Genomic DNA, 71,665 nt, shown 5'->3' with positions numbered 1-71,665 from the left:
TAATACAGTAAACCCATAACCCTTGCATCCATCTCTCATCTTCAACAATTATCAACTCAAGGCCAACTGCATTTCATCTCTTGCCTCCCTTACTTCACCATACACTTAACCCTCACCCTGACCCTTTGGGTTATTTTTAAAAAAAATTGCAGACATCATATCATTTCATTTGTATACACTTCAGTACATATCTCCAAAAGATGAGAAGTTGAGAACTCTTTTTATTTAACATAATCATGATACCATTCTCATGCCTAAAATTTTTTTTAAAGAATTCCTTAATGTCATCAAATATCCAGTCACTGTCTTATTTCCTCCAATTGTCTCATGTTTTGTTTTACACTTGGTTTGTCCAAATGAGGATCCACACAGGGTCTACACTTGGTTTGTCCAAATGAGGATCCACACACGGTCTACACATGGCATTTGGTTGATATGTGTCCTAACTCTGTTCATTCTTCCTCTGTCTGTCACTACTCCCCACCTGCCACACCCTGCACTAGTGGTGCATTTTGAGGCAATCTTTCTAACCTTAGTGAACATTCTATTTTCTGATTTCCACTAGTGACTCATCTCTCCTAATCAACAAATAACAGCACACCGGACCCCCTTCTTTAAGGTATAACTTTAAGAGGTACACTTGAACTTGGGTCCATTTTAAAGTATCAAAATTTATCAAGGAGAGATAGTCTGATTACACATCGTACTGGAGGAGATAGATAGAAGTCAATTTCATACTACAGTTGATATAACACTTTTTAAAAATGCTGCTATTGGGGGATGTTTCACGAAAGCCAATAAATATTTTGGTGCATTGACGCTGCCCTTGCCATAACTTTTAAATAATAAATATGAAATGAGAAAGTATTTCAACAGCAGTACACATCACTTACATCAGGTGGCCTTTCTTCTAAACCTCCTTAAGCTTTTTCTTATTTTCTTTGAAGTGGGATAAAACTAATAGCTTCACAGGAAAAATCTCACTGAGGCCTCTTCCCAAGTTTTTCCCAAGTGGAGACGCATCTGTGGAGAGTTGGCGTGAAGTGAAAACAGAGGGAGTAACTGATATCTGTGAGTTTATTTGGGACATCATGATGCTATTAACTGCAGGGTTTTGACAGGAATGCTGTGAAATCTCCTCCCAAGCCTGGTGTCGCTTAGGACCCAGGAGGAAACACATTCTCAGGGCCTGTTTACTCTTCAAACCCGTCACCCTGGGCTCGCACTTCACCCCTGCACTTAACACCTGACCAGACAGAGCTGGGCACTGCAAACTTGGAGGTGTGAGCCTCATGGCTTTTCCTATGGTGCATGCCTGGGATTTGTCCAGCCTTGGAACAGGCAAGAGTTCAAAGCAGATGGCACCTTTTCATGACTTTAGTCAATTAACAAGTGATTCCAAGCCAGCCTGGAAGGCCTGGTTGCCAGAAGGGCCCTGCAGCAACAGCTGGAATAAAACTAATAAAAACAACTACAGAGCAATTTGTGAAAATGTCAAGGTCAGCACAAACACACTGACCCTCGTAAACCTTGACATGAACTTGGAGAGGGTGGCCCAGCCTGCCTTCAGGATGGCAGAGGGGGTAGGGGCTGCTGCCTTCTTGCCAATTCTGGGGTCTTTCCAAATCTTCCTAATGCCTTGCTCCGCTGCCTGACCCTCTCCTGATCTGGCTTGCTCCAGTGGACCAAAGATCTGTGCCGTCCACTCTTTCCCTCTAGGTAGACCCTCTCTCCATACAAAACTCCCTCTGCGATGAACGAAAGTGTCGTATGTATCAGAGGTGGCTGGAGCCGGTAATTCTAAGAGCCTGTTAAAAAACAAAACAAAACAAAACAGCAGCTCCTCAAGCCTATAAAGACATTCAGAACCTAAATAAGTAAATGTTAGGACTCCAGACTTCTTTTCTTTTCTCCTCCCTCCCTTTAAATGGTTTGCTACTCACCACTGTTTACACAGAAGCAAATGCCTCTGTCAAGATAAATGGACTTTCTGTAAACTCACAGCTGTATCAGCTACAAAAAGTTACAGAGGTGATTAATTGATCAAGACCACAGCTTAGCTTATATAGACACAGGGCAACAGGCAGCCCAGATCACAATTTTGCAACTACTGTAGGTATTGAACCAAATAACTGTTTCAGGACCCCTAAAGTCAGTCAGACTAAGGTGAAGAAAAATTAACCTATATTGGAAAAGGGAAAATAAGATTTGCTTTTATGTCATATTAATTTGCAAATGTGTGGTTTTTTTTAAAGTACTTCATGAGGAGAGTGTTTCTCTTTGCGGGGAAGGGTGGTAGGTGGCAGGACAAGAGGACATGAAAGGGGCTTCTGGGGTGCGGGCAGTGTTGGCCAGCACGATGGCCACATCAAAATTTGCTTTGTGATCAGTCACAGAGTTTTCATTCCTGTTCTGTATGCTTCTTAGTATGTGAGAGTGCTTCACAATTATATATGTATTTTGTTTTCAAGATTAATAGACAGTCCAAATAATGCACAGTCCCTAAAAACAGTTTACAAAAGTTTACTTTTAAGTACTTTCTTCTTTTTTTTTTTTTGCGGTACGTGGGCCTCTCCCATTGCGGAGCACAGGCTCCGGACGCACGGGCTCAGCGGCCATGGCTCACGGGCCCAGCCGCTCCGCAGCATGTGGGATCTTCCCGGACCGGGGCACGAACCCGTGTCCCCTGCATCGGCAGGCGGACTCTCAACCACTGCGCCACCAGGGAAGCCCAGTACTTTCTCCTTATGGGCGCCTCTAAGAACTCTCTGTACCTTAAACTGTGTCCCTCGACTGCCTGCTTCTGAGTTGTATGAGATGATTGTTACAAAAGCAGAAAGTGGGATCCCACCCAACCCAACTGGTACAGACTTAGGGGAGGGAAGGAAGGAGGGAGAGAAGTGGTTTCTCCAGAACCCATTATCCAAGCCAGAAAACCAAGAACGAGCCTTTGTGCGTCCCTCTCATGCACTGCCCACATCCAGACAGCTACCAGGTCCATTCTGTGACCCAGTACAAAATTGACCCAGCCTCTCTACTGCTGCCTTTCTTCCCTGACCTCCTAATATGTATTCAGGTTCTGTTCATGCCCTCCACCCCCTCATCCTCTGTACTGCTTCCAGAACAATATTTCTGAAACACAAACATGACTATGATAAGAGACCCCCTTTGCTAAAGCCCCCCTCCTCACACACAGCCCAGCTCCTTAGCTGGGTCTACAGCTGTACCTCTCCACCCTCCTGTTTCCCGAGTGTACCTAGGGCTCCCGCAGCTCCAACCTGCTCACTGTACCTTCTTGCCTTTGCTAATTGTGTCTTCTCTGCCTAGAAGGCTGTCCACTCCCTTCTCCAAGCAAAGTCCTACTCAGATGTCACCTTATCTGCCTTCGTTTCCTGCTGCCTGAGACCCTATAAGCTCCTCCCTTGCCATGGCTTCACGACTAGAATGATATGTTGTGTCTGTTCTTTTGGAGAACTTCTCTACAAGGTTATAAACACCTAAAGAAAGGGACCTTGCCTTGTTTCTCTTTGAATTCCTGAAACCTGGCACAGTTTGAGACACATAGTAGGTGCTCAACAGATGTTTTCTCCATTGAATTTAATTGACTCTAACAAAAGCCGTATAAAACCTAGCACTTGCCTCCTCAGCCTTGGGCTCTCTTACCTAAACTGTTCTCTTTTGGTTCCTTTCCAGTCAGGGTGAACACTTGATCATTTCTGGCGTACCAAGATGCTTCTCCTAATGCAAGTCTCTCTCTACTGAGCCTCTCATTGGCCAAGCTTGGGCCTGAGCAGCTAACACTGGTGCCAGCAACTATAACCATTACACACTTTTCCTGCCAAGAGCAGCCATGACCCAGGGGTAAGATGAGCATGGTCACTGGAAAGCATTCAGTCTTTGCCAGTTGATGGAACCTTCTCTGGTCACCTTCTGAATCAGCAAGTAGCAGATAGAATTACCCTCTGAGGCAGAGGTGTGTGGCAGGATACTTACCTTCCTACAAACCAAACCACCTTTTCTTCCAAATGCCTTTGCAGTCTAGGCTTCTGCCTCCCTTCCCTGGAACTTGCCTTCTTGGAGGTTGATTTTCCAGCCTAAGGTGGCAGAAAGCCGCCTTAGAATGCTTTGAGTTCTGTGGGCAATTGCACTGACTCAGAGGCTGAGCACAGCTTTCATTCAGCTGCTCGGGGACACCCAGGACTTGAAAACAGTGGGACAAGCACTGGGTCCACAAAGCATTATATTAAAAGATTAGGATACCGGACAACATTTAGAATTGTAGCGTGTTCATGTCGAAAAGGACATTAGGTAAATCTCAAAATGTCGTAGGAGCAACTTAGAGATCAACAAGTCCATGGTCCCATTTTACATATAGGAAACTGAGGCACAGAGAGGGGGAATGGCTTGCCCATATCACACAGCCAGTCAACGCTGAGCCTCACTCCATTTGGGGCTCTTTTCAGCATCCTTCCGTACTTAAGTTGGAGGACTTACCGGCAAAAACAGACTCCAGGGTTTTCCACACCTCTGCCCAGTCCATCTTTTCATCTACTCAGTTGCTTTTAAGTGGGTTGAATTTCTGATCCCCTGCTTATTTATTTACAGTGCACATTGACCCCCAGCAGCTGCAGACCATGTCCCCTCTCCTGTGCACTTGGAGGGCTTCCACTTAAGCCATGGTTTCTAAACCTGCACCAGACTACCTGGAGTGATTTTTTAAATATAGAATTCTGGTCCTCATATTGGTATTTTCCATTTCAGTAGGATGGGCTCAAGAATCTGTTTTGTTTGTTTGTTTTTAAACTCCTTCACTAATTCCCCTGTAAGGCAAAATTTCAGGACCACCCTGACAGCTGCCCTTTTCTAGGTCCTTTCCAACCTGGAGGTTCTGTGCTTAAATGTCATATGGAATCCCTTACCTCTGATTTACTGGCAATCCATCATTCCTAATTTTGAAAAAGAAAGATACAATCAGAAGTATGGGTTCGTTGTCCAGACTTCTAGCAAGAAAATGAGCATCCGGAGAGAAGGAAAGTCGCTCAAGGTCACCAACAGACTGCCTGCCTCCGTAGGAGAGCCCAGCAGTTTTAACTCACTGACCACGAGGTGATGCTGTCCTATAGAATAAGCAGCAAAAAGGAGACCTGTGACCCTGAATGACTCAGCCATGGCCCTGCAAGGTGAAAGTCAATTAATGTCTGTGCACCATTTCTTCATCCACGACATGAGAGTGATAATGCTTGCCTCTATTTCAGGTGACAGAGATGCTTATAAAACACCAAAAGGATAAACGTGTTAAGGGAGGACAGACTGTCTTTTTAAAATAACCCACATGCTATTCCCTCTTAAGTGGCTGTGTTGAGTAAAATTTCCATTAGATCCAGCATGGAAATATGACTGTGAGAATACTGACATCTTAAACCACTGTTCATATAACTTGGGCTGCATGGGTGGCCTACTTGTGGCTACTTCAATTTATAATTTATTGAAATCAGCCTAACACCAAGATTAAATTTTATCTGGTCAGTTGATTCTTTTAGTCTCTAGTCAAATCCAAAACCCCATTATAGATCTTGCAGTATGGAAGGTACCTCCAAGGCAAAAGTCATAAACCTTTCAACTGCAAACACTGGACTCAAGGAGCTAGAAACTAAGAGCTGGCTGAAGACCATTGCTTACTGATCCAAAGAAGATTCCTATAATCATTGTAGATCCCTGGGAGAACCTCTGTATTAGCCTTCTGCTCCATCTTTGTCCCAACTCCCACTAATCTAATGAACTGAAGGGAAGGACTTAGGCCTGATCAGTAGAATGCCTTGGATAGAACTGAAAGCTTAAGAAAGCCTTGAGGGACTTCCCTGGCGGTCCAGGGGTTAAGACTCTGTGCTTCCGTTGCACGGGGCATGAGTTCAATCCCTGGTCAGGGAACTAAGATCCCACATGTCACTCGGTGTGGCCAAAGGAAAAAAAAAAAAAAGAGAGAAAAGGAAGAAAGCCTTGAATAAAATGTCACTTAGATATATGGAATTTCAATGGCTGCTGTCTTGGGGGTTTTAAGATTCTACAATGCTGAAGCTGTTTTGCAGTTTATTGTCATCTTCTGCTTCTGTCCATGTAATGCTCATACTCAGAGATTCCTATGGTTTTCCCATTGGTTTGTGGATGGGAAACTCTCACCAGTCTTCACATACATGTATTGGGAAACTGCAGAGGGAACAAATGGGCAGAAATACAGAGGAAACAGATCAAAAAAAAAATGGAGCACTGGGACAGACCAGAGAGAGCAAAGTGGATGCACAGTGAAACAATAAGGTCATGTGTGGAAACTAGAGAAGCAAATGCAAAAACAGAGAAGGGAGAAGAAGAAAAGGCAAAGAGGGGAGAATAAGATATCTACCTTTCGAGGAATCCACATGCCAGGTAGATGGTAGGTGGAGAAGGAGACAGTTCTCTGTTCCAGATTGTTTTGAGCTGAGGCAGTAGGAATAGAGATGGGAGGTGATAGCAGTTTTGTTGGCTGCAAGGAGAGGAAAGTCATGTCAGCCTGTGTGCTGACCATAGCAACACAGCCCTGGGCCAAGGAAGCTACAGGGAGATCACATGAAGGCCTTCTGGACTGGTGTGCAGAGCAAGTCCTCAGGATGTAAAATCAGACCACCTGCCAAGGTTCTCTGCAGAGCCTACATCTCTGGGAGAAGTCAGGTCTAGGGGAATCACAGGTGTCCATTTGTCTGAGTCAGCTCGGGCTGCCATAAAAAAATACCACTGACTGGGTGGCTTAAAGAACAGACATTTTGGACTTCCCTGGTGCGCAGTGGTTAAGAATCTGCCTGCCAATGCAGAGGACACAGGTTCGATCCCTGGTCTGGGAAAATCCCACGTGCTGCGGAGCAACTGAGCCTGTGCGCCACAACTACTGAGCCTGCACTCTAGAACTTGAGAACCACAGCTACTGAAGCCCGCGCACCTAGAGCCCATGCTTCGCAGCAAGAGAAGCCACCGCAATGAGAAGCGTGCACACCGCAACAAAGAGTAGCCCCTGCTCACTGCAACTAGAGAAGGCCTGCGTGCAGCAGCAAAGACCCAACGCAGCCAAAAATAAATAAAATTTTAAAAATTGAGAAATAAAAATAAAGTCTGTTTAAAGAAAAGAACAGACATTTTTTTTCCTCACAGTTCTAGAGGCTGGGAAGTCCAAGATCAAGTTGCCCTGCTGGCCAATTTGATTCCTGGTGAGAGCCCTCTTGCTGGTTCACAGATGGCTGCCTTCTCTCTGTATCCTTACCTGACAGAGAAATAGATCATCTCTGTTGTTTCTCTTCTTGTAAGGGCACTAATCACATTCATGAGGGCTCCACTCTCATGACCTAATTACCCCCCAAGATTCCTAACTCCAGATACCATCACACGTGAGTGTAAGGCTTCAACATATGAATTTGGGGGGGGACACAAACATTCAGTCCATAGCACCACTAGTATTTGTTTTTCTCTAATTATGAAAAATTTCAAACCACAGGAAAGTATAATATAAGCCATAGTACCCACCACCCAGACTTAATAATTAATATTAATACTTTACTGTATTAGCTTTAAATCTTTATTCTAAACGTTACATCTACACTTGGAAACTTATCTGGACCCTTCTCTGATCCTGTTTCCTGAGAAGTAACCACAATCAGGAAAATCGTGTTTACCCTTTAAATCTATCTTTTTATTTATTTTTTTACTACATATATATGCGTCCATAAACAGTAGCTGGCATTGTTTGAGGGTGTTTTAAAAATTTGCATAAAAGATAGTACATAGGATCCTGAAACTTGCTTTTTAAAATTTAAACATTATGCTTTTGAGATTCATTTATATTGCTACTTACAGGTCTAATTTATTCAGTTAGTTGTTATATGTTATTCCCTTATCTGAATAACCCTCAATTTTTTAATTCATTTTTCTTTTAATAGACTTTTGGTTTTCATTTTTTGCTGCTGCAACACTGCAATAAAATCCTCGTGAGAGTTTCTCTAGGATATATGCTTGGTGGTAGAGTATATATATCTCCAACTTTCATAGATATAACCAAATCATTCCTGTAACAGTCCTCCCAATATATGTTCACCAACAGTGTGTGAGGTTGCCTTTTTCTCCACACCCTCACTATAATTGTTGACTTCTAATTTTTGTTGATGGGTATGAGATAATATCTCATTTTAATTTTACTTTGTATTTCTATGATGACTGGTGAGACCAAGCATCTTCCTCTTCAAGTCATCATCTTCTATGAATTTCCTGTCTATTTTCTTATTTTCCATTTTCTTTGGTTAGTAGGTTTTTTTCTCAGGTATTTAGGGGAGTTCTTTGTGTATTCTGGATGCTAATCCTTTGGGGTTTTTTTTTTTGTTTGGTTTGGGGTTTTTGTTTTTTTGCTAATCTTTTGTATATTGTGTATAATGCAAAGTCTTCTCCCAAAATATAATTGTATTTTAACTCTGTTTTTTTTGGTGTCTTTTATCACTTAGACTAAGCTTCTTCTTTTTCTTAGTATAGTTAAGTTTATTAATTTTTCATTTATGGCTGTAATTTTTGTTTTAAGAAGTTCTTCCTTACCCTAAATGATAGTCTGCTATAATTCTTTTTAAAGTTTTGCTTTTTATATTTAGAGCTTTAGATATTCTAGAATGTATTTTTTTAGTATGATGGAATGTAGAGATATATTTTAATTCTTTCTCATATAAGATATCCAAATGCCACAGCAGCAATGTTGAATAGTTCATTTTCCCTATTGATTTGTAATGCCCCTTTATCATATATTATGTTTTCATGTATGTTTGTGTGTCTTTATGGTCTCTTGGTTCTGTTCTATTAGTCTTTTTGCATTATTACTCCACCAGTATCATACTGTTTTGATTAAATAGCTGTATAGTAAGTCTTGATATCTGCTAGAGCAAGTCTCCCCCAACCCACCTTCTTTAAGTTTTCAAAATTCTCTTCGCTTGTTCTTGGCCTCTTCATCTTCCAAATTAATTTTCAGATCAGCCTGTCAATTTCTGTGAAATGCCTCTTTGGGACTGCATTAGTTAAGAGTTGCATTAATTAGGAATTGATCAGAAACACACAACCACTATGAATGATACAGAATAGGGATTTTTTTTAGGGCTGTGTCTGGTGTTGGACCTGAAGTCAACAAGGCCAGCAGTAGGGAAACAAGAAAAATAGGGCGGAGCAGAGACAATTAGGAAACCACAAGGGCAAACCTGTGTCTTTCTCTCATTGCCCCCAACCTCCACGATACAGATGATTTTCAGGATAAGCTGGCACCCTTCACCATAGAATTGTCAACAGACTTGGTGCAGCTGCTACCTCATGAGTTGCAATGGGGCCTGGCCCTAGACAGAACTTCAGAGCATAAAAAATTACTACTGCTTTACCTCCACCTTCCAATCTTCACGCACACTTTTCCTATGGCTCATCCTAACCTAGGACCATTCAGTGAAGATAAGTCTGGGTAACAAAGTTCCTGCCTAGCTAAATTGACACTGTTCAAAGCTACCTCAGGGATTTTATTTGGAATAGCTTAAAGTTATAGAATAATTTAGACTAATTGGCATCCTTAAAATATTTAGTCATTCCATCCATGAAACCAGTTTATCTCTCCTTTTATTCAGATCTTCCTTTATGTCTCTTGAAACATTTTATATGTTTCTCCAGAACAGTCTTGTGCATATATTGAACCTTAAGTACCTTACAATTTTGTTTGATATTTTGAATGGAATCTTTTAGTGTTACATATCTTAGCTGATTACTAATGATTTATAGGATTTGATTTCTGTAAGTCTGTTGAAAGTATACCTGCTACTTATAGAATTTCACCACTAAGTATCATGTTTCTTACAGATTTTTGGAATGTACTTTATATTAATGTAAAAACTTTTCCTTCTATTCCTAATTTAAGTCTTTTATCATGAACATACTTTAAATTTTAACTAATGTTTTCATTTCATTTATTAGAATAATTATGTACATTTTCTCCTATATTCTGATTGTGGTAGCCAGCCTCCAAGATGCCCCCAGTAATCCTCACCTCCTGGTATTCACACCTTTGTGTAATGCCTTCCGTTAGTGTGGGCTGGACCTAGTGATGTACTTCTAATGGTAATGTGGCAGATGGGATGGTATGTCATTTCTGAAATTAGGTTTAAAGATATTTTTTCTGGTTTTAAGAAATGAAGTAGTCAGTTTTCTGTCTTTTGCTGTTCTGTAAAACATTTGTACAGGAGGAATTATCTGTTTCTTAAAGATTTAGTAAAACTTGTTTGTAAAATTATCTGGGTTTAGTGTCATTTAAGTGAAGATTTTTAAAATTACTAAGCCAATATCTTAAATAGTTACTGATAATTCTTCCTGATTCACTTTTTGGTGCATTATATTTTTCCAGCATATTGTCCATTCCATTTAAGTTTTAAAATACAGTGTCATAACCTAGCTCATATTCATCACCTGTGAATTTTTAAATCTATAAGTGTCTATAGCTATCATCACAATACTGTTTATTTATACATTTCTCTTTTATCCCTTGATTAATCTTGCCAGTAATTTGACTATTTTATTAAACTCTTCAAAAAGTCAGTTTTGGGTTACTTCCCTGGCAGTCCAGTGGTTAAGACTCCACCTTCCAATGCAGGGGACGTGGGTTCAATCCCTGGTCAGGGAACTAAGATCCTACATGCCACGCAGTGTGGCCAAAAAAAAAAAAAAAAAATCAGTTTTGGGCTTTGTTGAGACTCTATTGTTTCTTAGTTTTCTATTTTACTTAATTTCAGTTTTATAATTACTATTTTCTTGATTCTACTTTCTTTGGATTTACTCTGTTATTTTCTCTTTACTTTCTCAAATACAATATTTATTTTGAGCCTTTCTTCATACCTAATTAAGTGTGTTGAATGCCCCACTTCAGGCAAAAACTTTCTTCACTGCTTCTGCCTGATTTGGACCCAGGGCCTGCTACTTCAGGCCTACTCACTATTTGTCTTTCTGCTCCATTTCTGATCAACAAATGTTTATCTTGCCTTTGAGCATGGCTATGTAGTTTTATTTTCTCATTTTTTTTTTTATCTATCATCGGTATCATTGGAGCAAAGATGCTGATTGGAGGATGAACTTACAATACCATCTTTACAGAAGTCTCCAGCTAATTCTTATACCAAGCCTCAAAACACAAAAGCCTTTGTCTACATGGAAAAAATTAACCCTTATGGAAGGGACAGGGATGTTGTTCCAAATGTTGATTCAAAATCTGTGTTTGGAGGCCTGCAGCTTTCTTTTTGTGAATTTTATTTTATTTTTCCCCATCCCATATGCTCTTTTAAAAAAAATTTTTGTAATCAAAATATAGTTGATTTACAATGTTGTGCTAATTTCTGCTGTACAGCAAAGTGATTCGGTTATACATTTACATACATTCTTTTTTTCAATATTCTTTTTCATTGTGGTTTATCATAGGATATTGAATATAGTTCTCTGTGCTATATGGTAGGACCTTGTTTATCCATCCTATATATAATGGTTTGCATCAGCTAACCCCAGTCTCCCATTGCATCCCTCCCCCTTGGCAACCACAAGTCTGTTCTCTATGTCTGTGAGCCTGTTTCTGTTTTGTAGATAGGTTCGTGTCATATTTTAGATTCCACATATAAGTGATATCATATGGTATTTGTCTTTCTCTTTCTGACTTATTTCACTTAGTATAATAATCTCTAGTTGCATCCATGTTGCTGCAAATGGCATTATTTCATTCCTTTTAATGTCTGAGTAGTATTCCATTGTATATATATATATACCGCATATTCTTTATCCATTCATCTGTCGATGGACATTTAGGATGTTTCCATGTCTTGGCTATTGTGAATAGTGCTGCCATGAACATAGAAGTACATGTATCTTTTTGAATTAGAGTTTAGTCTGGATATATGCCCAGGAGTGGGATTGCTGCGTCATATGGTAGTCCTATTTTTAGTTTTCTGTTTACCATAGTGGCTGTACCAGTTTACATTCCCACCAACAGTGTAGGAGGGTTCCCTTTTCTCCACATCCTCTCCAACATTTTTTATTTGTAGAGTTTTTAATGATTGGAGGCTCACAACTTTCGGTGTTGTCCCACATATTCTCCCTAAATTTGTGTGTGTGTGTGTGTGGGCGCATTTGTTTAGCCTTGCCAGTAATTGTGTTCCTGATCAACATCAGAAGTGATAGTGGCCATCACAGGGTTTACCCCAGGTGCCCCACTGCTTAACGATCCCTTTGTTTGGTGGAGAGATCCTCCCTGAGGTTTCCAGTCAAAGAAAGAGTTTACATACTGTTGGTAAGTAAACACATGTTTAAATTATTAAAACAAAACTCCAAAGATCAGTTTACCCTTGAACTCATAAGGATATGCACCCTAATTAGGAGTATGTGGTCATGTGGCAGTGATGGCGGTGGGAACTACACATAAGGCCACTGAATAAGTACTATACAACCCGTCTCTCTGGGGGGACAATTTTACCATTACGTTTGGGTAAGAAAAAAAAAACTTTTATTTTTTTTTTTATTTTTTATTTTTTTGCAGTACGCGGGCCTCTCACTGCTGTGGCCTCTCCCGTTGCGGAGCACAGGCTCCGGACACACAGGCTCCGCGGCCATGGCTCGCGGGCCCAGCCGCTCCGCAGCATGTGGGATCCTCCGGGATCGGGGCACGAACCCGTGTCCCCTGCATCAGCAGGCGGACTCTCAACCACTGCGCCACCAGGGAGGCCCCTTTTATATTTTTATATTAAAATACATATAGATATGTAGCATCGATACAAAGTTCCTGAGTCATTATAATAAAACACCAGTCTTCAAAGAAATGAAAAGAAATTGCTGTTTTTCTTTGTGGCAAGCCCTTAGAATCTCAGCGGTTCACTCTTCTGGCCTATTAGGATATTTTGGTAGAAAAGCTGGAGAAGAATCATCATAAATGAATGAAGTAAAATATAAGGTGGAATGAACCCTCCATTCCTTATTCATTCACCTCAGGTTCCTGTTTTCCCAACTTTGTAACCAAGGAGGCCAGGACTTAAGAGTCAGTGGTTAGGATATTGTTTAAAGCCTGAGAGTTTAGTCTTCTTTACTTCAAATATTTCTAGTTAATTCTAAAACAGACACAAAAACCTGTGTGCATAGCAGTAAGGACACCCCATAGTTAAATATGCTACCTCAAAGTATACCAGCCAACAGTTGTTTCCTTCCTTTCTTTCATTCACACCAAAAAATTATTTTGCCCTGTCCCAGGTCTTTATAGTCTCCCTGTGAGCAACATATTTTCCAAAGTATGAAACACATGATCTGACAATAGAACAAAATATTTGAAATTCGTACTATCCTAGAAAATATTTGATTCATTGGAATTATACTACTGAAAAAGGCCGATGATTGAACAGTATACAGCTTTCCACAAAATGACAAGATGGAAGAATGAAGTCTCAAATGAGATCATCTTGTCACTACACCTAACATGTACTAAATGGTCAATAAATGGTGGCTGGAATTCTGCATGTTCCTCTGGGAATTCCTTCACCTCCTCCACCATCGTCTGCTCCCCAGTGTTCTCAGGTTTCTCTCATACAACAAGGGTTCCTACTGACAGAGAGCCTTACAGTTATTCGTTTATTCATTCAACTCCCATGTTTTCTTTTACATATTAACAACTTTTCACCATCCCAGCCTTTGAAAAGTTATACCACTTTTTTTTCCTTTTTTAAATTTATTTTTTATACAGCAGGTTCTCATTAGTTATATATTTTATACATATTAGTGTATATATGTCAATCCCAGTCTCCCAATTCATCCCACCACCACTCCCCGCCACTTTCCCCCTTGGTGTCCATACGTTTGTTCTCTACATCTGTGTCTCTATTTCTGCCTTGCAAACCAGTTCATTGGTACCATTTTTCTAGATTCCACATATGTGCATTAATATATGATATTTGTTTTTCTCTTTCTGACTTACTTCACTCTGTATGACAGTCTTGAGGTCCATCCACGTCTCTACAAATGGCCCAGTTTCGTTCCTTTTTATGGCTACGTAATATTCCATTGTATATATGTACCATATCTTCTTTATCCATTCGGCTGTCAGTGGGCATTTAGTTTGCTTCCATGACTTGACTATTGTAAATAGTGCTGCAGTGAACGCTGGGGTGCATGTGTCTTTTTTTTTTTTTTTTGCGGTACGCGGGCCTCTCACTGTTGTGGCCTCTCCCGTTGAGGAGCACAGGCTCCGGACGTGCAGGCTCAGCGGCCATGGCTCACGGGTCCAGCCGCTCCACAGCATGTGGGGTCTTCCCGGACCGGGGCACGAACCCGTGTCCCCTGCATCAGCAGGCGGACTCTCAACCACTGCGCCACCAGGGAAGCCCGCATGTGTCTTTTTGAATTATGGTTTTCTCTGGGTGTATGCCCAGCTGTCGGATTGCTGGGTCATACCACTTTATTTTGATATAACAACGTTTTCACTCAAAACCTAACTAAATAAATAATGAACAAGAAGTAATATTTCTTCACTGGGGTTTCAAGCAAAAAACCCACTCACCAATTTTCTTTTTTTTTTTTTTTTTTTTTTTTTTTTTTTTTTAAACAAGCTCTGGCCAGTTTTATTAAAGAAAAATTGTGCATGATTTACTTTTCACCAGTCTGTTCTGGCATGCTTCTAATGATATCAGAATCACCTGGATCAATGATAGCAAGTGTGCATACTCTGTAGTATTTTCCACACGCTGTGCCCAATTCAATATTATTGCCACTGTAGTGATGGACACCAGTTTTGGCCAACATGGCATAATACTCTATTTCAGATTTCCTCAAGGCTGGGCAGTTGTTGGCGAGGATGACCAGTTTCGCTTTGCCGTGTCGGATCATTTTCAGAGTCTGCTTGTACCCCAGCACGTACTTTCCACTTTTCATAACCAGTTGGAGCCTAGAGTTGATCGACTCCAGTGACTTTTTCGTCTTCTTTGCGGCCACCATCTTCCTGCCTTAGGCGCGGGACGCCCCCAGCCTACTGCAGCCGCCAAGATGGCCGGAGAGCGAGAAAGGCTCACCAATTTTCTTGACACAGGTTTATTGTAGGGAATATTATTTGGAACCAATTTAAATTGTGAGCCATGTTTATATAAACCGCAAACATTTTGTTTTGTGTACATGGGCCCAATGAGAGGACTGAAGAGGTCGCAGCATCTATGACTCTTTGACCTGTTGAGTGCATGCACTATTTCCATATATTTTGAAGCACTCTCATGTTTAACTTTTATTTTGCCTTAGAGGTATTTTTCTGTGCTATAATTTTATTTTTAACCCTGTGTAAGTGCAAAAATCTCCAAAGTGTTGAAAAATTGAATAAGAAAGAAGAAAAAGAAGTACAGTAAGCCTTTAGTACACTGTTTTATGTATAAACTGTATTGATTTAACTTTCAAATAACTGTTTATTACTTAACTAAATTTATTTTCATTGTTCAAGTGATACATTTTTCTTTATCTGTAAAGTTGTTTGGTATCTTGGGATGGGATACAACACAATTTTTCCCATTAAAATGAATAGAGATTTTTTTTCATGTAATAGCTTTTCACATAGTAGCAGAATTTTCAGTCCAAATTAAAGTCATTGAGTGAGAGATGGGTATACCCTGTTCAGGGCACCCTATAAGCCATTGGAAATCCAAAGATGAATTGAACAGAGATCCTGCCTCAAACTCATAATCTGATAAAAGACACTGGTGAGTCAACAGACAACTTGGAAAGCAATGAGAGAGTGCTATTCTAAAGATTCAGGGAGAAAGTTTAGGTCAACCAGAGGTAGGAGGATGAACTCTAGGAGGGCCTATGAATTTGAGGTAGGAGATAGTTCAGGGCTTTTACTTAGTCCTCTCTCCTTCCGCAAAACAAAAGTACTTGTATCCTATTCCTTTAGAACTTTAAGTTAACTAGGTTGTTAATCTGTAATAAAGTAATTTAAGGTAAGGAGTTAGTGGCTAATAATTAGCCAGCTGTCTACTAGGCTTGTCCACTGGACTGTCCCATAGACACTGCAGAGTCAGCTCCCCCAAAACCTAATTCTTTATCCTCACCTACAAATCTGCTTTCCACAGTTGTGAATCCGTTAACCTAGGAGACATCCTTACCCTCTCCTTTGCCCTTCTCCACCAAACCTGATTCCCAAGCCTTGTCAATTTTTCATCCTAACTGCATCCAGAATCCGCCTACTTCTCTCCATTCCTTTGCCGCAGTCCTATTCCACACTACTTCCATCTGTTCCCTGGACTCTCATTTCCGTTCCTCTAATCTTGGTTCCTTTTGATTCATTCTTTAGACTGCAGGCAGAGTGGTATTTCTAAAATACAAGTCTATGTCTCTTTCCTGGATAGAGACCTGAATGGCTTGCCATTGCCCTTAGGATAAAAGCCATATGGGTATTCACAGCCATTTAAGATCTGACCCATGCCTTCCTTCCCAGCCTCACCTCTCTTCACCCCTGCCTTCTCAGGCTACACTACTTTAAGTTCCTTATATGTAGCCTGATCTCTCACTTCAGGACCTTCATACTTGCTATTCCTTCTTCCTAAACGTTGTTCCACCCGGTTCCCCTCCTTGCTTGCCTAAATCCTACTCAGCTTAGCTCTCAGTCCTTCTCTGATGCTCTGACAAGGTGAAGGACCCCTATTATGTTTTCTTTGTAGCACCCTTTAATCCTCTTGTCATAGCATTAATTACACTGTATTGCAGTTGATTATCCCCCTCTCCCCCCCACACACACACTTCTAGAACATAGGATTGGGAAGACAGTAGTAATGTGTGTTCTGTTCACCATTATATCCCTTGTGCCAATGCTGGCATATATGGAGGCCCAATCTATTGAAAAATGAATGAATGATGAGTGAATGACTTGCTTCCTTTATGAGTAACTGTAAAAACTTACTTATGGGCTCCATGCTCTAGCTCAGGAAATGGATTGTTAAGGAGGACATTTCAGACAACTGTAGCAGGTACGGTAGTCCCCCCTTATCCAAGGTTTCACTTTTCATGGTTTCAGTTACCCACAGTAAACTGGGGTCCAAAAATATTAAATGGAAAATTCCAGAAATAAACAATTCATAAGTTTTAAGTTGTGTGCCATTCTGAGTAGCATGATGAAATCTTGTGCTGTCCTGTTCCATCCCACCTGATTCATGAATCATGCCTTTGTCCAGAGTATCCTGCCATCTTCGTTATCATACGTGGTTACCTCAGTGCATGTGTTCAAGTCACCCTTATTTTACTTAATAATGGCCTCAAAACACAAGAGTAGTGATGCTGGCCATTCAGATATGCCAAAGAGAAGCCATAAGTGCTTCCTTTAAGTGAAAAGGTGGAAGTTTGTGATTTAATAGTTAAATAAACGATTTTTAAAAATCGTTTGCTGAGGTTGCTAAGGTCTATGAATCTTGTATTCGTGAAATTGTGAAGAAGGAAAAAGAAATTTGTACTAGTTTTGCTGTTGCACCTCAAACTGCAAAAGTTACTGCCACAGTGCATGATAAGTGCTTAGTTCAGATGGAAAATGCATTAAATTTGTATAGTAAGATAGGTTGAGAGAGAGAGAGGCCACATTCACATACGTTTTATTAGAGTATATTGTTATCATTTTTCTCTTGATTTGTTAGTTATTGTTAATCTCTTACTGTGCCTAATTTATAAATTAAACTTTATCATAGGTATGTATGTACAGGAAAATACAGTATATATAGTGTCTAGTAGTATCCATAGTTTCAGGCATCCACTGGGATCTTGGAATGTATCCCCTACAGATGAGGGGAGACTATAGGGGGGGTATATCTGAAAGTGTCTTATCCCAAAGTGGCCTCTTCTTGGTCCCTAAAGGGCTGGAGCATTGGTTCTGAGCTCCTTGTGAGGTCCCTCTACTTCCTCCCCACATCACCTGCCCACCTACAGTGTCACCTTCAGTGACATGGCATGCTCTGGTCATTGCTGTAATGTAACCACCCTACCAAAATCTCAAGGCCCTTCTCTGACCACCTCCCCCATTCCCATACTGTTGCTGGGTTATTCAGGGCCAATGTGCAGAGTGCTGTCTGCGTCCAGGAGCATGTCCAGAGGCTCTGCATCTGGAAATCGGCCTGCTGAGCCTCACAAAACCCCAACTGCTGCTGAGTATCTGACCCACCCTTTTCTCTGCTCCAACAAGACATAGAAAGAAGAGCAATAAAAGGTAAATGTAATGATAGACCAGATATGCAAATACAAAAGCAATTACATAATAAATTTTATCACAGTCAACACATTCCCCAGTCAGAACTGTTTCCTCCTTAAAGGGGTGAGGTAGGGAAATTACATACCAAATCTCAAAGAGGGTTACTAATCTGACTCTCTGAGTTGAGAGGCCCGAGAACTAGTTCGACAACTTTTCTGCTTTTGGAACTGTTAGGAACTGCTTAGGGGAAACCTTAGGAACTTGCCTATCAGCGCTGTAACTAATTCATGGTTGGTTTCCCAGACACCTCTTTGCAGTACTAAGTTCAAATTGATATAAACTTGTGGAGAGCAATTTGGCAACACATAGCAATCCTGGCATTTTCCTCTTTGCTGTCAGCTCCATTTTTGCCCATCAGTGCTGTGCTCTGCAGAACCAAATCCATAATTTGCAGGGTCAGTGCAAAACAAAAATGCTAGACTGTTTGTTCAAAAGAAATTTCAAAAGAGTGACAGCATGGGGCTCTTCTGAGGATGAAGCCCTGTGCAACTGCACAGATGGAATGGCCATGAAGCTGACCTTGCTTGGCCTTGTGTCTCTGTATCACATGGAGCTGGACTCTGTAAACTATTTTTCCAGACTTCTTTGCCATCTTGCTTCTGATTAGGTTCAGTCAATGGGAGGCATTGGTGGGGTGGGAGGGGCACCTGAAAGGCAGGAAGGAAGAAGGCATTTGTATCCCCCTCTGCTTCTGGCTCCATCTCCAGAAGCAGTGGAGCATCCCTTGGTTCCAGCAGCTGCAGTGGTGGTGACTGTGGTTCCCGCATCCTGCAGTGACTCTAGCAGTAGCGTGAGTGGTTTCAACAGTTAAGTACAAGTCTTCATCAGTGTCCGCAGTGAGAGTGTCCTGGGTTCTGGCAACACTACTTCCTCCTGTTTGCTCCTATAATCCTAGTGTTGGTGGTGGCTTCTTGCAGTTACTAATGTAGGGGTTATCTCACCTTCCCTTTTTTGCTTCTTCAGTCCTTCCAACAATAATAATTATTCCTTAAATTAGGTACCCTGATTGAAACAATTACCATGATTTTTATTTTCCTGATGGGACACTGGTTGAAAAGTAGCTAAATTCTTAAAATTATACCTACCCCTTGACCCAGCTATTCAACCTCTAAGGACTTATACTAAGTATATAATCATGGAGTGGGAAAAGATCTAGCCAAAATACTCTTTATTACAGCATTGTCTGTAGTAGTAGAACCCTGGAAAAAGCTAATTCCCAAATATCCAACAATGCATCCATTAATGATAATGAGGTAGGAAAGACAAAGATTAATGAAACAAAATGTAACATAAAATCCAGAAATGGACTCAAACATTTATGGAAATTTAGTATATGACTAAAGTGGTATCTCAGATGAATACATAGCAAGGACATTACAGGGAAAGATCAGTAGGAGGGATACTGATCAATATCCCTCATGAAAATAATATGAAAATCCTTAACAAAGTGTTAGCAAATAGAACCAGGCAATATATGAAAAGATAATAAATTATAACCAAGTGTGGTTTATTCCAGAAATGCTGTTGACTTAACATTCAAAAATAAGTTAATATAATTCACCACATTAACAGAATAAAGGCCAAAAAAAAGCACACGATCACCATAGATATAGAAAAAGCACTTTTCAAAATTCATGATAAAAACTCAACAAACTAGGAATAGAAGGGTACTTTCTCCATCTGATAAAGTGTATCTACAACCTACAGCTAACATCATACTTAATGGTTATGGTTTCCTAGGCAACTCCATATACTGCAAAGTAGTTCAAATTGTCATAAACTTTGTGGAGAGCAGTTTGGCAACACAGAGCCAGCTGGTCCTTTACCTGTTTGCTCTCAGGTAAGATCAAGAACAAGGCAGAGATGCTCACTCCCCCTACTTCAGCCAACATTTTACTAGAGGTTTTAGTAAGTACAGTGAGGTAAGAGAAAGAAATAAAAGGTATGAAGCTCAAAAAAGAGGAAGAAAAACTTTATATCTTTAAAAAAATAAAATCAAAACATAGGATTGAAATAGCTAGATATCATTTGGAAAAAATTTAATTGGGTACATACTTCACAAAGTACACCGGGAAAAAAAACCAGCAACATTTAAAATAGATCAATGAAATCCTAAGGGCTCTAGAGGAAGCCCTGGGACAATTATTTTACTATATGAATGGGGAAGGACTTTCAAATTATGAAATAACATCTAGAAGTATAAGAAACTGATAAATATAACAACAATAACAAAAAAACACTTCTGCATAGCAAAAACACAATAAGTAAAGATAAAAGGCAAATGACAAATTGGCCAAAAATATTTGTGATTCATACCAAAGACAAAGGGCTAATATCCTAATATAAAAAGACTCTAGAGGGAAAAAGCCTACAGTCCAAAAGAAAATGGACAATAGCTATGGGTTAAAAAAGGAAACATCCAAAGCTCTCAAACATATGAAAAAGTTCTCAACCTCACCTCTAAAGAGAGAATGAAAATTTAAAGGCTGAAATATCATTTTTATCAATCAGAATGGCAAAGGTCAAACAGCTTTTTAACAAACTCATTGATGAAGATGTGGAGAAACAGGCACTTTTATACATTGCTAGTTTATACTTTTATACATTGCTGTATGGAGTTTGTACATGTACATGGTACAAACTCTAGGGAGAGCAGTTTAACATCTATCAAAATTACAAATGCACATAGCTTTTAACCCAGAATTACACTCTAAGAAATTTATCCTTCAAGTGTATTGCTCCAAAGTGAAAGAAGGTTATTTAAAGTAGTCTTTTTGAAATTCCAAAAGACCCAAAGTAACCTAAATGCTGAGCAGCAGGGGACTCGTTAAGGTATATTTGTATTAGAATTCTATGGCAGTCCTTAGATGTGAGGAAACTGTATGTATTGATCTGTAGTGATCGTCAAGATATATTATTAAGTTTGTAAAGCAAGATGCAGAACACTGCTATGATATAACCATTTGTGTAAAAATGTGGGCAAGATATGTGTATTTCTTGGATATATATAAAATATCTCCGGAGGGATTTAAAAAAAAAAAAAAACTTAGTTGCTTCTGGAAAGGGTAACTAGGTAGCTGAAGGACAGGGTTGGGGAAGAGATTTTTCATTACATATCCCTTTAAACTTTTTAAATTGAACCATGTGAATGCTTACTTATTCAAAAGATAATTCTTTTAAATAATAAGGTAGAAGAATGTAAAACAATGTGGAAAACATTCATAGAATTGTTAGCTGAAATTGTTCAGCTGACTTGTTAGCTGAAGAACAGGTTATACAAAAATATGTACGGCCTGATCTCGCTTTTATTTATTTTTTAATGTATAGCTGTGCATAAAGAGGACAAAACCAATATATACTGAAATACTAACCACGGTTACCTCTGGGTTTGTGGGGTATGATGAATTTTTCTTTCTTTTCTTTGAGTTTATCTGTATTTTTCTAAACTCTTTTACAATGAAAATTTATTCGTTTTGTAACAAGAAATAAAAGTTATTAAGAAAGGCCCACAAACGCATGGTTTACCATCTCAGCTGGGCAGCTGTTGCTGTTTAACGGTCCTGTTACTCATACTGAGTCAATCCATTCCTCCAGCAGACGGAACCTGCCAGGTACGGTGCAAGGAGATACCAATAAGGGGGCTTATTCTGATGACAGGTGTTCCAAACCCTTGCCCCTTTCCCCGTGGCCTCTGTCACATTCCCCATCAGCTCCCTTGCACAGATTACCTTGATTCTACTTCACAAAGAAAACAGGCGTGAACTCCCCAGGGCTTTCCTCTCTCCACCTCCAAACTTCGCATTTCAACCAGGCTCACAGTCTCCTTCCTTCTTCAAAGGAAGACAGAGCTTTACTTTTTCCTTCTGGGCTCTTGAGACACTTTTCCCTCTGTACCTTGTTTTATCGGTGATCTCCTCCTTCATATATTTTAAATTTGTGCCTAACCACTCCCTCCTTCTCCTCGATGAAACGTATTCAAGTATTTGCAATCTAGAAAAAATGTTCCGATCATCTTGCCTGTCCTCCATATACCCCTACATCTGCTTTTCCCCTTAACCTTCCAACTTCTTGCAAAACCACACCACAGGCTCTGATGATATGTGTTTACCTATAGTTCACACCTCAGCTCATTTGAGTTTGACTAATGTGCCCCTAATCTATTGAAACACTTCTTGCTAAATGTGTCTGTTAGGCCGCAAATAACAGAGCATCCAACTGGCAGTGGCTTAAACACAAACACTATGATTTCTCCTCATAAACAGGCCCAGAAGTAGGTCACTGCTAGCAGTTCAGCACTTAACCAATGACAGGGCTCTGGGTTGGTCTCAGATATCCTCTTGGCCTTCTTCTCGTGATCATAACAGATCTAAACATCCTACCCTCACACAACTGTGTGAGGGGATCTGAATGGCTCAATGAACAGAATTTCTCCTCCTTACACCCAGTTGTCAGAACCGAGTCACATGCCCGCCTCCAGAGCAGAGATAGGCCTACTTTTTCTGAGATCAAGGGATCTCTGCCAGAAAGGAGAGGGGAGGGGTAGTTTTTGTTTAGGAAGTGAAGTGTCTGACTCACCAAACTGCCCCATCACCTCTTAATTTTTAAATCCAGTCCTCATCCTATTTGACCATGGTCAACAACTCCCTTTCTCTGGACCTTCTCTTCCTCTGGCTCTTTTATTTTTATTTTATTTTATTTATTTTTATTTTTGGCTGCATTGGGTCTTCGTTGCTGTGCACGGACTTTCTCTCTAGTTGAGGCGAGCAGGGTCTACTCTTCGTTGCCTTGTGCGGGCCTCTCATTGCAGTAGCTTCTCTTGTTGCGGAGCATGGGCTCCAGGTGCACGGGCTTCAGTAGTTGTGGCTCGCGGGCTCTAGAGCTCAGGCTCAGTAGTTGTGGCGCACGGGCTTAGTTGCTCCGTGGCATGTGGGGTCTTCCTGGACCAGGGATCGGACCCACGTCCCCTGCACCGGCAGGTGGATTCTCAACCACTGCACCACCAGGGAAGTCCCCCTCTGGCTCTTGAGACACACCTTTTCTCCTGTTCTCCACTTCAGCATGTACACCATCATTTTCTCTTTTCCCTTGACATTTGCTCCCTGGACAATCTCATCCACTACCATAACCCAGTCTCAACCTAGATGGATAATTGACTTCTCTAAACCCTAAGACTCTTCTGAGATCCAGTCCTATCTTTCCAAATGCCTACTGGCCGTCTCTGTCTAAACGGATCAGTCAGGCTCTTTGTTTTGCAAACACCATAACAAAACTGGCTTTATAAAATAGACTACTTATTTGTTCACATACCGTGAAAATTCGCATGTTGTATAAGCTTTAGGGTCAATTTGAGTCATTAACTCACTGGATCAAAGACCCCAGTTCCTTTCCAACTCTCTGATCTGACTTCTGCCTGTCCAACTCACCCTGTGGCTGGCTTCCCTCATGGTCACAGAATGCACGAAGATCTTCCAGACTCTGCCATCTCCCAAGAAATGGAAGAATTGGTATTGGGTGGACACCCAATGGCCCTCAGGCTCATCACACTCAAAGTGTCAAAACTAAGTTAATTACTCCAGTCTCTGCCCCCATGTTCAAGTTCACTCCTCCAGTGTTTTTTTTCTATCTCAGTTAATGGCACCAGTCCCCATATTCATAAGCCTGGGGCTTACTGTGGACTCCTCCTTCAGTTGGTTACTAAGCTTGGCTGATGCTATTTTCTGACCATCTCTCTGAGTAATCACCTCTCAGTTTCCTGCCTCCAGGTTCTCTCTGCCTCAGTTGATGCTCCATATTTACCCTACAGTTATCTTTCTCTTTGAGGCCCTTCTTGACAGGTTCATAGTTCCTACCACTCCCAGAGGAAGAATTAGATGACTCTTGGTGCCCCAAACACATTCTACACCATCTTGCCCTCACATCTATGCCAGGTGTGGGATGCCTTTCTTCCTCTCGTCTTTTAATCATCCTTCACAACCCAGCTCAAATATAACTTCTACCATGAAGCCTTTACTTATCTACCCCCCAAGGAGGGCTAATTACTGATTCCTTGGAATCCCAGAGGTCTTTGTCTTTGTACAACCTGTTTTGTTTGCACATACCACACTATGTTGTCATTTTTTGGACATATGTCTTCCTCCACCATACTGTGAACTCTTTGGGAAGGTATACCATAGTAGTCATTAATTTCCTGTACATCAGTATATCTACTTAGAGTTAATATTATACCACTTCACATAAAATTTAAAAATCTTGTAATATAGAGCCTCACTTACCCTCCCCCATCTTTTGTGTTATAATTATTATATGTAGTACACATACATTATGGTGAACTTCACAAGACAATGTTATAATTTTTTGCCTTAAATAGTTAATATGTATTTTAAAGAAATGTTTTAAATCTTTCATATTTACCCACGTATTTGCCATTTCTGATTCTCTTTATTCCTTCCTAAAGAGCTGAGTGTCTATCAGAGTTCATTTTCCTTCATCCCAAAGAACTTCCTTTAGCATTTCTTATAGTGCTGACCTGCTGGTGGCAAATTCTCTTGGTTTTCTTTCATCTGAAATTATCTTTATTTTGCCTTCATTCTTGAAGGATATTTTCACTAGATATAGAAATCTGGTTTGACTGGAGTTTTTTCTTTAAGTACCTCAAAGATGTCATTCATTGTATTCCAGTCTTTATTGCTTCTGTTGAGAAGTCAGTGGCATTCAAATCATTATTCCTCTATATACAATATGACTTTTTTCTGGCAGCTTTTATGACTTCCTCTTTGTGTTTATGTTTCAGGAGCTTGACTATGATGTGCTTAGGTGCGGTTTTCTTTGTATTAATGCTGCTTAGTGTTCACTGACCTTTTTGAATATGTCAATTTACATCTCACTATTATTTCTTCCAATATATTGCCTGTCCCATTCTCTCTCTCTCTTCTCCTGGGACTCTAATTACACATGTATTAGATATTCTGATATTGACCCACAGGTCCCTGAGGCTCTTTTTTTCCCATTTTTTTCTCTCTGTCTTCTGATTGGGTAATTTCTATTGATATCATCAAGTTCACTGGCTCTTGTCATTTCCACCTGCTGTTTTTAAATTCTCTAAATTTCCACTTGATTCTTTTTGTTTGTTTCATTTTCCCTACTGAGACCTCCTATCAATTTATTACAAGCATATTTTTCTTTCCACCTATGAGCATGAGTATAATGGCTGCTTTAAAATCCATATCTGAATATGCGACATCTGAGTTATCCAGGGGTTGTTGTCCATTGACTGTCTTTTATGATGTGAGTGGGTCATATTTTTCTGTTTCTTGATATGTCAAGTAACTTTGGAATATGCCCTGGATACTGTGGATAACAGGTTGTAAAGACTGTGGATTCTGTTATATTCCTCTAAAGAGTGTTGATTTTTTTCATTTAAGTGAACAGTTAACTTGGCTGAACTCAAACGGCAAAACTCCATTTCCCCTACAGTGAGTGGCTGCTCAGATTTCAGGTCACTTGTGTCTTCTTACCTGGGGTGCTTGGAGTCTGTCGCATGCATGTATGATTCAGTGATCAGCTAGAGATTTGGGCAGAGTTTATAGCTAGAATTTGGGGCTCCTCCTCTCTAGCGCTCTCTTTTCTGGAGTTTCTTCCCTTACTTACCAGCATTTGTGGGTGCCCCAAAACTTAACCCCTGGCTCTTTAAGCCAGTAAGATGTTGCCTTTCTGTCAGTATTTTAGCCATTGTAAATGGTACAAATTAGGACCTACACGCAAGCTAAAAGCCATAATAAACAGGAAATTCTCCTCATGTCATTCCCTTCTTCCAAATGTAACTCCCTTCCACTATCTGCCTGCTTTTGTTCACTCTTCAGGAGCCTCAGGTAATTTTATCTGGAGTTATATTTTATCCAGAGTTATAGTTGGTATCTATTAAGAGGGTTGGTCCAACAAAAGCATAGTCAGTAATACTGGACATGGGCCCAACAACTATTTCTAGCTCTCTGCCATCTGGGCACATGGAAGGATTGTGCTTCTTGTTCCCTTTATGGATGAGATGGCGACAAATGAGATGTAATTAGAAACTATGACTTGAATGTTCCAAATAGTGGCTGTTCCAGCAACCTGGGTCCTGAATTAAGAGACTCCAGCCAGTCTTTGTTCAAAATATATGGTGAACAAGAAACAAATCTATTGCACCATGCTGCCTCTGTTCTACAAATATGCTCAGCATCTTCGTAAGTAGCCAAAATATTGTAGTGCAAGCTAAATACACAGCCATGTCCTTGCCCATCACCCTCACCCTTTCTTCAGCACGAGCATCTAGAGTAAGGGAAGGAGCCTGTGTGACCCACCTTGCTGCCACACACTCAGGTGACATCTGCATACGTCACAATGTGCTTCACCACAGCTGAAAGAACTCACTGTTGCCTTACAGCTTCTACATATACAGGGGCATGATAATAGAGTGCTAAAGAGCATGCGCTCTGGATTCAGAGTACTGAGTTAAAATCCTACCTTCGCCACCGTGTGAGCCTGGATTTGTCGTTGATTCTCTCTTAACCTTAATTTCCTCATCTATAAACCAGGAGTACTAAGACCACACAGAGTGTTTTTTTGGAGTGCCTGGTATATAGCAAGGTTCAAACAAAATTACAGCTGTTTATCCCCTGTTTACATTCAGCAGAATTTACTGAGAGCTTATTATCTGCCAGTCCCTGTTCTAGACACTAAGAATACATCAGTGAACAAACAGATTGTATTTAGTAGGAGACAGATAATAAACAACAAATAAGCAAAGTATGTAGCATGTGGGAATGATAAGTGCCATGGGAAGACAATGTAAAAAAGGGCAACTGCAGGAGTTGCAACTACAAATAGGACAGCCAGGGAAGACCTTGCTTAGAAGGGGACATTGGTGCCAAGGCTTGGAGGAGGTGAGGGAGTGAGGCAGGCAGAGATCTTGGAGAAGAGGATCCAGGTGGATGGGAGAGCCATTGCAAATGTTTTAAGGTAGGAATGTGGCTGGAAAGTTCCCAGCTGAGCAAGGTGGGCAGGGTGGCTGGAGCGGAATGAGGCAGGGGGTGCAAGAAGGAGAGGAGGTCAGACAGCCACCTTTCAGGTGGCTGGTATGGGCCCTGTCCCCATGGTGAGGACTTCAGCAGTCACCCTAAGACAGGAATCACTGCGGGGTTTTGAGCAGAGGAGAGATATGACCTGTTGTGTGTTTTTAAAAGAGCTCTCTAGCAGTTGTGTTGAGAAAAGGAACCAGGGCAGGGGTGGAAGCAGGAAGACCAGCCGAAGACCACTGAAGTTATCTATACAAGAGATGAAGGTGATAGCAGTGAAGGTGACCAGAAGTGCTAGATTCTGGCTGTATTTGGAAAATACAGCTAACAGGAGTTCCTGATGGATCTGCTGTGGGGTATAGATTAAAGAGAGGAATCTGAATAACTCCTTAGTTTTTGGCCTGAGCAATCAGAATCACAGGAGTACCTTTATCTAAGATGGGGGGGGGTCTTTGAATTGAGCCTTTGGGGGAGGAAATAATCAGTGGTTCAATTTTATTTCTTTTTATTGAAGTATAGTTAACTTACAATGTTGTGTTAGTTTCAAGTGTACAGCAAAGTGATTCAGTTATACATATATATATATACTTTTTCAGATTATTTTCCATTATAGCTTATTATAAGATATTCAGTATATAGTTCCCTGTGCTATACTCAGTAGTTCAGTTTTAAAATGTTAAGTTTGAGATGCCTATTAGAACTTCAAGTGGAGATGAGGAATAGATGTTTAGTCAAGTGTGATGTTTGAGAGAGGTCTGGACTGAAGATAAAAATTTGGCAGCCACTGGCCTATAGAAGGTATTAATGCCTTCAGGGTGGATTAAGTCACCAAGAGAGTGAATATAGATGTAGAAAAGGGCAAAGGATAGGGCCCTGGGGCACCCCAATTCTTAGAGAGCCAGGAGAAGACCTGAAAAAGAGTCCAGCTAAGGAGACTAAGAAGGAATTAATTAAACTCTTTTCCTTGAAACAATTTCTCTTGGCTTCTAGGATACCATATTTTCCTGTTTTCCTCTTACTTTGCAGCCCACTCTTCTTAGTCTTCCTTGCTTCGAGGTGGATGAAGTGAAATAACTGTCCAATAGATTTCATAGGATGGAGGTCATTTGTGACCTTGACAAGAGTGGTCTTGGTGAACTGATGGGGGTGAAAGTCTGGTTGCCATGAGATCAAGAGACAATAGGAGGTGTGGGCATACAGGCAACTTTGAGGTGTTTGCAGCCAAGGAAAAATGGCAAATTAGAGTAATATTAGAGGGGGGAATATGGGACTAAAGGGACATATGTGTACATACAAAGACAGGAGGGTGTACACCATGTTTTTGTGCTGAAGTGAATTATTTAGCAGAGGACAATTGATGAGCAGGAGATGAGGAGATAATTTCAGGAGCAGTCATTAAATAGTCAAGAGGGGAAGGGACCATGGTGCCAAATGGAAGGGCTTGCCTTAGGTAAGAGCAGGGACACTACATACATGAGACAGGAGGGAAGGCAGAGTTGAGCAGAGAGGCAGGTAGGATGGAAGCCATGGGGTGGGAAGATGAGGTAGTTCTTGTAAAACTGCTTTTATTTTTCTCAGTGAAATGAGAAGTAAAGTTTTCAGCTCAGAGTGGGGAAGGGGAGAGGTGTTGATATTTGAGGACAGGAGGTGCAATGCAGTCGTGTCAGAGTGTGGGAAAGTAAACTGACTAGGGAAGTGCAGAAGGGCAGTGTTGAGAGCCCACTTGAGATTTATGATCATAAACTTAGTGACAACAGTTAACACTGTTATTTTTGTCCAGCGTGTTAAGCTGGACAGAATCAGGGTTTTGCCTGGCAGGTAGTCCCAGGAACAAGGAAGTGAGGAGTGTATGCAAAGGGATGATACAGTGATGACTATGAAATCTAATGTGCGTAGGAGAGAGATGAGAATATAGGGCAATGAAGAACAGTGGGAAAGTAGATTAGAGGTCAAAATGGGGGCAAAGAATCGTTCAAATGGGGTTATTAGAGTAAATAAGCTGGAAGGGAAAGACGTGCTGATCAGGGAACAGGATGCTTGAAATGAAAAGTTCAGCGGTGGTGCTGTTATTTGGTGATGCAAAGGTCCAGGGTACCCACATGACAGTAGGGTGGAAGGGGATATGGTTGCAGTTTAGATACTAGGGTTTCAGTTGGGTCATTATTCTACAAGGATGCTAAATTCACCGAAAATGTCAGCAGGAATGAGGTGGAGGTGCGGAACTCTGCTGTCAGATGCTAGAATCTCCGGGAATGGCGGGTGGGGGGGTGCACAAGAGAGAGATGTGGCAGAACATAGCAACAAGCAGGGCTTGGTATGGTCTTATGGCAGGTACCTCAGAGCAGCTGGGGGTTTTCAGCTGGAGGGCAGAGGGGAGAACTAGTCTAACTTGGGTATTAAGTCTCTGGGTGTAGGTGGACCTGCTCTTCTGAATTCTACTCTCTAGTATCTCAATATGCTCCCTTCCCTCCTTTGGCTCTGAGAGGCCATCCAGGGTGAGGGATTTATTCAGGGTTACAGGGTCAGAAGGAAACCAGGGAACTGTCAGGATTTTCACTCTCTCTTCTACCAAAATACCAAGGCAGTGTTTTGGATATTTAAAAGAACATTTAAAATGCCATCGTTTGTTTCTGCCTCTGTGCAACATTTGTGCTGCGGAAGGCCAGGGAACTGGTAACCATGGTAGTGGAGCAGAGCGGTGGTGAAGCGGCGGTTTTTAAATGGGGTGAACTTCAGGCAGGCGGCACCCAGAGCTCAGCCCTCATGGCCTCCTCAGAGCTCTTTGTTCATTCAGCTTCCTTAGGGAGAGAGCTTGAATTCTTCCCCGCTGGGAAGCAAGCTTTGAAAGGGAAGGTTTTGGCAGATTCCCTATGGGGAGGGTGTGTCCCTGGGAGCAGGTTTCAGGGATCTGCCTGAAACCTTGGTCAGCAAGGAACTTTGGGCACCCTGTCATGAACGGGAGAGCCTGTGATAACAAGTAAGCCAGCTCTGCGGCATCCTGGATGCCGAATTCCTACACACCGTCAGCTCTCTCACTACCTGTCCCTGGACAGGTGGCCACTCATGGCAGTGGCCCAGAGCCCTGGCCCAAAAGGCAGCCCGGCAGGGCCCCCACAGGACGATACCTGGTGCCAAGCGGGGAGAGGAAGAGGGAGGGAGGCCTCTGCCACATTCCTGGATGGGGAGCCCCAAGAGCCTTTCCAGGACAAAAAAGTGCCCCAAGTGGACACAGGGCAAGGCAGGGCAGGGCAAACCCAGGCCGCAGCTCGAGTCCAGGGAAGTCTCATGACTGCAGTGTTTTGCTGCAGGTTTCCCAGCTGCTCGGGGCGGGAGGCGGCGTGGGGTGGTGGGGGCGAGGAGGAGGGAGGGGGCGAGGAGGAGGGAAGTAAACAGAAGACCACAGAGAGAGCCAGTTCCCTGCGTTCAGAGAACACCAGCCGCCTCCGGTCCCCGGTGGGTGGCTGTATGTGTGGAAATGAAACTGGGAGGGGAAGGGAGAGAGGGAACAGTAAGCAAGCGCTCCTCGGTTGTTACCCACCCACCTCGCCTTTCCTGACCCACCAGCCCACTCCCCCTCTGGGGTGACCGGGTGGGAGGGAGACGGTTCACGAAGCGCCCACCCCCAAGTACTCGTAGCTGGTTCAGCTGTCGGTGAATCAGACACTGTCTAAGCAGCTGTCACCTGCGCTCAGGAGGGGAACAGGGGGCGGCCTTGGGAAGGGGGAGGATGGGTGAGTGGAAGATCCAGTACTGGCCTGGGCGTGGGGTGCCGCCTGGGGCTGGGAAAAGGGGTCTCCCTTCCAACACATGCACATTTCTCAACCCGGTCCCCACGACACGGGGGTATCGGGGGTCGGGGGTGGGACGAGGGCCTGGGGACACAACTTAAGTGGGAATTGGAAGCAAGGGAGGGGCTGGGAGGGAGGTTGGAGTGTACTGCGGCGGGAAGCGCTGGGGTGCAGGGCTGGCGGGGGCCGCGGGGCAGGCTGCTGCCGCCGCCTGCCCGCGTGGGGTTATGTGAGGTAACCGCGAGCCGGGAGGAGGAGGGAGGCGGCGGGGGCCGCGGGCCGGGGTGTCTCGCGCTCGTTGGACAAAGAGATGATGAAACGTGAGCGCTATATTTACCAAGGGGGTGGAGACCGAGCGGGGGTGGGGTGGGGGGAGGAGGGCGGGGGGTTAAAAAGGACAAACTGTTCCACAACAACTACAGGAAACACAGCCCATCTGACTCACCGGGAGGGCCCGCCGACCCCCTCTCAGGCTTAGCCTGGAGGCCGGCGCGGGGCTGGAGGGCGCGGAGGGTCCCCCGACCGACCCAGCCCGGCGCTACGGCTACAGCTGGGGGATGGGTTGATTTATATAAACAAAGGCAGCTTAGATCCAAGGGCTACGTGTGTGCGTGCGTGTGGCTTTTTGTGGGGCAGGGGAGAGCGCAGAATGGCACGAATGTTTCCTAACCCCGTGGCCCCAGCATCCAGTGGCCCGACCACCGCGGGAAAGGCTTGCCTGCAAACTCCGTGAGCACGATTCCTGCAAAGTCATCTCCTCCCGCACAGCCTGGCTAGCCGGCCCGCCCCACCCCGCCGGCGGCCGGCAGCACACGCCTCCCCCGCTCTCCCCCCTCCCCCCGCTAGCCCAGCTCGCGGCGCTCAAGAGTTGGGGTGCGGTGCGGGCTATGTTTAGAAGCTGATGTCATCCGACACCCTACTCCGCAGTGTTCCCAAGGGGACCGTAGGGCAGGTTTTCCTCTTCCTCGCGGGCGTGGGTGATGGAAAAGGTGCCTCCTCCCCCCAGTCCCCCCCCCACCTGTCTTCCCCCAGAGAATTTTTTTTTAATGCAACCCCGCCAGAGTTATGAAACGGGGGCCGTATGCACAGAGAGCGCAAACCCTAGGGCTTGGGCCGCGAGGGGCCAACGAGCAGCCTCCGCCCACCCCCACCCCTTCCCGACCGGGTGCAGGGGCTAATTTCAAGGTTAGCTCACGCGGGCGCGGGCGCCCGGAGCTTCTTGCACGAGTTTGGGGCGGGTTCCTCATCCCCTAATCTAGGGCAGTTTGTTCAACTGCAGTAAAGGGAGCTTGATGTTCCAGCAGGGAAGGGATTTCTGAGAACTGGGACTGTCCTCAGATGAACTCGCCTCCTCCGGCTGCTGCTGCGGCGGCCGCCCGCGGAAGACTTTTTAAAAGAGCGACGCCAGGCCGGGGCGCGCGGCCGCCGAGTGGCTGCGCCGCCCGCCAGTCTGCGGCCCCAGCCGAGCGCCCGCCCCCGAGCTCGGGTGATTCACCGTGCGCGCGGCGTGGGGCTCCTCTGAGCGCGCGGGGCTGAGAGCTAAACTTATCCTCCTACATATGCATGAACGGGTGGCCTTTCGGCTCGGCAAAGGAGAGGCCTGGAGTTTTGCGGAAGGCTGCTAAGTGGAGCGAGAGCAAAGTAGGGCGTCGTGCAAGTTTTCGCGCGGGCCGGAGGCGCCCCTCCCTCTCCAGCACCTGCGTGTTAACTGTCGTTATGGCCACGGGCATTTCAACAGATAGGGAGGGCTTTACCTGATTGCATTTCAAATCCAGGCACACCGCCATTGTTGGAAGCCCGATCCCTTCAGCCCCTCTTGCCTCCTCCCTCCTCCCCAAACTTGCCACCTTCCCCTAATTACCCAGCTTTCACTAAAATAAACACTGCTTCTCCTCCTGCACCCCCGCCCCCCAATATGCCCTGTATGCCTTGGTGGAATCAATGAAGCCGAAGGACCTGGGTCCTGAAAGAAGTCTGGATCCAGCCCAGAGTGAGGTCCGACACGTGATCCCCTACCCCCAGCGGGCCATCTGTTCGCCTTCCTTCCAACGGGGAGGCTGGCAGCTCTGCCCAGCACCGTCCACGCCTCCCAGCAGGAAAGAGGGAGAAAAGCCAGCGTTGGAACCCACTACCTACAGAGTGCGATTTTAACCTAAAAGTCCCTGAGCCTTGGGCAAGGGTGAGACTGGGCAATGTGTATTTTAGATTAAGCTCCAGGTTATTAGCTCCCCCCCCCCGGGAGTTGCCGTGGGCTGCATTTGAATTAAAACCTCCAGGGAAGGGGCCTGGGAATGGTCTGCGTGTGCCTGGAAATACCTCACTACGAGCTGGGGTGGAAAACTGGCCTAGGAAAAAGGGTGGGATTCTGTGACCTCTCCCCTGCCCCACGCGCTTCTCACAAACTAGTTTAAAGAAAGAAGCGTCACTATAACAAGAAATTAAGGAATAAAGGATTTAAGGGATTTGGGACGAATTTATATTTGTGCCTGCTAGCCAATTAAGTACTGATTTAAGGTATTCTCACCTTCACTGTCCTAAAGAGCTGCATTTGTAAATGCACAGCAGATGAGGTGGTGTTTAAAGAACCCAAATCTTGCCTAGAATTTTTTGGTTGGAGGGAGGACCCCTGGAGTATTTGGAGTTTGGAAGGGACTACAGAGATGTATTAATCTAATCCCATTAATTCACAGATAAGGAAATAGCTCTAAGAGGTTGCCTAAGGTCACACATCCACTCTCAGGCCCAGGAGGCCAGTTCCCTGCCCCTCGCTGGCCTAAACTGAAAATCAGCTCACTGTAGGCACTGCCTCTTAGGAGGGGTGATAATGATAATAAAAACTTTAGGAGGCACAGAAAATCAGACTTAGATGTTCTTGCTACAGGCCATTGTTCTTGAGAACTGGGAAAATAAAGCCAAGGTTTAGGCAGAAATGAGGGAGGAAAATGCATACTTACAAACTTGTAAGCACAGTTCTAGTCTTCGAATGCTCGTGCTCCTCCCAGTTGGTTTGTGTGGATTTGAAATGTGTATTTACAAAGATTAACTTGGGGGAAAACAGACTTCTTATATTTATGTGGCATAATATATACTTTACTATAAATTATTCATTGCAATTTGGAATGATTCACATTGATCTGGGATAATTTGTTTTGCCAGAATTTTAATTGGGACAACCACATGCTGGCAAAACAGCATTAATTGGTTTTAATTATAATATGCACTCTAGTACAGAAAGGAAATCCTATTGTTGAAAACACAGGAAAAAATCTTGATGTAGGAATTATTACTTGTGAGATATCTATATCTATGTGTATCTGTAGTTGTTTTTAAAATATAAGCCTTACTGAGGACAGACTGTCTTTTCATTTCTGTATTCTCCCATGCCTAACTCACTGACAGAAACATAAATATCTGGAGAGTGAATACATGGAAGAGGAGAAAAAGGAGAAAGCAGTATACAGTTCTAGAATTGTTGGGTTTAAAAAGATATTCTAAATCAAGTAGTAGTTATGTTTTTAAGTGTGTGAGAGAAATTCATGTAAATGAAATCTGAGTTGTATTTTATTACTTTCTTGTATAGCTCTGAAATGAATGAGTTGGAAGAGTTCAGGGTTTATGTCCAGTCCAAACAAAATTAAATTAAAGGGAGTTAAAGAGAAGAGGGCAAGAAGTAAGTCTATATAGAAAAAAACACACAAAAACCACAAAAACCTATGATGATTGACTTATTCAACTTCCTGGATTACAATCGTCAAGGAAAGATACAAACTTTCCTCTTTTCTGGAATAACCCCGATGTTAACTCTAGGGCTTTCTGCTATCTGAAGGTGCCCACTGCAAGGCCAGTCACAATGCAAATCTGAGAGACTGTATAGGCTGTGCTCATGGGAGTCCTGGAGAGATCCTGCTGGTATCTGTGGTGGACCTTAAAGAGGCAAGTAAATGTGAAATTTCTAACTGATCTTGTATCCTTGGGGACAGAGTTTGTCCCAGAAAAATCATGAAGTAGGCAGACTCCCTTGGGCTTCAGTGAATTCTTTTCTAAAATTAAGGGGATTGGAATACAAGAACTCTAAGATGGCTTCACTTTACATGTACCTACCACCTACCTTAGTAGGATGGTGACGATGATATTCTTAGTTGACCAGCACCCCCTTTCTAAGCTTCCCTTTCCCGTGTAGTCACCTACTGCAGTATCTTTCTGTACCACTTTAAAAGCAAAGTCGAAATAAACTACAGTAGACTTCAAACTAGAAGGGTAAATTTGAGACCCTTCCTTTAGAGACCAGGAACCTGATGTAACTTTCCCAAACCTTAACAAAGGCTAAGTCAGTGGGGGTATGGTTAGACCTCACTGGATCTACATCACATAGAAACAGGTATCCCTCACACCCACTTAGGAAAATAAATGTATTTTTAATCAATTCTGCAGATAGTACACCTCCTGGAAGACACATTGGCCCTAGATTATTTTCTCAGCTATCAAGATGGAAAACAACCCCATCATTCCTACAGAGGGAGAGGCAAACATAGTTAATCAGACCCTAAGAGTCATACTAATTGTTGATCAAGTAATACCACAATATTCAATGGCTAAGGATCTCTGGCTGGTTCCAGTTCTTAAGAATCTGTTAAGCAGAGTTAATATTTCACAAACCAAAGAGTTCAGTTGTGAAGCCCGAAGAGCCAGGAATCAGATTTATGTTTTCAATGGAGTTCTGTCACAAGTCACTTTCTTGCATCTCAGTCTTCATATCTGTTAAGTGAGGGAAGGGATACACGCCCTAACATCCCACGGGAGCCTGTGGAAAGAAAATGAGCTAAGAATGTTGTTGTTTTTAAAGTTTTAAAAGTTATGCAGGGATTTTTGTCTCCATTTATTTTAGGGAAGTTACAATAGCGTCAAAACAAAACGAAAACAGCTTCCTTAGAATAAATTGCACGAGGGAAGGAGAGGAATTGAGGCATCACAAAAGAAAAGATGAAGCGTTTCAAAGTAAGACTAGCCAGACAGAAGGACTATGCTTTAAAACAGAACTTTTGTCAGCTCTGCATTTTTGAGATGAATTAGTCATAGTTAATGTATTGGGTGGAAGAATTATTATTAAAAATCTGCCCCAAAGTATGCTGCATCCCGAAGCGGAAAAACGAATTGATGCTTTCTCATTTGTGTTTATTCTTGAGCAACTTGGCCTGACATATTTAGTTGTTGTTGTTGTTGTTTTAATTATTGACTCACTTTGCATTTATTTATCACCACTGCCCTCCCATACATATCTCGATTTTACCATCAGCAACACAAAGTACAAGGATGTGTTCAGTTTCACTACAGCTCTTCGCGTTTACAAGTGTGCAGCGCTGGCCCTCGGAATGCCCTTCTGATTGGCTGAGCCAATGTCAGTGACATCAACCAACTTACTTTTGATTGGAAGGCTGGTTGCTGGGACTGTAGCGTTTGCAGGAAGTCACTTAACTGTTTGCGAGCTGGAAAATGAAACTGAAGTTCTCTTTTGTCGTAAGAAGGAACGCAACCGAGTAGGGAAGGTGTATCCCACAGCTCCGCAAGCTGGAACGTGCCCAAGAGGCCTGGACCGGCCAAGGGATTGAGAGACACTCCCAAAGATGCGCGGCTGCTCCTTTCCAGCCCCCCGGCTGTTACCCTTTTAAATGTCAGCGTTCGAGGCTGTAGAGGTAGCACGAGGCATCGAAACAGAACTGTCGGATTGGCCGCACGCCTCAGTTCTAGACGCACCTCTCCACCGAAAGGCTGTTCTGACTGGCAGGGGAAGAAAGTAAACAGAGTTGAATCACCCTCCCCACTGGCCAATTGGAGGGGGTTTGGATTGTGACGTGATGGGATTCTGCGAAATTGTTACTGAGCGAGAGAATGCCGGAACGGTGCGGACCGGCAAGAGCAGGGGCTCAGAAGCCGTCAGTGGACTGGGGGAAAAGTGTCTCTTAGACCTGGCGCTTGGTCCGGCCCTTGCCACCCACGTCCGGGTGGTTGGGTGAATGTCCTGGGGCTTTGGCTCGACTGAAAAGGCAGCCGAGGGCGTGTACCTCTCTTGCAGTTTCCTTTCCCAGCGCCTCGGGGCGTTTTCGGTCGAATAAACTTGCGACCGCCACGTGTGGCATCTTTCCAGGGGAGCCGGCTCGGAGCAGACTGCGCGCCCGTCGGGCGGATTGCGCCCGGCTCTGGGCACCGGAGGCGGCGAGAGGCGGCAGCGCGGCGGAGCCCGGGGCCGTGGATGCTGCGTGCGGAGGCGCTGCCGGTTACGTAAAGATGAGGGGCTGAGGTCGCCTCGGCGCTCCTGCGAGTCGGAAGCGCCCCGCGCCCCCGCCCCCTTGGCCGCTGCGCCGCGCCGCGCCGCGCTCGTCGTCCGAGGCCAGGGCACGGCGAGCCGAACCTCCGCAGCCACCGCCAAGTTTGGCCGCGCCTCCGGGGCTGCTGTCGCCCGCACCATGTCCGCGGCCGCCTACATGGACTTCGTGGCTGCCCAGTGTTTGGTTTCCATTTCGAACCGCGCTGCGGTGCCCGAGCATGGGGGTGCTCCGGACGCCGAGCGGCTGCGACTACCTGAGCGCGAGGTGACCAAGGAGCATGGTGACCCGGGGGACACCTGGAAGGATTACTGCACGCTGGTCACCATCGCCAAGAGCTTGTTGGACCTGAACAAGTACCGACCCATCCAGACCCCCTCGGTGTGCAGCGACAGCCTGGAGAGTCCAGATGAGGATATGGGATCCGACAGCGACGTGACCACCGAATCTGGGTCGAGTCCTTCCCACAGCCCGGAGGAGAGACAGGATCCTGGCAGCGCGCCCAGCCCGCTCTCCCTCCTCCACCCTGGAGTGGCTGCGAAGGGGAAACACGCCTCCGAAAAGAGGCACAAGTGCCCCTACAGTGGCTGTGGGAAAGTCTATGGAAAATCCTCCCATCTCAAAGCCCATTACAGAGTGCATACAGGTTAGCGGCGTCTCTCTCTCCCACCCAACTCTCGGGTTAGTTAACCTTTGGCCGGGCAGCCTTTCTGGGAGTTAAAGGACACCACGCTTGGCCGAAAGGGTGCAAATACTTAGGATGAGATGCTGTTTAACTCTTTAAAATGATTGAACCGGTTAGAGACAGAAAGCTCACTCCTTAATCGTCTCCAGCCTCTAGAAGCCACGGAGAGCCTTAACCTGGCGGGCAGAGTGAGTGCCGAGTGCCAGCCGATGCGTGGCTTCATGGGGAGTGGTGCCGCCCCTCCCCTGTCCCGCCCCGCCACCCCCCCCCCCCGGCCAGGACTCCCGCACCCGGCGACTCTGGGGCCACCCCACTTGGACAGACGCTGGCGGGGGTTGGGGGGCACAGTCAAATGGCGTATCTTTTATTTTACTCTCTTGTGGGATTGCCGCGAAGTGGCCGAAACCTGGAGAGAAGCGGCGCACATTATATGGAACCTTTTAGGGATGACTAAGGGCTCGGTTAGCTGTATGCTTGCTACTTTTCAGGGCTTGCCAAGGTGGTTTTAAATTTGGCCAAGAGTCCCCAGAGAGGTTTAAAATAACACTGCTTCAGGCAGCAGAGAAGTTTGATCAAGTGATGGTTGGTTAACTTCACAACTAGTTAGCCTTTTTAATGAGATTTCAGAGTGGATTTTTTCCCACGTGATTTAGGTCGCACCCGCCACCCTGAATAGAGCAGTTAGTGAGGAGGTGTGGTTCTTGCCGGAGGTCAAGGCTGTCAAGGCTGATAATGAACGTTGGGATGTTCTGGAGGCCCTGTGGAAGGGTCTCTCCCAGGGAGAGCCAAAGGCAGGGCTGATCAGATGCATGTGGCTGGTAAGACATCTGCAGTATAAAATGGGCTTTGGAGACTTATAGGAACCTTGGTCAGCCAATTTTGTTGGTTCTGTTTAACATATTCAGAAAAAGTTGGAAAGCATTCACACTTGACCATGCTGTCTCCCCATCTTTAGTAAGGTTCCTTTACAGCTGCTGTTCTGATAAGGAAGCACAGTGCTTGGTCCTCTCATGAACTCCTTTCCCTCTGTCCTATAACACCATGTTTAAGAGGAGGTTGTTGGAGTTACTTGGAAAGTATTGTCGTTTTTTGGTGTAATTGTTGGTACTTTTAAGATGAGGCCCTGGGCCTGTGGTTTCAAAATGATCATTGGCTGGTTTGGTTAGGTTTTGCTTTTTTTTAAAAGAGGCCACGTAACTGCATCTCATATTTTATTTCCTTTGGAAAGTGCTTCTCGTGGAGGTGGCTGCTGGCACAGGAGTAAAGCTGAATTTCCTCCTCACGGTTGATGTGAAATCAGGTTCTGTTTGCGGTTGTCATCTAGGTTGCCATAAAACAGCACATTTTAAAGTTTGTGTCTGTAAGGTTGATGTGCCTGGCTTGGGGGATGTGACCTTTAGCGTGGCTCCCAGGGTGAAGTAGGGGTATATTAACCAGAGGGTGTTAGTCACCAACAGCTGTTGGGCGGGCCTGGCTGTGTCAGCCATGTTTCCGGGAGTTCAGCTCACAGGGACACCCACTGCCACCTTGAGCAAAGGCACTTTCTCCTTCAGGGAGCTGCCCAGTTGTGCAGTTGGAGAGGCCTGCGGAGCTCCTCTGTGAGCTCCCTGAGTCTGTCCAACTCCAAAAAGCATTCTGGACCATTCTGCTGAGTGATTTTCTCAGGCATTTATAGAAATGGCTGCTTATGTGTGCGTGCATGCATGCTGCTCTTTAATTCTCCGTGAGGCAAGTCAGCTCAGTTGTTTCAGGAGAACCTTTTCCGCAGTCCAGAGTGGAAAACGAAGTGAAGTGTTAATCCCATTTTATATGCTACAGTCAGTCTTCTGAAACTAGTGATGTGGTAATTGCAGGTGTCTTATTTATGTTTGGGGGCTCTGTAATGCTAGGACATGGTTGGACAAAAACCTCAGCCTCTGTAAAGACTGTCAGAAGTGTACTCCTGCTAGAGAAGGTGTGTGCAAGGGATACTCTAAGTAAGAGACTTGTAGGAGGCCTCATGCATTTGGAAGTTTCCATTCAGCTTCCAGTTAGATTGTCTTTAGGGTGGGGTAGCATCTTGATTTAAATTTTTTTTTTAATTTTTCTATTTTTTGCTGGTATTAAACCCAGAAGATGGCCAGGAGATAGCAATTGGAATGTCTGTATTTTGTGAAGACTTTAAGAACTAAAATCCCAGCCACACCCCCCCCCTGCACAATGTGGCCCAACCAGAATCCCTCCTGCTGCTTGCCCCTCCCCTCCTAGAGCCTCATACAGATGCCACTTTTATAGAACCAGTGGCTTTATTTATTTGTTTTGGCCACGCTGCATGGCATGCGGGATCTTACTTTCCTGACCAGGGATCGAAGCGCAGAGTCTTAATCGCTGGACCACCTGGGAAGTCCCAGAACCAAGTGGCTTTAGAAGTTGAGCCACTTAAAATTGTGTTTAGTTCAGTGCAGTTATTTCTAGAGTATCCTAAGAGAAAAGACCCCTTTCAGGTGGACTGAGGTGGGTTCTGATTTGTCCTACCGTTTCCCAGTTGTGAGATATTTACCTAGTTCCTTGAAGTCAGAGTTTGTAAACTAGAGGTCTGCTGCTGAATTTGCTTTGCAAATTTGTTTGGCTTGACTAGCACAGGGTTTGTAAAGATTTTGTTACTAACATGGAAAAATCAGGATTTCCACACAAATCCAGATTTCTGGCTTCTCTGGAAAAATCGAATGAACTGGCAATACTGGGTCTGAATTCCTGCCCAGCAACAATTGGCTTGAACTGACCGTTCTTTATATGAGGCAGTGTCCCTTATTTTAATCATTTACATGGTCTCTGTTGGCATTTAAGTTTGCAGTCTCTTCTCTATTTGAGCCTCAGTTTCTTAATCCACAAGATAGGGTACTATCTCTGAACTTGGATTCTTGTGCAAAGATAATAGTTTGTGTGTAATGGGCAGAGCTTGAAATCAGGAAACATAGAAGAAACTTATTTTTAAGTAGTACAGTACTTTACATTTTCTAATACTATGTTCAGTTTGTTTTTCTTCACCCTCTAGATAAGATATCTTCTCAGGTGATGTACCTCGAAAATTTAAGCAGTGGATCCATGGTTAATCTGAAAAAAAGTACAAGGAATATGAGCTTTTCTGTCTCCAGACCTTTTGGACACTTTAGAGTGTATTTATTGTTTCTGATTAAGTATTAGACCCATTGGAGTACTTTGCCTGAAAACATATTGAGCTTATATTTTGAAAATGCAACCCACTTTAAGTTTATCTTGGCACACCCCACATCCACACGCCGCCCCCCACCTCTGAGCACACACCCCAAATTGGCCTCCACAAACCCACACCCAAACCCACTGACTCCCCAGACCCTCTCCCACGTCCCCTCAGCCTCTCTAGGATGGCGAAAAGAAAAAAGAAAAAAGGATTATCCCAAGTTTCCTAACTTTGTGGTCACGCTGCACATGCACACAGGCACACCTACACACACATACACACATGGGGGTAGCTTTTGGAGAGGTAAACAACTGCACGCAAATTCCAACTCAAAAGTCATCAGAACCAGCTGATGTAGAGTCATGCTGGGTTGCCATCGCAGTGATAGAAACCTTAGGCCTTAACTTCCATGCCAGGTGCAATTTTTTATCTTTTTGGAGGGACTTAAATCAGCTGTCCCCAAATGGTGACAGTGGGTTGAGCTTAGGGCACTGCTTACAGGATTCTGAGAACCAGAAAGCCCTAAATCCCAATCAGCACACCCCAGTTTTGTGGGAAAAATTTTAAAACAATGTATTTTTTTAATAGGGCAGAAGGAAGTTCATGAAAAACAAGGAGAGACAAGAGCTGCAAAAGCAGCCAACAGTGGCTGCTTCTGTTTCTCTTTATCCTGTTTGAACATTTCTCTGGGCTACCTAGAATATCTGGTGGAGGGGACCTGGGTAGCTCCCACCATGGAAGTTATCCTCCAAACAGGAAATAGATTTTCTGGCCTCTCTAGCCACATCCATCACTGGCTAGCTCTAACTCAGGCGGATTTCCTTCCCTGAGACTAAAGTTTTAAAAGTTTGCTTATACAGGAGCCAGGCCTGCTCTGTGCCTCATGAACTCTTCTTCCTTAATTGCTACAAAAAGCTTTGGAGTCAACTTTTTGGTTCAGGAGAGTCTAGTACCATCAGAGGTATGAGAAGGACCCACTTCCATTACCCAGGAGGCAGCGGTTGAGGGACAGGGCAGGGTGTTGAAATGGCCTCTGGGCAGCCCATTAATTAGCCCCTGCCCAGTCTTTCCCACTTGCTCTTCTCTTCATGAGTAGAAGGGAGGCCCTGTGCCTTGATCCTTAAGGAAACCACCTCACCTGCCCCATTCTTCTTTCCATAATGCTCCCCAAAGTGATGTAGAGTGGTATTTCATAGCCTGACATGCTTCATCCAAGATGTAATTACAATTAGGTCTGAGTGGGGCCTGCATAGATCCTCGTTTCGCCACCTTTTCTTCCACTTTCTCTCCCCTAAGGAGATTAGCCATTTTTCCCCCTATAATTGTCCTTCCCGTGACATTTTAGTACTACAGATATACCGTAGAGCTGCTTATGTACTGTGCCCCTTTATAAGGCCACAAACCATTGTAATAGCTAAGACTTTTATAACCTGCCAAAGAGCCAATCTTTGCCCTGTGGGGGCGATTTCACCCCCATCCCCATCCCCAGTGAGACTGTCTAGACCCAGGCTCATGTGTCCTGTCGGGGGAGAAATGAGAGCAAAGGACTGCAAACGGGCTCTAGCTGTGGAGGATGATACGAGTCTAAGAATTGCAAGGACGTCCTGCAGGGTTTGCTTCTGGGTTTCAGACAAGAGGCTAGAGACTCCCTTGCTTCCAAGGAAAGATGGCCCACAGCTGCTTGAGCCCCAGCTCACTGCTGTAATCTCACCCTGGGAACTGAGGCCTGTGAGGGGGCCTAACAGCTCGTATTCCTGGTCCTGGAGGTAGGAAGGACCAGTTGCTCCCTCCTCACTCTGCTGCCCCCCCACCGTCTTCATCATCCTGCACCTAGCTGCCCCAGCAAGACAAAGCGGGCTTGCCTTAGAAGAACTGCTGCTGCTGGCAGGATTACTGTCTCACGACAGAAAATACAAGTGGAGTAGAATTACAGAGTGAAACCATTGTTTCCCGTGATTTTCCTCTCAAATCTGTGAGTGGTGAGAAGAGAGAGGGGAGGAATGCAAGCGGGGCCTGGGTCAGGGAGGGAGGTACCAGAGTCCATAGCGTACTGTTTTGATGGTAACACCCCATTACCTTCAGACGCATAGATGTAACCTGAGGGAAATCAGTTCTTGAGACACTGAACGTAAGGGTCAGATATACATTCCTGGCTCAATTGTTGACGTTTATCCTAGGAACTAGTCATTCTGCAACGTCTGTGGGAAATTCCCCGATTGAACTTCCCAGGGAGAAACATCATATGACATATTGGGAAAGCGGCTGACAATGGTCTTCCTTAATAAGCTCATTGAGAAGAAAAGTGGGTGGGTGATTTCCCAGTATTCACGCGTTCAGGAGCCCCTAAAACAACCTGATGTCGTGCCCTGGTTAGAGTCGGATTTCTTGACCATTATTTTGATTTCTGAATGCTTTATGATCGTGAGCATACTTGATTTAAAAAAAAAAGCCAGCTTTGTCAATTTTGTTAGTCTTGATTTCCAAAAATTTTTTCCAGTTTCTTTTTTAATTTTCTTTCCTCCTCTTGTCTGTTCTCAGGCTTGGAGAAAGAGCTTGCAGCATTCCAGGCCTCTGCTGCTAGAATCCTCCCCCACGTCTGACCCTCCCACCTTTTCCTAATGTTTCTCCAGCAAGCCCGGCGCCCACTGAAGAGTGTAAATTAGTGCCTAGTAATTGGTACAAAGGCACTTTCTGTTTCTATGCAACACATGCAAAAAGGAGGGGCAAAGGAAGGAGGAAAGCCCACAGACAGTTAAAAAGGGAAAGACATGGGATCCTCTGCCGCGGTCTTCGAGCAGTCCTGTCTCGCTCTACCCCACTTTTTGTTGGGAAGTTAGTCACAGGCCTAAGCCCGACTCAGAGCATTTGGTGTAAGCAGTTGTTAGTATCAAAAGAATAGAATTTGGAGGTTGGAAGTGACCTTGAGAGGTCATCACATCCATCATTTTGTCCGTAAAAAAGTGAATGCTTTTTTTTTTTTTAACCCTCTCAGATAGATGAGGATTGTTCCATTGAAGCATTGGGGGTGCTCTGGAGGGTTTGGAAGCACACCGCCAGGGTTCAAAGTCTGGCTCTCTGCCTTGGCAGGCACGTAACGTTGTTGGGCAGAGCGAAGTTTCCTCAGCAGCACAGTGAGGACATGGGGTCCTTGGAAGTTGAAGTCCTCCAGGCCGCAGCTTAGCCAAATGGAGATGTTCCTTCACTGTGAATTCTTTGCAGTTCTTAGGTTTGGATTCCTTTCCCCCATGGTCTCCTGAGGATTTTTCAATCTGGTTAACATTTTTTTTTGTTTTGTTTTAACCTTGGTTTAAAGAGCTGCTTTGCATTAACCAAATTAACGGAGTGAAAGGGCAGAGGTGGAGTCAGTCCGGGGGCCCTCTGCCCTTTTATTATGGGAGCAGCACTCTGAAACAGTCCAAGGCCATTGCTTGTGAGATTTCCTACTCCTCCCTTCCTGGAGGCCTCCCGAAACTTTAATACCTTTTTGGTGCATTAAGGCCAGGAGTAGACATTTGTCTTATCCCAGCCTCAAACAGTCCCCTCAGCAAATAATAGGGCTAACGTTATTATTCATAGAGAATGCCTTTCCCACTAAGGGAGTGAGAGGCATCCATTTTTCATGCGTGGGATTTTCCATGCGTGGGATTTTCCAAGGCATCCTTTCTATTTGTGCTTAAAGCCCATGTTTACAATGGTGCACCCGCAGGCTTCCCTTGTAATCTCAGTTTATCAGCCTTTCGAGGCTTGAGATGAGAATTGAACATCTGGATCTGAAATCTAAAGGTTCTAGAGCTACAAGAACCAGTAAGCTCACCATCTAAGCCCAGGACCACTGGGCATTTGAATTTTTTTTTTAACCAAAATTGAAAATGATCGCAAATTTGAACAGCAGAATGGAATTCAGCCCTGATTGAGCCCCCCCCCTTTTTTTTAAGTGAGGACTTTATTTAAATAGATTGAAATAAAGAGACGGGAGCTTAAGTCATACAAAACTAATGACAAGGATTTGAAAAGCAGGCAGCAGTATTTTGTATTAAACAAAGTATGAACGTTTTTCCATGGCGAGTCTCCGTTGTTTTACAAGTGCCTCCCAGAGGACCTGACTTGAACCGAAGTGGGGCAGTGAGGCGGGCAATAGACAAAAGCGCAAAAATTCTGCCTGAGAATTATGGACACTTAAGAACTGGAAGGAATCTTACAGATCCTCTATCATCAAAGAGATGGAGATTTCACCATCTCTCCCTTCCAGGGAGCCAGCTTTGATGAGATGGAGGCAGTCAGCAAAGCAGAGTAAGGCCTGTGAGAAGGAAACCAGCCCACCCTAAGGAACTTGAATATGAGGGGTCTCCAGAGAGGTCTCTACCTTCAGCAGGGAGGCAGTAGGTAGAGCCAGTAGAACACCGGCTTCGGGGTCCCTCAGACCTGTGTTTGAATCCTGCCTCTGCCACTTTCTAATTATGAGAACTCTCTGAGCCTCAGTTTTCCCATCTGTAAAATGGAGTTCAGTAATTATATATTCATAGAGTTTTTATGAAACTTAATTCAGATGAGGTATTTAATGCATTTAGCACAGTGTTTCCATATACTAAGTATTACAATTAAAAATAATCTACATGTGTTGGCCAGAAGCCCTTGAGGTGCTTAGAATTTTTGTTTACAGTTCTACATTAATCCAGCAGCAGCTCATTAATTTAAATAATACTTGTTATTGAGTAACTGTTACATGCAAAGAGGTGTGCTAGATGTTGACAGCAGGTACTGTGAATGCTGTGGATAATAATAGTGTTGGTAGTAATAATAATTATAAATTATTAATGCTAGTAATAATGCTATTAATAGTGATAATAATGAAGCATCCAGCATGTATTACACTCCAAGTTCCAAGCCAAATGCTTTACACGCATTGTTACATTTAAACTCCCAGAAGTCCTATGCGATAGGAAGGTACTCTTATTCTCATTTTGTAGGAGGAATTGGAGTTAGTTAACTTAGTCCAAGGTTACTCTGAAGTTTTCCTAGTATGTTTCTAGGTGCTTGGAGTTGCACCATGAATGGTTGTTGACGAGGACTCTCTGGGTTTTTGCCAGTAGTAAGAGACCCTGTGTTTTGCATATGCCTCTCTTGGATTTGGCCCCAGAGCCACCATTGTCTCTACTCTTGGGTTCTAGCTCTGGCTTCTGGTTTGTTTGTTTGTTTGTTTGTTTTTGGCGGTACTTGGGCCTCTCACTGCTGTGGCCTCTCCCATTGCGGAGCACAGGCTCGGGACGCGCAGGCTCAGCGGCCATGGCTCACGGGCCTAGCCGCTCCGTGGCATGTGGGATCCTCCCGGACCAGGGCACGAACCCGTGTCCCCTGCATCGGCAGGCGGACTCCCAACAACTGCGCCACCAGGGAAGCCCTGGTTTGTTTTTATGAAGCTTGGTGAGGAATACCTTCAGAAATCATGGACCTGGCGAAACCTATCCTGTATTTTCCAGTAGCTATCCAGAACCTTCATCCTTCCAACTGAAAAAGATCCCAGTTGTGGGTCCACAGCTGTTCTAATCAAGCCTCTTGGTTGTAAGGAACAGAACCCAAACTTGGACTGGCTTAGTAAAAAATGAGAACTTTATAGGTTGCCGTTTCCACCACCTTTGGGGTAGCTCTGGTGTTCGGGATCTCTGGATACAGGTGGTCAGTGCCTTCCTCTCTCCCTGGCCCAGCCTTGCTCTCCTCTGCTTTGGCTTCATTCACCGGCAGGCTGTCTCCGAACGGTGGTAAGATAGGTGCCAGCAGTTCGGACTCCCATCCTGCCAATTCAGCAAGCCCTGTGGAAAGACAGTTCCCCTTTCCTAGTGATTCCAGCAAAAGTCCCAGGCTTCAAGCTTCAGAACACAGAATTTTGTGCCTGTCCCTGAACTCAGTCACTGTGGCACAGCTGGGTCACATCCAACCTCTGGGCCTGGGGTGTGGGGTCGCCTGCCTGGAATTACGTAAACTCAGAGTGAGGAAGGAATGGTTTCCAAAAGGAAATTCAAGGTGTGCTGTTTATTACCCCAAAGAGGCAATAGGTGCCAGACAGGCAAAACCAACAGCTGTTCATTCGATCCACCCATTTAGAACTACAGACAGGATATTACCAAAGGCAGAGTTTGACAAAATGAGAGACAGATTAGTATGACAACAATTTCTCTCATTTTTCTCCCCTTTGAAGAGAAAGAGCTCTGAACTCAACCTATAAGATAGCTGTATACTAAATAGTCTTTGTAAAAGATAGATTATTTCAACACATATTTCTTATGGTCAGGATCAGCCCCATAGGCCCTGCTCAGCGGATGTTCTAGAAGCCAGTACCCAAAACCTCACATGGAACACGTATAGCGGCAACAATGTGATCAGCGGCACTGTTCACTTGGTCTTAATTCCAGTCATCTGACTATTTTAATGCCCAGAGAAATGAATTGTGTTTACATGAACGTTTGTCACCCTGTGCGCTAATAGAGAGAGGCCTTGTCTTTACAAAGATGAGCTGTTTATATGGTGGTTCCCAATGGGATTCAGAAATCTATTCGGTGTATGTAATGCCCAACAAAAACACCGCAATAAATCGTAAGAGGCAAAAATTAGATCTTAAAAATAACTTTAAAAAACATATAAAAATGACTTAAATCCCTATGCTGTCATAATTCTACAGTAGTTTTGTACCATTGCTGTTTTAATGAAAATAAGCAGAATGACATCCAAACAGCTGCTTTCCCCCTTGGGTGTTGCAGTTCATACCCATGGCCAGCCACAAGATGCTTGAGCATTACCCACCGAAGCGGGGGTTCCCAGTGTGAAAGAGATACAGTCTGCACCTCTGACCTGAGTCATTTTTTCTCAGTGCCCTGCTTGCTCCCAAACTTCAAAGCGCTGTCCAGGAACGCCTGCCCCAGGAGGGCTGAGGGAGTCAGGCAGGGGCTGTTTGGAAAGAGCTGGACAGCTCAACCCTGCCGTTCTTCGTGGTCTTTGGTGACAAACACCAGACTGTATGAATTAGTGGCTCACTCTGTAAAAGCTGGAAAAATGATGTGATGATGGCGCATGTGGCATGTGTGAGTAGAAGCCTTCCTCTCATGCCGGCAGTGTACAGAGGTTGAGCCCAGAGGGAAACAGCTGGAAACCTGACGCTGGAGCAGCATCACTAGTCACTCTGGGTCACTGTGAGTGCCGTGACCTGGGTGGCAGGTGGAGGAGGCATTCACTAACCAGACAACAGCCTCCCGTGTTTTCCTGGTTTGCTCATTGTCTTTTCCGAGCCAAAGAGAACTGAGTTCTCTTGAGCCCCCCTGCCCTCCCCACCATTTCTGCTGTTGGTGGACAAACTTTGTCTTGGCAATTTGGGGTCTCTCAGTCTCTTTTGTGTTAAGTTTTATTCTCTTTTGGGTACATAGTCACAAAATCAGAGTTCTCTCTGTCTCTCCTTTTGCCTTTCTTTCTCCTGGGAGTGATCTGCATGGTGGCCAAGAGCCTCATCTCTTCTTCTGGCATCATGGAAGGGCTGTCCATGTTGCATGCCATCCTTTGACCTTGCTGGTCTCCCCCAGGGTGCCATAGACCAGCTTGGGTCCTGGTCCTCACATGCGACATAAGGAGGAGTGGAAACTTAGGCAAACACTTGAGACCCTTTTCTCAGCGTGGCTCCCCAACTCCTCAGGTGCCCTGGTGTGTGTGGCGACTTCCCTAGAGAGGCTCAGACAGGCTCCAGGCATGCAGTGGGCCAGGCAGCAGTGGTCACGCCTCTGGGACTGCCCAAGACTGTTTCTAATAGGAGAGTCCAGAACGCTTGCACTTCTCAGTCCTCTGCATCTGTTCCCTAAACACAGCTCCTCCAATTTCTCTCCCTATAGCTCAGGTCTTGCTATGAAGCTCTGGCAAATTAAGAGAATTTGAGGATTTCAGGGTCTGCTTTACATTTTTAAAACTCTATTTTGAAACCCCAAGCTTAGCAGCAACTTGTTTTAAACTGTCTCTTCCTTCCCCGAGGCAATGCATCTGGAAAGGAGGGCCTGGGAGTAAAAGGATTAGAAAAACACAGAAAAAGGCTGTCTCTACATTTAGTTAAGGCCTGTGTTCTGCTTTCACCTCTAATCTTGTTCTGTGCTCAGAACTGAAGCTAGAATTTGAAAACTGGTTCTAAGGATGTCCTTGGGCGAGTCATTGGCTCTCTGAGTCAGCTTCATCTGAAACAGGACGGGTTTGAATTAGGTGGTCATAAAAATAACCCAGAATGCAAAGATTCAAAGAATCTACATTCTCAGCATAGCTTTGCCATCAAGCTTACATACCCTGTTCAATGTTTAGTGCCTAGTAGGTTATTTATTTACTACTTCTCTTTTCCACAAAGAACTGGGCAGAGGCAGTACACGTTGGGGTGGGAGGAAGAATGCAGTCATGGGAATTGGCTAATCTGGGCCTGGACCTAGCTGTGTGGACGTGGGGAGGTCACCTCACCTCTCTGCCATTTCAGAGTTGCTGAACTGGGGGCCAGGTAATGGGGACATCAAGGCCTAATGGTATGTCTCTTGCTGGGTTGAGAACCTAAAGAGTGAAGACTCCATTGTCTGTCACCTTCATTTCTGAGGTCCTGGCACACGTACCATCTCGCAGATCAGTTGAGGTTGGGAACGTGCAAGCAATATTCGGACAGGCTTGCTTCCAAATAGCTAGGCACCAGCTTCCAGTGAGGAAGTACTGCATGGCAGACGTTACCGACACCCACTTCCCAGTTCAGAACCTCAAGTATGGAGACAGGCTGCTTTCCACAGATAAACACAGGGACCAGGAAGTAAAATCTCACATCCAAACGCTATAGTGACTCTGTTGTATCAACAAATGAATTGTAAAAGGAAACCAAATCACAAGAAGGATTTAGAGAGAGAGGCCAGGAGCAAGCCATAATGTAATGTGAAGGGATGGCATTCAGGCAGGATTCTTCTAAAGCTATCAAGAATTTTTATCTTTTTAGGACATCTACCGGTGTAGGTAGTAGCAATATTTCTGGCCAACAGGAGGCTTTTAATTTCTTGATTTTTGAGTTTGATATTACTTGGAATGATTTATGCAGGGAAATGTAGAATTGGCTGTACCCAGACGATGCAAGTGTATGGGTGCTTCTGCACTTGGGTGTGGAAATGAAAAACAGTAAAGCAGAGCTCACATTTTGTACCTGCAAGTTAGCATTGCTTTCCCATGGGGAATGAAGACCGATGATAACGGACAGTGGGGTGTCCATGGCTTTGGGTTGCGGCCACTGTGTGGGCTGGTGCTCCACCAGGAACACCGCACTGGGCTCTGGGCTTTGTGTGTCTGCGCCTCTTTCTCCCCCTGCTTCCTGAGGAGCCTGCTCCCTGGGGGGGCAGCCGCCATCACTGCCTGTATCACTTGGTATCTGAAGGGAGATTCCTGTCTCTTCTCACGGGGCCATTTTCCTTTCACATATGGAAAAAGGAGAGGAGGAGGTGGGGGAGGAGTGAGAAAACACATGTCGTTTACTCTGAAAGTTTCTCACTTTCTAACAATTTGAGAAGGAAGCAGAAGGATTCTTTGCCTTTCTTTGGTCTTGGACACTGGAGTCTATTTCTCAATAGAGTGTAAACCACCCACCCCTCGAATGGAATAGGATCTTCATCAACCCATTGGTGGAAAAATTTGAACTCATTGCATCAAAACAATTGTTACCTTTGTTTTATGTTAGACTTTTCTGACTTCTCATTATAAAAGAAATTTGTACTTGCTTAAAAAAATCAGAAAACATAGGGGAAAATTACAAAAAGAAGTAGAGGTGATCCCCTCACCTGTAGATAACTATTGTTCATATTTTGCATATATTCTTCCAGGATTTTTCCTCTCCTTCGATGTTCACACACATACACAGCAGATCATGCACTGCTCTTTTCACTTAGCCGTGTATTGCTAACATCTTCTGTATAAAATAATCTAGTACCTTTTTAACAGGCACGTATTATTCCACTGTATGGAACACTAAAGTATTGAACCAGTTCTTTATTGTTAGACATTTAGGTTGTTACCAAGCTTTACCTTTTATAAACAATGCTGGTATCCTTGTATGTTTTTGTTTTCCTCCCTAATTGTTATCACAAATAATTCCTGGACAAATGTATTGCCAGGTGGTCCTGGAACAATTATAATTTCCACCCATGCCTATTCCCTCATGCCACCATCAATGATAGGCATATGAGCATACTTTTTAACACTTTTACCAGCCTGATGTGTATTTCATTGGTGTCTTGATTGGCATGTTTTGATTACTTATGACATTGACTATATTTTCATATATTTATTAATTGGATGTTAGTATTTCTTATTTTATAGATTACTTGTTTGCATCCTTGCCCAATTTTATTAAGTTGGGCTATTCATTTTGATTTGCTAGTGTCCTTTCTGTACCACAGATTTTAACCTTTTGTCATAGGCTGCAATTTCCTTTATTAGTTCACTGTTTTGGTTCTTAAATTTTTTTACTTGTGTGTGTGTGTGTGTGTGTGTGTGTGTGTGTATGTATCTTACCATGCAGAACTTTAACATTTTTAAGTATTTTAAAACTATCCTTCAAATAGGATACTGCCTTTGATTTCATGTTTAGGAAGTCTCTCCCTATTCCAGGATTCTAAAAATATTCACCTATATTTTCCTTTACCTTTATGGTTTTATTTTTAACATTTACGTGTACAGTAAATGTAAAAAATTCCATTTGGAATTTAAGTGTAAGGTATAAGGGTAGGGATCCAGATTTAACTTTTTTTTTTTGACAAGATATCTATGCCATTTATTGAATTAAACATTCTTTTCTTCACTGATTGGAAATGCCCATCCCTGTAGTCTTGGGTTTATCTTCAGACTTGACTCAGCTCCACTGATTTGTCTTTTCCTATGCTGGTATCAGACTGTCTTAATTTTTGCAGCTTTAATCATACATTTTAATAACTGGTATTGCAAGTGCTCATTTATTATTGTTCTATTCCAAAATTTTCTTGGCAAGTTGAGTGTATTTATTCTTCCCAATGAACTTTAAAATAATTTTGTCAAGTTCAAGAAAAAAGAATTTCTATGGTGTGTGTTAATTTCATAGATGAATTTGTATAGAATTGCCATATTCAGAACATTGGGTCTTACCATCAATGGGACATGGGAAATGTCCCATTTATTCATTTCCTTTCATATTGTAGTTGTATCATTTTCTTCATGCAGGTCCTGAACTTTATTGGTAGGCTTATCCTGACTGACTGTGGTTAGCATATAAGAAAACCATTGCTCTTTTGTATATTTACACCTATGAATGCATTTTTTTCTTCAATTTTTTATTGAAGTATAGGTGATTTACAGTGCTGTGCCAATCTCTGCTCTGCATTTTTAATTTTTGTTATCTTAGACTTTCCAAATAGGAATTTGTATCAGTTGCAAGTAATTCTTATTTTGCCTCCTCCTTCCCACAATTTACTTCTTAATTTGTTATTTAATTGCACTCACTAGCATTTCCTGAACAACATTAAATAGCTATAATGATTGGGGCAGGAGTCCATTCCTGCCTTGAGCTTGACTTCTGTGGGAATGCTGCCTTCATTTTACTATTGACCCTGCTGGGGAAAGGTTTGAATCTATATTTTCTATCCTGTTAAGGAACTATTTTGTTTTCCTAAAAGCTTTTATTAGGGATGGATGTTGAATTTTATCAGATATTGTTCTGCATTTATGAAGGCAAGATATGAGTGTGGGTGGGGGTGAATTTAACCTATTAAATGACATGTAATATCATTATGATTTTCCAATATCAAATTATCCTTTTATCTCTGGAATCCTAGTTGCTTTTTTGTAATTAAGAAAAACACTATTTTTCCTCGAGAAACAGCCTTGATTTTGTACATCTGTGTGAAGCTATGATTATTAATTGACATTTTTAGAGTTCTATTTTGAAAAGGAGGCCCAATTCCCTTAGATTTGTTTTACTAGATTGTGTTACTTTTGCTCAAAGCAGTGGAAGCTTCAGAGTTGGTATTTTTAACCCTCTTAAACCCAATTAAGTTTAGCCCATTTGGGGCTCTTCTGTGGAATTGTGGGAGCGGAAGAGAGAGAATCAGAGGGGGGAGGGGAAGGGTCGAGACTCTAGTCCAGGACTGCAATGGCTGTCCAACTGAGCTCTGGGGAGCTTGGACAGGGCTGGATATATCCAGTTAGCAATCCCCATACTTGTCCTCATTCCCCCTCTATATGGAAAACTCACCACTGTTCATTTCACGACTTTACCGAAAAGAATAAGCTTCACTTGACATCATCAACTAATCACCGGGTAGGGTGGAGGCTCCTTAAAAGCAATGAGCCATCAAGTTAGGGAGTGCATAGCCAGAAGGCCCCCCTCCACTTCTCTTGAACCCACTGGAGACCCAGGAGAGTTCTGGAGGCCTGACCTGTCTCTGCAAAGAAAGCCTTTTACATGTTTGATGCAGTGTTCAGTAGCCGTTTTGATCCAGTATGTTTTATACTCAGAGCTGAGTCTGTCAGTGAGAGGCGCTGAGCTTGTTGCTGAAGGGGAAGGGAAGTGGTATATAAATAATGAGAATGCACAGAAACTTGTGCTGTTACCAACTCTGCTCCAGTAAAGCAGACTTTATTGTGTCACTGCCTTTGGGTGTGTTTTCCTGTGAAGGCCAGAAATAAAGCAGGAGTACATGTCTGTTCTTTTTTATTTATTTTTTCCCCCAGGAGGATGGTAACTCTCTCATTAATATGAAAGACAAGTTTAAATATTCTTTAATTGATAGTTGCTTTACCATATCATTTGTTCTGTATAAAGAAGGTTAACCATCCTTTTGGGGGCCTTAGCCTTGAGCTAAAGTAAGGGCCTGACTTGATTTCCCCCCCAGCTGCAGGATGAAGGGCAAATCCCAGCCCTTCTAAGCCCTCTCTTTTCCACTCTGCACATCATCTCTGGTCCCATTCAGCCTTAAAATCCCTTCCCTCTCTACATATGATTTCCCCATTCCATACTTTCTTAGGTTCAAAACACGTATGTTTTTCTAGATACCTTAATATGTGTCTATCATTAACTAACATGTGGAAATGCATCCTATAGTATAGGTTGTATGCAAACTCTCCACTGGGTTAAAGAGGTGGATGATTTCAAAGGGCTGCAAATTGCACATCCCCAAGAAGAATCCAGGTCCCCTGAATACACACTGCTTGGCTGGCACAGTGTTTCATCAAGTGTTGAATTTGAATGCCTTTATTTGTGGAAAGCACTCCCCAGTTGGCCCCAGATTCCTCTACGATCCATGGTCTAATATACTTGGCATTTCACCCACTCTTATTATGTGTCTGGCTCCTGAAGACATTTGGATTTACAAATTCTGGTGTACACTAGATAGAAATTCAGGCCTGCAGATTGAGATCAGGGGTCAGCAAACTTTCTATAAAGGACCAGATAGTAAATATTCTAACTTTTGTGGTCCGTACTATCTCTTATCACTACTCAACACTGCTGTCGTAGTGAAAAAGCAGCCATAGGTAATACATAAACAATGAGTATGATTGTGTTCCAATACAACTCTGTAGGCGGACATGAAAACCTGAATTTCATATAACTTTCTCCTGCCACAAAATATTACTGTGTGGTTTTTTCCAACCATTTGGTAAAAACTAAGTATAGGAATGGTGTTTATTCCAGCAGGTCAGATTTGACCTATGACCCATAGTTTACTAACCCCTGATTTAGATCATTGACCAAAAGCCCCTAATGCTTTTCCAAAGGATCTGAGAAAAATCAAAATGATCCTAGAGCTTTTAGACCAGCAACTCACTTCCAAGTAGATCTATCTTTAAACGCTTGGAAACTGTAAGCTTGAATTATACACATTATATGAATCTAACAAAGGCTACTGTTAGCTCTTATTTGCTCTGGGCTCTGTGGGTGGCCCTGTCGTCTCTGAAGCACTCAGGGAAAAGGATGCTAGGTCAATGACAGCACCTGGATTAGAAGCAATGAGAACAATCACATGACAACTATGAGGGGCAGTGAAGAGAGTGTAGCCATAAGCTAGACCGAAAGGGAATCCAATGGGAATGGACCCTGATTACACTTGAAATCTTTGTAAGTCATAAGCATAAATGCTTAATAGATCTCCAGTACATGCAGCTGATTCAGGTTTCACGACGATTTTCCACTATCACTTCCATCTTGTTAAAACAAGGGGTGCCTTATTTCTTTTCCAGTCTTAGCACACAGTAGAGTGGTCTTCTGACCCATTTTTCCCACAGTGGACACAGATTCGTTCAAATAAATTAATCTCGCCTCATGATTCGCTTGAAAGAAACATGTGCCAGTGAATAACTAAACCACATTACCACTCCTTCAAAGAAACCACCTCTGATGGGTGTCTGTCCTAACAAGTGTTGAGAAAACACGGAACTTCTTGTCATCGCTTTCCTCCCCACCAAATCATCAAGCAGTGGAGAGAGGGCTTCAGGAAAGGGACAACAGACAGGGGTTATGGGTCTGTTTTTTTTTTTTTAACAACTTATCACGCTATGAATTCTAACTATTCATTATGTTTTTTAACATAACATGTTTAAAGAACACTTCTCCCATAGATTCTTCATTTGGGTTAGTGAGGACTTGGCTGCAGTCTGATTCAGAAATAGCCCGGAAATATTCCTCTGATCTGGGAACTTCTGAGCAGGATTTGGTCACCTGCGCGACCTGGAGTGTGAGCAGACTCAGCGCGCACACACGCACAGAGCTGAGGCCTTTACTAAATGCTTGACAGCACAAGTAGCACGGAGGTCAGACGGGACGTTGTCCTTTGCCCAGGGAAGCTCAACCTTGTTGGGTTATGATAACCTGCATTTCGCCTTTTGCTCAAAAGTTCTGCTGAACTGGTTAAAAATGCTTTTTAATCCAACAGAAGTTGCAAAAGTGTAGTTTTCAACTCAGTGTCATTGGATTTTTCAGAGGGTTCAGTCTGAAGCTCTTTTTTTCCTCTCTCTCTCTCTCTTTTTGGCCCTCTTTGAGTATCCTCGTGCATCATCCACCTTGGGTAGGGCTCAGGATTCACTGGCTTGCTATTGCCTTTTGCTGCTGTGGCTTTTCAGCTTAGAGCTCAGTGAGGAAATATTTATACTTAGACCTGTGTATAGTGAATCTGTTTATACAAATTTGTTTTGCCCACATCAGGTTTCCCATAAGAACAGGTAGGTTGTACATGGCGTGATGGCCGTATCTCTGCTTAGAGAACAGCAAATAAAACCTTAGTCACGAAGGTGATAGAGGTATTTTGTTGTTCTTATCTTTATTTTCACATCTCTGGCACAGGTTAGGAGAAGCTGGGGGAAAAGAATCATTTTTGGATGACTCAGATGCACCACGCTGGGCAGCTCCCAGCCCTTTGAGCCTCTCTCTGGGTTCCAGGAAGATGGGGACGGGAGCGAGAAAAAATTCACTCCTCACACCTACCTAAGGAGTGTCTGGAGAGTTCTGTGGAAACCAGAGTCTGTGCCCTGAGTCTGTGAAGCAGCTGCTTTGGGCTGTGCTTGGAAAGGTGTGAGGAGTAGGCAGGCAGGTGCTCAGAGCTGGGGCGTGGTGACAGTCACTCACAAGAAGAGCAAGCAAGGCTCTGATCTTAAGCAGCTCTTCCTGCCTTTCTGCTTGTGTGTGTCCTGCCCAACAAACACGGACACAGACTCACCCCTGCCAATCCAGGGGTTGGGAGGCCCCCATTGCTGGCCTGATCATGTCTGGAGGGCAGGGCTTAGCTGCGTTTTAAGTGGGACAGGGAGACAATAGCGTGAATCTGAGGAGAGCAACCGTACTGGGAGGGATGTGGAAACCCTGACAAGTGTTAAGCCTCATCTGTGAAATGGGCCACCTCCGTGGGGCGTCCTGTAAGAAGTCAGTGAGATAATGCATGGGGAGCCCTTAGTGCTGTGCCTGCGCTTCTGTTATTATTTTAGAATAATGTGAGTTCTTTTATGAGAAATATGGAAGACACTGGGATTGTTTCAACTAGACCAGAAAAGATTAGAGAATGGCATGATAGCAGTCTTCAGATAGTTAAGGGATTATTATGTGGCAGAGGGGAAAAAACTAATTTTTAGTGTTAAGACAATATAACTTAAAATATGGCCTTCGCAGGAAGGCAGGTTTCACATCAATAAGAGTGTTTATTACAGGGATGCTCAGAAACAAGCAGGCTTCCTTGGCAGGTAAGGGTCTCTGCCACCGGAATTGCTCAGGCAGAGGTTGGGTGGCCAAACAGTCAGGAGCTTAAGGGGAGATGCCTGCCTCTGGTGGGAGGTTGGTTGGATTAGATGCCCCAGTTCTCTTCCATCTGTACGATGCCAGGACATTTAGCAGAGGGCTAAGGTTTTTGAGTCCTCGGAGAGAACTCGTGAAACCAGCAACCACGTAGACAAAAACTGGAAAATATAGTTTCCAAGGCCGTTGGGGATCCATTGGGTACAAATAGCAAAGCTCATTTACCTAGAGAAGATGATTCTCAGCAATTTCTTCATGGTATTACTTTGTTAGGGCTGCCATGACAAAGCACCACAGACTGGGCGGCTTAAACAACAGAAATTTATTTCTCACCGTTCTGGAGGCTGGGAGTCCAAGATTAAGGTGTTGGCAGAGTCAGTTTCTTCTGAGGCCCATCTCCCTGGCTTGTAGCTGGCCATCTTCTCCCAGCATCTTCACACAGCCTTTCCTCTGCGAGTCTGTGACCTAATCTCCTCTTCTTATAAAGACACCAGTCATTAGATTACATGATCTCATGTAACCTTAGTCACCTCTTTAAAGACCCTGTCTCCAAATACAGCCACATTCTGAGGTACTGGGGGTTAGGACTTCAGCCTATGAATGGGGGGGGGGACACACAATTCAGCCCAGAACACAAAGGAGTTATTTTCTGAGTCATGGGGATGGTTGACCAGGACCAGCCTGGAGAATTTCCGTTACACGTTCTTTAACCTGTATCCCTGATTCTCTTCTCTTAGGTGAACGGCCCTTTCCCTGCACGTGGCCAGACTGCCTTAAAAAGTTCTCTCGCTCCGATGAGCTGACCCGCCACTACCGGACCCACACTGGGGAGAAGCAGTTCCGCTGTCCGCTGTGTGAGAAGCGCTTCATGAGGAGCGACCACCTGACCAAGCACGCCCGGCGGCACACGGAGTTCCACCCCAGCATGATCAAGCGATCCAAAAAGGCGCTGGCCAACCCTTTGTGAGGTGCTGCCCACCCGAGCCAGGGAGGGACGAACCCGGAAGGACAAACTACTCCCAGCGAACAGACAGACAGGTGGGAACCACGGCCCAGAAGAGGTGCGCTGCCAGCACAGGAAGTCACTGTTCTTTGGTCACTAGTCTAATTTTCCTCTCCCTGCGTTGTTTTTAAAAAGCACATTGTAGCCTAAGATCAAAGTCAACACTTGGTCCCCCTTGCAGAGGCAACTCTGAACCGTCTCTGACTGTTGGAGGGAAGACAAATGCTTTTTTTTTTCCTCTCTCTCCTTAATTTTCTTTTTGGGGGGGTGGGTGGAGGGGTGGCAGGTGTGGGGAGGGGGTTAAAGCCAAGACTGGGGTAGAATTTTAAAGATTCAACACTGGTGTACATATGTCTGACTGGGTGAGTTGACTTGTAGCATCACGCAGTGATTCTGGGCCCTTTCTGCTTGCTGTCTCTCAGAATTGTTTTCTTACCTTTTAATGTAATGACGAGTGTGCTTCAGTTTCTTTAGCAAAACCACTCTCTTGAATCACGTTACCTTTTGAGATACGAAACGCCATAGCACAGCTGTCTTTATGCAAGCAAGAGCACATCGACTCCAGCATGATCTGTCATCTAAAGACTTGAAAACAAAAAAGTTACTTATAGCCAATGGGTAAGCAGTATGAATTTATACTAATCAAGACACACCTTTGAAAGGTTACTGTAAGTACAGAACTTTCAAACCTTGCTTTGTATGAATTGTACTTTTTGAACATAAGCTGCACTTTTATTTTCTAACGCAGAGGATGAATAAGTTAAATACATGCTTTAAGGATAGAAGCAGACATTCTGTTTGGAACCACGTTATAATCTGCTTATTTTACAGTATACACGTTTCCCTATGAAATCATGGCAGAGATGTGAGGGCAGAATATATACAACAGATGCTGAAGGAGAAGGAGGGTAGTATATATATTTTTTAATTTAAAAAAGAACAAACAATTTTAACTCTATTAACTTTTCCAAAATTTCCGATCCTTTTAATTAACCTCTTCTTATTGTACCATAATGCCACGAAGGGCGAGGGCTTTGACTCTGTTGGGTTTTATTTGAATGGGTGCATAACAGTAACTAGCTCTGGAAACGTATATTCTTTGGGGAAAAGGTTTGTCGGTTGCCTTCCCATGTTCCTACAGAACCCCCACTAACAGGTGCAAGAGCTACGTAAAAGGAAAAGGGAGCTGAAATGTGAAAAGAAAAATAACATACCCCTATAAGTAGTGAGCGCTAAGGGAAGATACCACGATGATTTCAGAGGAGACTGCGCAAAATCATCCCTTTTGGAGAAGGAAGGCACATGGAACGTATAGGAATGAAAACACAACACTGTATCTTTTATATCAGTAGCCTCACCACTATAAGATCGCGTATCCAGGGGTCTAAAATGGCCTCAACCACTATATGCATAATATGCCATTTACCTGAAAACTTAATTTTGGCCTTTACGTGGTCAGAAAAATGAACCGAGTTTTCATCGTTGAGAAGAAACCTCAAATAGGGGAGTCAGCAGTGATCGTGGGGGAAATGTTTACATATTCTTCTTTTTCATCAGAAACAACGTTTTCTGACAATTTTATCTGATATTTAAAACAGGGAGTTATGGTGCACTCTAGTTTTTACGTGTGCTATGAGACGTGTTGTGTAAACCTGGGGTGAATTCATCATTTCACCTGACACATGCTTGTTGCCAGTTCAGAACCAGTGTGGGCTCCTGCAGCAGGCGTGGGTCACAGCTGACTCCAACTTCCAATACAGTAGCCATCACTAGCACGGTGTTTTTCTTTTGTTTGTTTAACCAATGTAGTTGTATTAGTAGTTCTATAAAGAGAACTGCTTTTAACATTAGGGACTGGGAGCAGTCCATGGGATAAAAAGGAAAGTGTTTTCTCACGGGAAAACATGTCAGGAAAAATAAAGAACACTTTCTACCTCTGTTTCAGATTTTTGAAACGCTTATTTTAAACCAAATTTTAATTTCTGTGTCCAAAATAAGTTTTAAGGACATCTGTTCTTCCATACGAAATAGGTTAGGCTGCCTATTTCTTACTGAACTCATGGAATGGTTCTGCTTGTGATCCTCTGCATGCTGCCTTTTAGTGAGTGAGGAGTTTGGCGTTGCCTGGCAACCCACTAACTTGTACAAACTCATCTTTCCCTCACAGAACGAAATGAAGGAAAACCAAGCAAAGTCACTGAAAGACAATCTTTGTAGTTTCAGGAGTAAATTTACATGTGGCTTTTGTCCAGCACTTAGATGGATGTAAATGCAGCAACTTGTTTTAAAAAAAAAAATGCACAATTTACTTCCCCCAAAAAGTTGCTACTTGCCTTTTCAAGTCGTTGAAGAACACACATTTGATATTCTCTTATATGTTATAGTAACATAACGTATAAACTCAAGGCTTTTTATTCCTTGTGATAAATCCTGTTTTAAAATGTCACAAAACAGGAACCAGCATTCTAATTAGATTTACTCTATCAAGATATGGTTCAAATAGGACTACTAGAGTTCGTTGAACACTAAAACTATGAAACAATTACTTTTTATATTAAAAAGACCATGGATTTAACTTAAAAAAATCCAAATGGAGGATAGTAATTTTTGTTTACTTTTTTAACCAAACTGAATTTTTTGAAAGACTATTGCAGGTGTTTCAAAAGAAAGAAAAATTGTTTTATCTAATACTGTAAGTAGCTGTCATATTCTGGAAAATTTAATAGTTTTAGAGTTAAGATAACTCCTCTCCTTGGTTAGGGAAGAAGAAAGCCCTTCACCACTGGAACGATGCCGTGGCTTTAAGGTGTAGCCCTACATCATGCTTCTTTTGAGAATTATATTTGGTATAGTTATAATTACAGAAACTGACTTGTTGTCAGTTTGCAGGTAGATTAAGCACAGTACTTATCACTCTGGATAGATTGAGATGTTCTTTCACAACAGATGAATGATCTGTAACACTGTAAGATACTGATCTTTACAACTGTTTAATCAGTTTTATTTTTGTACAGTATTAGTGACCTAAGTTATTTTGCTGTCCCGTTTTTGTAAATCAAATGAAATTATAAAAGAGGATTCTGACAGTAGGTATTTTGTACATATGTATATATGTTGTCCAAATAAAAATAATAAATGATAAAGATTGAATTGTTCCAGCCATTATGTGTTGTAAAAGGGGCATGTTTTGGTCATACTGGGGGTTACTTCTTTAACTTGTGATGAGTGCAAAGATGATTTACCCTAGGCCTTTCAACATGTGAGATATTTGTGTAGACCTGTGTGTATTTACTATTCACAGACCTCTGAGGAAGTAGATGGAACGGAGACCACGTGAAATCACTGTATTATACTGGAGGGGGATATTTATATTTTCAGGTAAATCACTTAAAGAGGTTTATAAAGCTCATAACTTTTCTGGTGTGTGCCAGGAACTAGTCAGAGGATCTTACTCAGATTGTTCTCTTGAGATATGATATTGATAAGAACACACAAGTTGAAGTCTCAAAGGCAAAACAATAGACCCATTAAACCAAGTGAAGATGAACACCAAAGTGTGTGTGTGTGTGTGTGTGTGTGTGTGTGTGTGATTTAGTCTAGAGAATCTAAAACCTATAATTGTAGTATAATCTAGTATAGATGTATACTAGCTAGCTAGTGTTTGTTAAGGTTTTATTGTATGCTAGTCACAGTGCCAAGTGTTTAGGACTTTTTTCTCATTTTATCTTTACAGCAGCTCTGTACAGCTCCTTACAGAAGATACCATTGTTATCCACATATTTCAGATGAGGAAGTTACTAACTTGCTAAAAGACACATCTAGTAAGTGGTATAGACCATATTTAAATCTGGATCTGCCGAATCCAACCCTCCATCTGTCTATGCCTGCGGCAGGTTATTTGCATTTGACTCATTTTATTGAGCAACTGTTAGTGCCACACGTTGTTGTCACTGAGGACAGGAAGGTGACAAAAACTTACCAGCTCTCTGCATTCAAGGAGTTTATGTGTTAGTGGATGGAAACACATAAGCAAGTAAACAAATTATCCATGTGATTTTGGATGGTGATAAACATTATGATGGAAATAGAGTTGGGTGACTTGAGTGTTGGGGAAAGGCTACTTTAGATTGAATCTCCCTGAGGGGACTTAGACATTTGAGCTGGGACCTGGGTGACACGGAGGAGCCAGGCCTACAGATGTAGAGGGAGTGAGGAGAGCCAGTACGAGGAGTTCGGCAGGACAGTGATCAGGGTTTTGGAGGAACTCAAGGAAGGTGGGGTGGCTGGAGTATAAACAAGGAAGATGAGAGGGGATGGGAAGTAGGGGTCGTTGGCACGGGCCACATCACGGGGCCTGGGATTGCAGGTTACAGTGTGATGTTTGATTTTGATTCTAAGGGCAGGGCCGGGCAGTGTTATGGAAGTTTGCAAGCAGAAGAAGGCTATGATCAGATATATATTTCAAAAAGCTCTTTCTGGGTGCTGGATGGAAAATGGATTTTAGAGGGGCAAGAGTGGAAGCAGGGAGACTAGCATTTGTCCGGGCAAGAAATGATGGTTATTTGGACCAGTGGAAGTAGGAAGAAGTGAATAGTTCCAAAAACACCTCCGAGGCAGAATCACTGGACTTGAAGATGTTAGGATGTCAGGGGTGAATGATGAAAAGGTCCCGTCATGACCCTTAGGTTATTATGGCCTGAGCAACAGGTTAGTGAAGTTTGATAAGGTGGAGGAAAGGAGAAAGCTGGTATGAAGGAAAGTCATGGATTCGTCCGGGGACACATTGAGGTTGATGTGCCCGTCAGACATCAGGTGGACATGTTGAGAGAACAACGATTGTGTATACTAGTTTAGAGCTCAGAAAAGTGGTATGGACTGGAGATTTGGAAGTCACAATCATGTCTGATGGTAACTGAAGCCACAAAAATGGGATCACCTGTGGTAGAATAGAGAGAGAGGGTTAGAGTCTAGAACAGAGGGGAGGGGAGATAGAAAGTTAGCTCAAGAAGTAACAAAACTTAGAAAACTGCAGGGTCCTAGGATAAGGGGCAGTCGGGGAGGCAGAGTAATCAATTATGTTGAATGTCACTGGGGTCTGGAGTAAGACTAGTACTGAAATGTGTCCACAGTATTTAGGTATTTGAGGTTATTGGTGACTTACTAGAGCTACATTAGAATAGTGGAAATAGAACTCTGGTTGGGTAGGGGGAAGAGTAATCAGGAGGTGGAAAATCATAAATAGAAAGTATAGTCATTTCTTGCACAATTTGTAGAAAATGAAAACGAAACAAAAACAGCCTTGATCAATACACAGCACAAGATAGGAAAAAGAAAGGAAACACAAGAAAACCAAACAAAATAAGAAGGAAAGTAGAATCCACGTGCCACCTAAATCTCCTTATTTAAAGTTAGATTTTTCAATTTGGATCAAAACATGAAAGTGTGTGTGTGTGTGTGTGTGTGTGTGTGTGCGTGCGCACGCACATGTGCGCATGCGCATATTTCACTAGAGGCTCACCTAAAATGAAATGACAAGGATTATCTTTACTGGTAAAGATAAACAAGGCAGAGGCCAACAAAAAATAATTCAGCAGTAGTCATACTGAAAACAAAAAAGAATAGAATTTAATGTAAAAAAAACTGGATGAAAGGGGATTACTTTATACGGGCACATTCTATGTTGAAGATGTAACAGTGGCTAGTAACATTCCATCAAAATACATAAAAAGAAAAATAAAAAACAAAAAACAGCAGGAGAATTTCATGAAAACTACAGTCTTACCCAAAAAAGAGAGGATTTTGGTAATATGCATCTTCTTTTAAATATTCGTGGAATGTGTACAAAAAAAATGATACAATAAGACTGTAAGTAATATATTAGAGACTACATTTTCTGACCACCAGGCAATAAAGTGAACAATTCACAACAAAAGGATAGTTTTTTAAATACCAGAAATTAAAATATTTTCCTAATTCTTAGATCAAAGAGAAAATACAAATTATAATCAGCATTTAAGTCAATAAAAATAGAGAAAACTGTATATCCAAGATATACCCAAAAGCTTTACTTAGAAGAAAAATTCAGAGCCTGATATGTTTTTATTATTATCCGTGAACAAATAAACCAAACCATCAATTCAAGAAGCCAGAAATTGAGCAAAATCTGAGAAAAGCATGAGGAGAGAATAAAATTAAAGTGAGATTGACATATAAACCCAAGAGGTGGATCTTTGAAAAGACCAGTAAAAGTTAATTTTGACAAAGCAAAACAAGAAAAATAGAAAATCTAAATAATGCATGATATTACGAATGAAAAGAGAGATTATAGATATAATGATCTAATAATTTTGGACATTTTGATTAAATGGCTTTCCTAGGAAAAGAACAATTTTGATGAATAGCACAGTATAGACCAAAAACTATAAAAGAAGTTGACAAATGTCAGAGAATTTCAGCACCCAGATAATTTTATAGGCAAAATCTTTCAAATCTTTAGGGAACCAATGTTTTCTTTAGAATTTAAACTGTTAAAACATAAAGCATAGAAAATGATGGGAAGCAACTCAATTCACTGTAGGAAGCTAGTTTAACCCTGACTTACAAGAATAGTCAAGAATATTTTGTAAAAGAAAAGTGGGAGAATTTGCCCTACCAAGAATTACAGCCTGTTTTAAAGACATAATACTTTAATATATTTTGTAAGAGTGACATTCCAGATCAGTGGGGAAAATAGGAAGTATCCGTTGTGTTTAGCCAGTTGATTATCTGAAAAAAAAAAATCAACGTACATCATACTATATACCAAATTAACTCCTATATCAATTAAAGCTTTAAATAAAATGATTAAAGCACTTGAAGAAAATATAGGTGAAGATTAATAAGTCATGATTTGGGGAAGAACTCAAATATACAAATCTAAAGGTAGAAACCAATAACAGAAAGATTAATAGATTTAACTATTTAATAATGTGAAACTATTATAAATGAAAAATTAGCCTAAACAAAATTAAAAGCTACAGATATGGAAAAATGCACTTCAAAAGGGTTAGTATTGGGATTTCCCTGGTGGCACTGTGTTTAAGAATCTGCCTGCCAATGCAGGGGACATGGGTTTGAGCCCTGGTCCGGGAAGATCCCACATGCTAAGGAGCAACTAAGTCCGTTTGCCACAACTACTGAGGCTGCACTCTAGAGTCCGCAAACCACAACTACTGAGCCCACGTGCCACAACTACTGAAGCCCACGTGCCTAGAGCCCATGCTCCGCGACGAGAGGCCACTGCAATGAGAAACCCGCATACCGCATCGAAGAGTAGCCCCCGCTCACTGCAACTAGAGAAAGCCCATGTGCAGCAACAAAGACCCAATGCAGCCAAAAATAAATAAATAAATAAATATTTAGAAAAAGGGTTAGTATCTTTAATATCTATAACTTCTTACAGTTCAATATGAAAAAACACATATTTAGAAAAATACAGCAAATGGTATGAATTGACACTTTATTGACAAAAAGTCAATAAATATTTTAAAATGTTCACCATGCTTTCAATCAAAAACACAATATAAAAAAATGAGGAACAGTTATATTTGCCTATGCATTTAGTGAAGATTTAAAAAATAAAGCACCCATTTTGTCAAGAACTGGGGGAGATGGGCATATTGTTAGTGGGAATCCAGATTGGTACATGTTTTCTAGGAAACAGTTGGGCCATAAGAATTTTTTTTTTTTTTTATGGCTGTGTTGGGTCTTCGTTTCTGTGCGAGGGCTTTCTCTAGTTGTGGCAAGTGGGGGCCACTCTTCATCGCAGTGCGCGGGCCTCTCACTATCGCGGCCTCTCTCGTTGCGGAGCGCAGGCTCAGTAGTTGTGGCTCATGGGGCCAGCTGCTCCGTGGCATGTGGAATCCTCCCAGACCAGGGCTCGAACCCGTGTGCCCTGCACTGTCAGGCGGACTCTCAACCACTGCGCCACCAGGGAAGCCCCGGGCCATAAGAATTTAAAACTATAAAAATGTTCTTAAGACTTTAAGAAGAGATGTCTGGAAGGGAGGTGGGTATGAGGCATCCATGCTTCTTATATCGTCCCTCTTCCTCTTCACTCCAGCTAACTCAGGCTCCCATCATCTCTCACCTGTATTCCTTGAATAGCCTTCTAATTAGTCTAGTTTCCTCCATGTTTTCCTCTTTTAACATCATCTTCCACTTTGCAGTGTCAGTGTCCCAAATATAAACTGTCCATGTCCTTCCTTTCACAAGGACCGCCCATGTCCCCATCACTTACAGGATTAAGGTCAATCTTCTTAATATGGCTTTCAAGGTTCTCCATGTTCTGACCCCTGCCAAATTTGCTAGGCACACCTTTTTTCCCCACTATTTTGCCATCCATTCATAATACCCATCTGCTTATAATTTTTACAGATGTGTTACTTCTGTTCATATTATTCTTTAAATTTAAAATTCAGTCCTGTCCTCCCCTTCCTCCATCACTCCTCCAATCCTTTGCAGTGAAAGCTGTACCTTCCCCCAGGAAGCTTTCTATGACTTTCTGGGCTGGGTTAGGTACCCTGCCATTTGCTCCCACAAAACACGTTTATCTACTTACTCTACATTATGTTTATGAGATTCATTCATGTCATTGTAAGTAGGTGTAGTTTGTTCACTTTCATTTCTGTATTCAATTATAAGAATATTCCCCAACTGTTGTTGGATCATTTCTCCAGGTTTTGGTTAATATGAATAGTGCTTCTATTAGCAATCTTGTGCATGTGTTTCGGTGAACATAGGTACTCACTTCTGTTGGGTATATATCTAGGACTGGAACTGCTGAAGTCATAGGAGGCAGTCAGCAGAATACTAAAAATAGCCCCCAAGAATCCATGCCCTAATGATAGATTTTCCAGGTGGGCTTTATTGGGAGATATCCAGGTGGGCCTAATATAATCACACCAACTGCTTTAAAAGCAAGAGCTCTCCAGCCGGGAGCAGAAGGGCGAGCTGGATTTGAAGTGCGAGGGACCCTTGCTGCCTCGTTGGGGGCTTGACGCTACAGGGGTCCACATGTAAGGACTGAAAAGTGGTCTCTAGGCACTGGGGGTGGCCCTGAGCTGATAGCCAGCAAGGAAACAGGACTTCAGTCCTACAAACTCAAGGACCTGGATTTTGCCAACAAGTAGGATATGGCTTTCTCCCCAAAGCCTCTAGATGAGGATGCAATCCTCCCAACGCTTTGATTTCAGCCTTGTGATACCCTGAGCAGATAACCCAGCCACACTGGGTCGGACTTCTGTTCTACAGAACCGTAAGCTAATAATGATTTTGCTTTTAAGTTTGTGGTAATTTGTTATACAGCAGTAGAATACTAATACATAGAGTTTGCATGTATTCATTTTAGTAGATGCTGCCAACAGCCGTGTATGAGAGTTTCAGCTGCTCTGTAAAATCAATACATGTTGCTTTTAGCATAGTCACAGAATATAAAGCACCTAGTAAAAATTTGCCTGATTAAATGTCTAAGTATTAATCATTAGTGAAATAAAATTATAAGTGAAATGTAGCATTCACTTTCTCATGTAAAACAAAATTCTATAAATGATAACATCCATTTCTTAAAAACTATAAAAATGTTCATATCCTTGACCAAGCAATTGCATGTTGAAGGAATTATCATGAAAGTCTGCAAAGATTAAGTTGCAAAAATGTAAATGGTGGTATTGTTTATAATAGTGAAAATTTGAAAACAATCTCAATATTTAGTTCTAATGAACCTTTTTTTTAGAAATTTATTTATTTTATTTATTTATTTTTGGCTGCATTGGGTCTTCATTGCTGCACTCCGGCTTTCTCTAGTTGCAGCGAGCGGGGGCTACTCTTCTTTGTGGTGCGTGGGCTCCTCATTGTGGTAGCTTCTCGTTGCGGAGCACGGGCTCTAGGTGCGTGGGCTCAGTAGTTGTGACTCTTGGGCTCTAGAGTGCAGGCTCAGTAGTTGTGGTGTACGGGCTTAGTTGCTCCACAGCATGTGGGATCTCCCCGAACCAGGGTTCGAACCCGTCTCCCCTGCATTGGCGGGCGGATTCTTAACCACTGTGCCACCAGGGAAGCCCTCTAATGAACCTTTAAATAACAATGGAATATCATGCATCCATTACAAACGATATAGAACAGCTTTTCACCAAAGGATATTCTGTAGAACATTAATTTTCCAAATGTTACATTATAGAAGGATCCCGTGATTAAATAAGTTAAATAAGGGATACTCTGGGCAAGGTGAACCAGGTTTCTCCACTGGAGATCTTTGCAAGCCTTTGCTCTAATCAAACAGGCATTGTTAACATCTAAGGCTCTGACAGTGCAGAATTGCACAAACCTATTTGATTATGGTCAGTTTGCTTTGTTTTGGGGGACATTTTTCAAATTAGACTTTGAGAAATGACACAGAAACATGTTCATGATATATTTGGTGCAAAGTGGTACGAACAGCATAGTCCCACTTTAAAACATAAAGGAAGAAGGCTAGAAGAATTTAAATTACACAAAAATGTTAAACGTGATTATCTCAATGGGCAATTTTTATATTATCTGTATTTTTCTAAAGTTTCTAGAAAGTAAATATAGATTACAGTTGTAAAAAGTGGCAACATTAAAGCCCTAGCTCTTCAACTGGGGTTAACTTGTTATATGGTCTGGCCTTAATTAAATTAGATTTGTTAATGGTCTGCTTCTGGGCTGCCTCTCTTACCATGGCAGGCCAACCTGGGGGTCACATCCTTCAGTTGGTTTGGGTTGATTTGGGGTGGCCTCTGGAGCTGCTGTGCTCTCGTCACCCCGGCATCGAAGCTCTTGCTTCTTGAGCTTCATCTCTTCCGAGTGAGTGTAGCTTTTGTTCTTCCCATCTTCACTATCAACTCAGTTCTTCCCAGGTCACAATACCACATTGAAGGTTTTCTGAAAAGACCAACGCATGTTCAAACCCTAACTGGGAACCAGGTGGAGGCAAGGCACTTAAATTTTCTGAGTCTCACTTTCCTCAACTATGAAAAGTGTGCATGTACATGTAATACTATGGTGTTAGTAGTATATTAGTACACACAATGTAGTAGTATTGTTGTGAGCAGTAAATCAGTAAGACTTAAACACAGTACTAGGTTTTCAAGAAATATTTGTTCTCTCCATCTGTCACCCCTTAAAGTTAACATGGCCTTCCATTAATACTAGGAGTTACCACCTGGTTTCTCTCTCATGGGTGGGCCTCGTTTTCTTACATTAGGCTTTTTTTACAAAAGAGTGTGAAGTGGAATGGGCAGGTGGTGTTTGTGTGGCCGTCAGCAAACTATGGCCCCTGGTCAAATCTGATCCACAGCCCATTTTTATAGAGTCAGCAAGCTAAGAATGGCTGCTACAGTTTTAAATGGTTGAAGAAATCAAAAAGAATTTGATATCAGACACCTGAAAATGAAATTCAAATTTCAGTGTTCATAAATAAAGTTTTATTGGAACACAACCACTCACTTATTTGCATGTTGTCTATGGCTGCTGTCACACACCTTCAGTGTTGAAGATTAGTGACAGAGAATGTACAGCCTACAAAGCCATATTTCCCATCTGGCTCTTTCCAGAGAAAGTCTAGGCTGTAGACTCTAGGCTAGGCTCTTATCTAGGCTCTAGGCTATTATTTAAGTATTTCTTTTTTTTTTTTTTTTTTTTTCGGTATGCGGGCCCCTCACTGTTGTGGCCTCTCCCGTTGCGGAGCACAGGTTCCGGATGCGCAGGCTCAGCGGCCATGGCTCACGGGCCCAGCCGCTCCGCGGATATGGGATCCTCCCGGACCGGGGCACGAACCCGTATCCCCTGCATCGGCAGGCGGACTCTCAACCACTGCGCCACCAGGGAGGCCCTATTTAAGTATTTCTTAAAGACCAGCTTTAAATATGAGACATGGTGCTCACTGGATTGCATTTTTTAAGTAATCAAAATAAATGTCTCTTGAAGGCTTGAGTTTGTTTTTTTTTTTTTTTTGCGGTATGCGGGCCTCTCACTGTTGTGGCCTCCCCCGTTGCGGAGCACAGGCTCCGGACGCGCAGGCTCCGGACGCGCAGGCTCAGCGGCCATGGCTCACGGGCCCAGCCGCTCCGCGGCATATGGGATCCTCCCAGACCGGGGCACGAACCCGTATCCCCTGCATCGGCAGGCGGACTCTCAACCACTTGCGCCACCAGGGAGGCCCAAGGCTTGAGTTTTGAAGTTTCCATTTCTACCCTTTTTCTTTAACTTCAGTGAAGTCTGTGATAGGTTTGAAATGCAAGCCTGGCACAGCTAAGGCTGCATGTTTCTTTCTAGATGCTCTGCCTGTCTGTTAGTTAAGAGCCACCAGGTTAGTGGTCAAGACTAGCTTTTAGGGGTAAGCTCTTAGGTTATATACCTATTTTTAAGTAATTCAGATTTGTTTTTTTATCATAGGTTTCAATTAATATTTAATCAGCAATGCCTTAGAACAGTGCCTTTGTCGTTGGCCTCCCTTGTTATTTATTTTTATTTATTTTTTACATCTTTATTGGAGTATAATTGCTTTACAATGGTGTGTTAGTTTCTGCTTTATAACAAAGTGAATCAGTTACACTCCCTTGTTATTTAGTTTATAAAAAAGCATCTGAGGAGATGCTGCTTTCAAGGGACCCTGTGATCTCTTTGTCATGTGAGGATTCCTATGCTGTGAGACCTCTGTCACTGTCACATTTCTCTGTAGGTGAGATGTTCAGATACTAGTGGTAAGTATTCTGTTGCATAGTGCAAAGGGCAGGCCCCTAACAGGGACAGTAGGGTGTCTTGGGTAGAGCCTCTGCAGATTTTTTTTCCTCCTTTCTTCTCTGAGAATGGGTATTTTGATGGAGACTATCTGCAACCTGGCCAGCTCTGGCTGCGTAAATTTTATAAATAGGTACGATGAGCCTAAATAATTGGAGGGTGAGTCCAACATATCATCCATTCCGTTTATAGTTTTTTCGTAAAGTAAACATCTATTAAATGCA

At 43.1% G+C, this 71,665-nt stretch overlaps 3 protein-coding genes across 3 annotated transcripts; 1 reads left to right on the top strand and 2 right to left on the bottom strand.

Annotated features, from left to right (window-relative positions):
• Positions 1-14,630: 14,630 nt before the first annotated feature.
• Positions 14,631-15,099, bottom strand: LOC132492157 (large ribosomal subunit protein eL30). The gene has a single exon (XM_060101437.1). It carries the CDS (start codon positions 15,034-15,036, stop codon positions 14,689-14,691), a length of 348 nt encoding a protein of 115 aa, XP_059957420.1. The 5' UTR covers positions 15,037-15,099; the 3' UTR covers positions 14,631-14,688.
• A 19,705-nt stretch (positions 15,100-34,804) lies between these two features.
• LOC132492596 (serine/arginine repetitive matrix protein 1-like) lies at positions 34,805-37,895 on the bottom strand. Its single transcript, XM_060102289.1, has 2 exons — positions 36,573-37,895; positions 34,805-35,955 (listed from the first exon to the last, which is right to left on the bottom strand). Exon 1 carries the CDS (start codon positions 37,615-37,617, stop codon positions 36,961-36,963), a length of 657 nt encoding a protein of 218 aa, XP_059958272.1. The 5' UTR covers positions 37,618-37,895; the 3' UTR covers positions 34,805-35,955; positions 36,573-36,960.
• On the top strand, positions 36,630-58,897 carry KLF9 (KLF transcription factor 9). The gene is made up of 2 exons (XM_060102288.1): positions 36,630-38,120; positions 58,381-58,897. The coding sequence occupies exons 1-2, from the start codon at positions 37,616-37,618 to the stop codon at positions 58,608-58,610; spliced, it is 735 nt and encodes a 244-aa protein (XP_059958271.1). The 5' UTR covers positions 36,630-37,615; the 3' UTR covers positions 58,611-58,897.
• Positions 58,898-71,665: the final 12,768 nt, after the last annotated feature.

Source organism: Mesoplodon densirostris, chromosome 6 (assembly GCF_025265405.1).
Source record: "Mesoplodon densirostris isolate mMesDen1 chromosome 6, mMesDen1 primary haplotype, whole genome shotgun sequence".
In the NCBI taxonomy this organism is placed as follows: domain Eukaryota; kingdom Metazoa; phylum Chordata; class Mammalia; order Artiodactyla; family Ziphiidae; genus Mesoplodon; species Mesoplodon densirostris.
The sequence above is the reverse complement of the archived record's forward strand: the minus strand, read 5'-3'. Positions and strand labels throughout refer to the sequence as shown.

Bases quoted from the DNA above. Each gene is read 5' to 3' on its own strand.
- LOC132492596 (XM_060102289.1), bottom strand. From the start codon at position 37,617: ATGGTGCGGGCGACAGCAGCCCCGGAGGCGCGGCCAAACTTGGCGGTG.
- LOC132492157 (XM_060101437.1), bottom strand. From the start codon at position 15,036: ATGGTGGCCGCAAAGAAGACGAAAAAGTCACTGGAGTCGATCAACTCT.
- KLF9 (XM_060102288.1), top strand. From the start codon at position 37,616: ATGTCCGCGGCCGCCTACATGGACTTCGTGGCTGCCCAGTGTTTGGTT. The intron at 38,121-58,380 runs GTTAGCGGCGTC...CTCTTCTCTTAG, and splicing joins CCATTACAGAGTGCATACAG to GTGAACGGCCCTTTCCCTGC.